General features: G+C 39.8%; 3 protein-coding genes across 3 annotated transcripts; all 3 read left to right on the top strand.

The window, feature by feature from the left end:
• The first annotated feature begins 25,911 nt into the window (after positions 1 to 25,911).
• On the top strand, positions 25,912 to 27,195 carry foxq1a (forkhead box Q1a). Its single transcript, XM_031294141.2, has one exon. It carries the CDS (start codon positions 26,084 to 26,086, stop codon positions 26,915 to 26,917), a length of 834 nt encoding a protein of 277 aa, XP_031150001.1. The 5' UTR covers positions 25,912 to 26,083; the 3' UTR covers positions 26,918 to 27,195.
• A 1,492-nt stretch (positions 27,196 to 28,687) lies between these two features.
• Positions 28,688 to 32,076, top strand: LOC116046025 (forkhead box protein F2-like). The gene is made up of 2 exons (XM_031294140.2): positions 28,688 to 29,965; positions 31,517 to 32,076. The coding sequence occupies exons 1-2, from the start codon at positions 29,005 to 29,007 to the stop codon at positions 31,678 to 31,680; spliced, it is 1,125 nt and encodes a 374-aa protein (XP_031150000.1). The 5' UTR covers positions 28,688 to 29,004; the 3' UTR covers positions 31,681 to 32,076.
• A 5,765-nt stretch (positions 32,077 to 37,841) lies between these two features.
• On the top strand, positions 37,842 to 40,297 carry foxc1a (forkhead box C1a). The gene has a single exon (XM_031294139.2). It carries the CDS (start codon positions 38,182 to 38,184, stop codon positions 39,598 to 39,600), a length of 1,419 nt encoding a protein of 472 aa, XP_031149999.1. The 5' UTR covers positions 37,842 to 38,181; the 3' UTR covers positions 39,601 to 40,297.
• Positions 40,298 to 72,089: the final 31,792 nt, after the last annotated feature.

The raw sequence follows: 72,089 nt of genomic DNA, 5'->3' as shown, positions 1-72,089 counted from the left end.
CTTTCAAGGATGGGACTCACAAAGACTTCCACAATATTCAGATATGGGCATGGAACGAATGTGTGGGATTTGATACTATACCTATGAAATCACTATAATCTTGGTAATGCATAAGATCTTTGTGTCTCAACCTCATGAACATTTAATTTACTTCATTTTGAGAAACCAAGCCTTACACCAGCTTGCCTTATCAGTTCCATCAAGGTTATCAGGCCATTCCTATCTGGCTGAAATGAAGCATTCTCTCTGTATTCCACGTCTTCTTGGAACAGCTAGGCACCGTTATTGCGCAACTAAGAGCTGAGACCACCCAGGAGCTGGGGTCCAGTTGTGCGAGGCAGGGTCCTTGTTGTGATAAGAAAGACAAGCCTTGGGATGGTGCTTTGATAGTGTAGCAAGGTTCGCTATCGCTGCCGGATCAAAGTCTGATAGAATCGCCTGGCACTCACTAGGTCGAACTCAATCACTGCTTCAGCTGTGGTCGGTTGGCAAACATCATGGGGCCTATTAGTTAACATAAACATACAACTTAGTGAAATTACCCCAGAGAGTCAAAGAGCTGTGTCATGAAAGTCACTTTCACTCCAGATATGGCTGTAAGGGATATCACCACATGTCTTAATGATTATAATTCACCCGGAAAGGGCAGAGCTCATTTAGATAAAGTCTTAGGGAAGACTCTTAGGTAATAATTTGTACGCAGCACAGTTGGACAACTTTGACATTGTGTTCACTTGAGTTGTCCTGGATGGCACCAACACAGATACCCCAAAACGGTGTATTTGGAGCAAATCCTCCCCCATTCATCACACATTGTTCAGTGTTTATGTTTGATAGGTCTCTGACTGCAGTGTCTCTTCCCTCACAAGCTCCAAAACAGCCATACAGGAAACAGACAGTATAAACACAGGGCTCAGGAGATCCTCTCTTGCCTTCACTATGAGCTGCAGAACCTCAATGTACACATGCAGAGACACTGGCTACTCATTTTGAGAGAGTTTATAAAACCATGAGCCGTCACTCAAGTACAATTTCGACCAACTTCTGGTGAGGGTAACAGATTCACAAATATTTGCTGGAGACCGTGTTGTTCTCTTTTACTGCAGACTCAAACATGATGCATTTCACTGACAGATCATGCCATATGGCTCTGACAGATTTGTCTGATGTTATGTAAGCTGAGAACAAGAGTCTTTAGCTATGCTTGTGGCTCTCTGAGGCTGCACTTATCTGGTACTTTGAGCCACATGCTAAGGTCATCATGCTAAGTAACATGGTCACAGTGACAATACATGCTGATGTTTAGATGTTTAAATGTTCACCATCTTAGTTACTACTTAGCGCTAGAAACCAAGTACAACAGTAGCTGATTGGAATGTCATTAGTTTTCCAGGTATTTGGTCATGAACCAAAGTATTGGAGAAATTGAAAATTTGACTTTATGATGGTGCTCGTGAAAAAGTTACGAGATCACTAAAGCAACATAAATATATCAGAACTCAATTTCAATCCAGTAGTTGTTGAGATATTTCACTCAAAACCACAAATGTTTTGAACATGAAAATGGGAACCATGATTGTCTGTACAAGCCTTTGTTGTGCTTTATCATCTTTTAGGTGTTGAGATATTTTATCTGTATAAAATTCCATGATAATCTATCAAATAGTTGGTGAGATGTTTTAGTCTGGATCAAAGTGGTGGAGCGACTGACTTTGTTATTTCTAGAGAAAATTCTAAAATGACAGAGGATGTCACATTGGAAGTTAATCAGTGAGATATTTAAAAATCAGAAAGCTGGGTATCATCATGAAACAGTCAAATCCTAGAGTCAGGTCTCTCGGTTGCTATGTGATGTTCCACAGTTCAGGATTCAAACTGCCAGACTGGATTCAGAATATGGGAAAACACAATAACGCAGCCTTAATTCTTAAGTGCACTGCTACAATTACATTCTTTAAGGTGTAAACATGAAAAGGACACACTGCAAACTTTCCACTAATATTGACCTTCCATTAAAGGAGACTTAAAGCTTTCTGTCCTGCTTAAATGTTAAGACCCTGGCCCCGGGGGAATGTATTTTTAACAGCAGTGTGGTGGTTTTAACAACCTCGGTTAGAACAACATGATGATGACTGGTACAGCAGGGAAACACCCCGGTGCTGGATTAAATTGCCTACTGAACATCAGTGGGAACAACACCAAGATCTATTTGCCTAGAGAATATTCATTTGCAGTGTGATAATAAAGATTAGTGACAAGCTGGTCTGTCAAAAAAATATAAATGGAGCTCTTGTGTGCTTAATGTTGTTTGAGTCAATCTTGTGTAAGTTGTGACTTTGTCTCAGTGTGCATTGCTACTACATGCAATAAGCTGTCTGGAAAACGATTCTCAAAGCAGAATCTTTGGGATATTGAAAATATGCAGTCTACTTGTGTTGTGACCATAGAAGGCAATCATGTAGCGTACTATAGTTGTGAGGTCCATTGCTAAGATTTTTTCTAAATATGTAAAACAAATTCCATTAACGTTTTAAAGTTTCATACATTGTCTTTAGGCCTAAATAAATATGAAATCAATCACAATTTGAGCCTAGTGCGGCTTTAAATGCGACTTTAATTATCATTTATTCAGATATAACCACAAAGGATCAAATACATAGTCTAACAGTTATCTACTCGTTATATTATTTTGGGAAATAGAGGACAAATGGTAGTTAACTTAAAATTAATTTAACTTTAAAATCATCTTAAGAAAATTATATGCAGAGAAAAGCATTTCAAAACAATTAAAAGAAAATAGTTTAATCACTTCTGGTGTAAGTGTTTTGTTTTTTGGCTTTTTGATTTTGTGGTACAGTAAATATAACATACATGTTTTTTCTTATTTTCAGTGACACAGAATTTGCTTTCCAATGAATGAAAATGCACCATTTTTTTTATTTTGTTCCCAACTAACTCAAAATATTACAGACTAAATTTCTTGATATGGGCCCAAATGCAACTTTGTTCTTTTTCTGCAACTTGCCCTAGCCTGGAGGCCCTGATGAACACAAATGTTTTTTCCAAGTGAAAATGTAAGTCCACAGCAGCTTCTGCAAACAACTCTAGAAGATATAAAATAAGCCAACAGACATTATAAAATAGATTATGTATTTTTTACTATATCATATACATAAAAAAAATAAATAAATAAAAAAATAAAAAAATAAATAAAATATATATATATATATATAATACCCTCCTAATATATTTGTTTGTGTAAGATAATATAATAATATATAATAATAATCTTTTTCCCCTCCGACTAAATGGATAGGCTGGAGCCTGATCACTGTGCTGCATGTTGTTTTTATTTGTATTTGGGTGAAATACTCCGGGAAGTTTTTTTTAACCCCATTAGTGTTTATTGATGCTTTAAAATAATTGCTTATCTATTACAATACACACAACTAAACTTTTTAATGTATATGAAATAGTAAAAAATACATAATCTATTTTATAATGTCTGTAGGCTTATTTTACATCTTCTAGAGTTGATCTTTCCAACAACATAAACACTAAATACAATTTTTTTCTGTTCTTATATATCTTATATACCAGATTTCAGAACTTCTCACCAAAAATGAGCTGTAAGTTGGAAGTAGAAACTGGTTTGTTTTTTAAGAAAACCAAAGAGAACGTGAATTCTATGCTTTGAGGTTTATTACAAACATTACCAATGGGCTAATTCACAAATAATACATATTTGTATAAACCACATTATTTGCACTTTGCCAAATACAGATTACTCAGCTGTCATTTACATAACATTTCCCTTATACAGACTATCCTCTATGCCTAGTGAGACAACATGAAAACATGGCATACTATTATAAACACTTCATCACTGGACAATTTCAGAACTTTTAATAGATAACAGTTTTGAAAACCCACAGTAAATGTATTATTTTTGCTTCATTTACACAAACCTTAAATTCAACGATTCAAAGTCATCAGCTCTTTTCCAGCTGGGACACATGGGACCATCCGTCTCTTCTGCCCAGCAGGGGGCATGGTTGAACACACCTATGTGACCATTTTAAAATGACATTTGGCATACAGTATGCTTACATCAAAAGTTCACTGAGAAGGTGCAAGACTTTTCTGTGTACATATACACAAAAAGTAAGCTTTTTCACAAAATATAGGCTATTTTTCCTGCCAATACAAATGAATGGAACCAACACAGAACTCATGAATGTTATCATTCAAGCAGTTAATTTGAATGAGCTGCCCTCTAGTCTGCAAGCCGTGCCCACCCACATCATGTCCCATTGTGTGTGTGTGTGTGTGTGTGTGTGTGTGTGTGTGTGAGAGAGAGAGAGAGAGAGTGTGTGTGTTGTATGGCTATGGCATTTGAGTTTGGACAGCATCAGACCTTTGATCCTGCCACTGTGTGTCCGCCTTGATCGGGCACAAACAAAGCTTATCTGCTCACTAGTAGTGCCACATAACCACTCCTTCCTTCAGGTCATTAGCTTAGTCACATAGACTGGACACTCAGACATGACCTTGCAAACATATTTGCAATGTTTCTTTAATACTTCTACCAACACTAAGTTACCAGTCAAATGCTTAACACAGGATTCTTATGAGGCAATCCACATGTCAAGTTAACCAGACTTAGACTTAAAACAAAAGGGCAGGTTACATCTGACCCGACAGGATTGTATAAGCCCCCAAACAAAAATCAGACAAAACAGAAACATCATTATAACTTTAAGATACTGTACACTCCTCGATTTTATTATACAGTAGCTGCCCCAACATGGCATGATCTATGGATTATCCAGAGCAGCAGTGACACTGTTTCCAGGAAAAAGATGCTGCTGTTCTATGTGCAAACTGTACAAAATTCCACTTGCCTCCATGATAGTGAGGTCAAGACAGAAATCTCAGAGACAGTTTTTTGAAAACCTGGTCAAATAGAGTCAAAACTATACACAAGACTACCACGAGCAGAGAGTGAGACAAAACAAAAATGGGTGAAATGACCCCTTAATGCCTTCAGAAGACTGAAGCTCAAATTGAATTACACAAACTTGAGTTTAGAAAGATAAATACCTTGAAATATGGCCAAATAATAGAGTTCAGGAGTGCCAGTTGGGGTTCAGGAGTGCAACTTGTTCAAAGTATTTTCAAAACTATACTGTAAACATAAAGTCATGAGGAAACATTCCTGAAAAAGTATATTTTTTAAAGCTATTGAGCTGTTCTTGAGTGACTTTCTAACCATAACAAAACTAATGCAGTGCAAACATAGCCTAATAGTGAAAGTAAATACACTGACTAATCTACTGTTCTGAATTGCTACTGTATATTTTCACCTAATGTTAAGTCATTGTCTAACACGATGTTCACAGAAAATGAATACTGCATTTACCTAACTATACATGCTTTATAATGCATGTATGCAAATACGTCACCTTCTGCTCATTAAATGTTTTTTGTCAGCTAAGAGAATATTATCTACATTATGTAAGACGAATGTTGTAAATGTGTAAAAAACACACCCACTTTCTCAATAGGAACAATGGTAAAAAAACAGACCAACAGAAATTTGACACGTGCTTTCTCAGTGTTGAGTAGTTACATCCTGTGAGGTCTTCATTATACATGGCTGTGGTGCCCTCCTCCCCTTCATGTTCATCTCTTGAATTAAATTCATCAAGTTCAATTATGTGATCAATAACCCCGTTTACAATTCCATGTTACTGATTGAGTGTTAACTCAGCTCCTTTCTTTCTGGTGGTTTTGGCAATATTACAGGCATTTCTAAATCAATAGTATGACAAGTTCAGAAGGTAACTCAGAGAGGTTGTGAAGTTAGATCTCTATGGGTAAGTTCAGTGCATCAACACAACAATTTTAACAACATTATATGAGGTTCACTGTTCATGTAGTTTCTACCAGTGAAAGATGTTATAGTCAGATATATTTCTCCCTAAAAGGGGATACTGTATATCCTATATTTGATTTTCCCTTTTAGAGTATGGTGTCGTGCAAAAACAGTAAGTTTTGAGCTTTAAAGTAAAAATAAATAAATCAGGTTAATAAGCATGGTATTTTGGTTAATATTCATTTAACTTACTATTTTACACTAGGGTTTTATTCAATTCAATTTTATTTATAGTATCACATCATAACCTCAGGACACTTTACAGATAGAGTAGGTCTAGACCACACTCTATAATTTACAAAGACCCAACAATTGCAGTAATTCCCCCAAGAGCAAGCATTTAGTGCGACCATATGAGAAGGTTTGCAGTCTTCTAACTCTGCCTCTGTCTTCATTCTCTCTCTGGCTGGTCTTTCTAACTTGATGAAATAAACAACATCTTGCTCAACAGAAAGATTAATAGCTGATTGTCAATCATTTAACATGTAACTAATGCAGCCATAATCATGTGAGGACAATGCAGCCTAGGGTTAAACCAGGAAACATGCATCATTAATCACATTATCAAATGCATTGTGTAGAAACTAGAAGTGTCACTTGTGCACTGAATATATAATATAGTTATATGGTTGCCCATTAGGATGTCATTCTAATGTGGACATTATTGATCAATTAGTGCTGCTGAGGTTTGCTTATGGTCAGGGTATTATTTACAAATGAAAAGAAAAAAAGAAAAGTTAAATATTCATATACCCCTAAAATAATTTTATTGTCTTATCTGCAAGAATGTTGTCCCACATGGTGTCACTTTTCACGTGGTGAACTCCTAGTTTGAGAGTGAGACTCTGTATTTGTAACTTCAACTCTAGAGGGCCCTGCAGTCAGAGGTGGAGACCACTGCTGTGTCTTAATAGCGTGACTGGGCAGAACACAGCTGTCAAGAGGTGTGGAAAGGCATCTCTGCTGCTCTCAGCTGTGAAAACAGTTAACAAGAAGCCCTTTACACACACCCACACACACACACACACACACACACACACACACACACACACACACACACACACACACACACACACACACACACACACACACACACACACACACACTGACACCCACACAAACAAACACAGAAAGATGAATTGTGATATTAAACCTTGTGACTCTTGATCTGTTGATGAATAAAGTCTGATCGTGCCATAGATTACTGTATTGTCTTACAGTATGTGTCTATACAGTAACTGTAAGTTCTTTGGCATTGTGAAAGAGAAATTACTGCAGCTTAAAGTACAGTTCCAATAAGTATAATGCATCCGGAGCTGATTATTTTTATCAGTTGGCCACAACACAGCACTTAAACAATTCCTCCTAGTGTTGTAAATGTTAAAACAGTTCCACAGTAGCTAATCTTATAGATAACGCGTGATGAAAGTGGGTATTAGCCACAGTACTGAGTCAGAGAGCTTATAACACTTAAATACACCTCTCATATTGGTATCTTGGTGCATTTGTTTATCTGAATAAGGATCACACTTATAGCATGACACAGCAGATCACAGGTAACTTACACAAAATTGGTGGCAGTACAGAAGCTAATATGTAAATATAGTCTTTAAATATACTAACAAAATAAGGCATTGCTCAAATACACGTTATGTGCTTTCTATTCATTGTCTTTGCTGATAGTGCCATCTCCGGTCTATAAGTCAGGTGACATATTTTACATAATGACAAAAGTCTAGGACATCACTTGTTAAAATTCCGCTATATGGGCTATAATGAGGATATTGTTACACCATTTATTGTTCCAAAGAGTTAAATGACTCCTCTGTATCAAATAAATACAGTTTAAGTTTAACCAAGGTACTGCATAAATCAAGCTATTTGAACAGCTTAGTAAGGCTGCCTGACATTATTATCAAGAGAGAGGGCAAGGCAGAGAGAGAGGAAAAAACAATCAAATATAATTTACATTTAACTTGTCATCTTATCTCTGGTGTTCATGAGTAAACTTATAGAGGAAGTATGATCCACTGATAGACAGGCTATTGTCTTGAGATGCTCATCCAGCATCTTCACCCTCTCGATGCACAATAGAAAACATGAACAAACTCCTTCTTGTAGACCTTACAGAATTGGCTGTGTCTTTCCATCTTTCAGTGAGTTCTTAACAGGGACAGCAGAGTACATTAAATTAATTTACCCACAGGATGGATCAGAGTTGTACTGTAAGTTTTCCTCTCTGTCTTAATCCATCTCTCTCACTTCTATTCTATCAGAATTTTTGTAAAAGGTAACACAAACACGAAATCTCTGTCAATAGGTCAAATTGCTCACAGTCGTATGAGACATATTTAGGGTCAGTGGTTTGTGGTCTCAGATGGAGCATGTATTGGACCAGTCTCTATCTGGACCTTGTGAGGTGTCTGTAACAGGAAAGTTGTGCACGTGAGCCTCGGGCAGAGCCAGATGCAGGTTTGTTTATGTCCTTAAGCCCACATCGCGTGCCAGACAGGAGTCACCCATGTCAACACCAATCCTAAAGCATAGAATTCCCTTCCATAGAGACATTAGTCATTACTGTTTACTATACTTTGTGTCTTACTCATCAGTTAGCTTATTAAAGTAAGCTTTAAAATCCCCAGAAGAATAACACTGAGGAATTTCAGGGCTGTTTGTAAATGTGTGCCTCGCTGCTTCTCCTCAGATTGTTTAGATATGGGCCTCACCCTAACTGAATGCTTCTTGTATTGTGGAACTATTCCACTGTCACCACTGAATGCATGTCTGTGCTCAGGTGCTAGACAGGTTTAATTTTTTAACTGACATGCACACTTCATGCGAGATATTTCAATTCCTCCAGCACACTTTTTGACTATTAGACATTTGACGTTTATTTCACTTACAAAACTATAACTAAGACACACTAAAAAATAGCTTTCCATGCTACAAGGGTGTTAACCTTTGCCAAAATCATAATGAGAAGGTGTTTCAGTTCAACTAAGAGTGGTTGCTTAGCAACATGTGTTTAACTGTGTATGTTTTCAACCAAGGTTAAGAAACAGTAACAAAACATAATTCAGTGCTCATGCACAGCAGTGATTAAAGGTCCAGAGAGTGATTATACTGTAAAACATCAGTTATTGAATAACTTTTTTACTGTAGCACTGAGCACTGCTTTGTGTTGCCTGTTTGCATGGCTGAATGGACTAAATGGTAAATGAACTGAGCTTTTGATGGGAGCAGTTTGGGGTTCAGCATCTTGCCCAAGGACAACAAAAAGACTGCAGGGACCAGGGATCGAACCCCCGACCTTCCAATTGGTAGATGGCTGCTTAACCTCCACTGATATAATGTTTTGATATTTCCTGTTGCTCTGGTCTTAAAACATATCGCAAAAAGGACTACAGTTGAAAATAGGCCAGCTGCCTATAGTAATACTAATGGCCATTGTCCTTAAATAAATGAAATAAAACCACAATGTTCTATGCTATTTAAAGGATTATTCCACTTTATTACAACTTGTGTCTCACAGTTTCTGCAATTATTTCTATCAGTTATGGTAACACTTTACTCTTCAAAGTATTTGCAGAGATCAGTGAACACAGCACCATTACCCAAGTGAAATCCAAATGGGAAATAAAAACGATTAGTCAGACTAAATCACTTTGGAAGTACAACTAAGTGAGTCCACCCTAAATGTCAGCAAAATTCCTCTTTGCACACAAGAAACCTGTGTGCACGCACAACTACCATATTACAGTTGGTCAAAGTTGAACCAGAAAGTTGATCTGTAAACTGTGATAGATAGACACTTTTGGTAATTATTTTGTTCTTATTTCATTTTCTTCTAACTGGGCTACCTGACGGCAAGGTAAAGCGGTGAAAATATTCTTAATACAGCGTACACTTTAACTGATATTGTTTTTTTAAGGTGCCTAAAATATGTTTTTGATGCTACTTCATTCATCCACTGCAGTACATTGCTTAGCTTCCATGTTGGTATTTCGGTCTGTTTCTCCAAACGTGACGTGCCGACCGCCATACTAGATAATGTGTAGGTAATACACTGACTATGGATAAGTACCGCATACAACCTCACTCCAAAATATCCAAATTATCCCTTTAAGTAAGCTACTGTAAGGAAGATGGTACCACCCTAGTTTGTTTGTTGTTGTGGACAAGAAGATATTCTGTTAAGATATGTGATGCTTATTTTTCTGGGGGTACTGGCACTGTGTTAATGGTTAAGGTGCCACAACAGAAGTAACACTGTGCTGGCAGACAATACCAGTTGTTATGTGATAGCAGCTAAAAACAACTTCTATTCAACACCATTCATTTTCAGTGCTCTTATTATTCCACTCTCATTGTTCTTATCTTCTATTATCATTTTGCGAAACAAAACCTTTCCCCTCCATATCTGAATGGCTTGCTTACTAAGGGAAGGGATTTACAAAATGTTTCTAACGTCGACCTTATGCGTCATGATGAGTCATACTGTGTTGACGGCTTTCTAAATGGACATCACAACCTCCTACACTCAGTGAGTGCTTGTTGGTTTTCCCCACTGTAATCACTTCGCCAGGAGAACATCTCATCTCCTTTATTCGTTGCACTGAATTCAGCGTTGTGCCAACGTGTAGTTGTTGCATGAAAAAGGCGATAAATCAACAAACATATCTAACATACTACTTGGATTAACTTTTAGATGTTTTGTAGGATGATTTAAGAAATAATTCCTTGTAATAGGCTACAAGGTTTGCACCTGTGCTGTGAAGAATTTCAGCTATTCCAAAAGTCTTAGTTGCTAGCTCTCTTGAAACTTGATAGACTGTGTTAATTGTTGGCTCTCTGAAGTGCTTGAGAGATCAACATTTTTATACTGTCGAGGATATTGGATCCTTTTATTGTTATTTCTTGTCTAGATGTTAGACAGATGTTTTCCTTTTAAGTTTAAAGTCTAATGTCAAATTGATCAAACCTGTGTAGAGAGACCTTAAGGAGTTCATAAATAAAAAAAATTGAAAGGTGTGTCCAGAAAGCAGATAAAATGCCAGTCTCCTGTGTCTGTTTCTGCAGTTACATAGGCATTGTGTTATGGCCCTTTCCCTGAGTATTTTTGTGCCCTTTTACCTCATCGTTTGTTGTTTTGTTGGTTGTGGTTGTTTGATGCTGAATGTGGATCCGATTACAAAGGCTTTGTTTTGATCTCGCTCCATAGCACGGCGGGCTTGGAATGACAAGAGGTCAATGGACGGGAAATGCTTTCATCGTGCCTGACTCTTTGACTCCAGCCCGCCATTGTGTTTATGGGCCAAGTTCACGCTTCTTGATGGGGTTCCCAGATCATCACTAGGTACCAAGCACTGCATCATTTTGAGAGACATCTTTAGATTTAAAGATGTCAGCAACATTTGTTGCTGTTCATTGAAGTTAACAGTTACAGGTTTACAGACGAAACATACAGAACTTTAATTGTAAGGACAGGTAAAATCAGATGACAAAACTTTTAAATATGTACGTGAGTATTTATATAAATATTTGCAAGATACAAAGATATCGCAATAGAATTATGCATCACAAAAGTGGGATTTCCTTTTCTTCCCCCTCTGGCTTGTTTGCTCTTCCTCTCTCATGTCACGGTCTGGGTAAAAAGTAAGAGACAGACCGCAGAGCCCCAAAGGATGGATGTCCCCGTCTTTCAAAGAGACTGAAATAGAAATTACAATTCACCTCCTTTGACCTTATCATAACCCACCTTCCCTCCTCAGACCTGACAAACACTGGGTGTAGTTAAGAAAACATCCTTTAACCAAGTTGTCCCACTGCCAGTTTCCTAAGAAAGGTGTACCCAGTCTCTTCCAGAGTGTCTCAGAAACTTGAACTTCCCTGTTCAGCAACAACAGCTGGTGAGTCATAGCAGTGGGCTGTGAGATTCTCACTGAAGATTACACACTGAAAATAAGTTTAGTCTGTAAAATACAATTGAACAATCAGTAGTGTTTTCAGCTTTTTATAGCACACAGTCTGTAAAACAGATGTACTTTCCCTAGACTATATATGCAGAAGAAGAGTTTAGTCTGTCATGAAGTCAATGTGTATGTTTAACAATGTTTTTGGTCATCATATGTATGCAACTTTAAGACAATCCAGGCAACTCCTGCCCTCGTAACTGTCTGGAAACCATTCCTCTTTTGTTGAGCACTTTATACTCCGGCAGAGAAGTTTTTAATAAAAATAGATGCTGCATAAGAAATGATAGCTTTCTCTGTTTTGGACTTTGGCTCTCCAATCCCTCAAAGTTCAGTACAATCAAGACAGTTTGCTATTAGCACATATGGCTGTAAAATTGCATGTTAAAGTTTACAGAAGTTGAACTTGGCGGAAAGATTCGTACAGATTGCCTTTGCCGTGCAAGTGAATCCCCTGATTGTGTTGATTCCATTGAAATAAACTGATTTGCTGCAAAATGTCACCATCTAACTAAGTGCTGTGTAGCTAGGCCTTTAAAGGGCTGGATTTGACAGGTGTTTCTTGGCAATAAACAATAAACTCTCTCTAAGGTGTGAATGAAGGCCTTAAGAATATTATGTGAAGTAAACACTCTTAATATGGGGCATTTGTTGAGAAACATTTATACACCGCAGCACAGAGGAGATCTGACAAGGTCAGAAGAGACATGACATTTCTATTTACACTGATCGGATTCCAGCTCATGGGTGCAATTCAAATTCCTCTCTCATCTGGTTTGAGCCTTACCTACATGAATCATGCATGGACTTGGCTCATTTTTAATCATGCATGTTCACTAGTCATAATCAGGAATGTTTATATAGACATCTTGATTCATGCTTCTCTATCTGATATTATTAATCAGATAGATGCGGAATGATTCATTAAATGGGATGGAGCAGAGTCTTTCACGCACCTTTAGTGGCATGGGTTGATTGTCCTTGCAAGCTTTTTCAACGTCATGCCCAAATTCTTTGAAAGTCATAATCTCAGCCTTTGGATGCATACAATTTAGGTAATTATTATTTAGCAGTTATAACGATATGGTAAAACCAGCTTTAAAAAGACAGCAATCCCTGCTGATGACTTCAAACACTGTGTGCATGCAGGCCTAATCTCTCTCAGATCTCTGAACCGGGAAGATTACAACAGAAGAGATCATATTTCAAGCACAGTTTACATTTTCCTCATTGTAGACATACCACACACCAAGACACATACAGTACTAGCTTTGCTAGAGAGTGAAAGAAGCAAACAAACATTTCTTGGTAAGCAGAGGCATGTGTTTCTTACAGTTTAATCATTAAAAAAAACTCATTAGTTGTATGGGGTGTTCCTCAGTTGATTAGAATTGTTGTTGTAATGAATGTTTATCCAATTTGTTTTTAAAGTTCTGAATGCTGCTTGATATGAGTTACATGACTGACACAAGTCTAAAGTGCTAAAAATGGGTGAGACACCTGAACTAGTGACATTCTTTTAAATGACATCTATGTTAACACCTGCCATCTGACAGCCAAACATGAATTTGAAAAGATTATAAGGAAGATAAATACAGTATGTGTGGGACGGTTCTTTCACTGACTAACTGCTACTGTAATAGACGAGCTGCTGTAATAGATCCTCAAGTCTAAACAATGCTTGAAAGACTGCTCCTCTGGCACATAAGGGAAACTGTAATGAACTTAAACATGATAACTTGTCTCTTTCCCTTTCCCTTTCTCTTTGTACTTATCTGTCATACTAATATGGGAATGATAACTCTCCTGCAACTATTTGCTGTGTGAACTTCAGCTTATGCAAACAACTCAGGGCTGCTGTTAAAGGGAATCTTTCTTTCTTTGAGTCCTTACATGGAATCACAGCTGGTTGTTAATGTAAGACAAATCGTTGCTACTGAGACAATAAGGGTGCTGTCAATCATTGTCTACTTAACAAAATTACAACTTATTCCTGTTTTGTGCAGTAAAACAATATCTCTTGTACCATAAAAGAATCATGCAGACCACCAATGAAATTCAGGTGGCACATGATGTCAAATGGAATGTGGAGATTTTTCTAAATGTCTGAAAAGTATAGTGACAGATTGAGGTGTTAAAGAATAAACCACATGTGTTTCTGACATGACAGCTGATTGTAACTCTCACTTATGAAATCAGGGTGAATTTATCAAAATAAAAGTACATGTTGTTAAACCCTTAAATACACTTTCATCAAAACAACATTGCTTAAAAACACCTACACACGATATGTTTTGTTTTATATTCAAGGAATTAAGCTATGATTGCTATAGTTCTACTAACTCAGTGTGCATTTAAACTTGTGCTTACAAGATCAAGATCATAAAATGCTGTAAGACCATGAGGTAATGGTGCTATTGCACACCATCTGTCAGTTTGTGACTGATGTAAGTCATCTTTGGAAAGTCCACCAATGATTCTTGGTACACAACTCAAATCTCAACGGAATTGCCAAGTTGAGATGGCACAGTTAAATTTCCAATTAACAAAGAAAAATCCCTCAGCATAATTCATATAATTACATTAGTAATAAAAGAAGGAATTGTTTGAATGATCACATTATGGTGAATATCCCTGAGGTTATGACTAAACAAGGTATAGGCTATAAACATGGTTTCACTTCGAGTTGGCTTATATACTAATGTAAACGCATGAAGTGCAGTTTATGTGCAGTATTTTCCACTGACAATCACTTTTTCATGTTGTCAGATTTGGAATTTCAGAGAAATACTACCTCCTAAGTAGAACCTACACTAAGTTGTTCATTTTTTATTCAACAAGAGAGAGTTTGGGTGTATCCAAACTGTCATAAAAGATCCATTACTGCTGTCTGCTTTTGTGCAATCACACTCTTATAGAGACAGTACAAGGAGTGGATACACATACTGATGGCAATGCACACCCAATAGGGCTGCACAATATATTGTTTTTTTATTGTCATCACAATATCAACTGGCGAAATATACACATCACGAAATGCTGCGGCATAGACACATAGATACATAAATAGACACAAAACAGTTTTTTTGTGATAGTGAGATAATAGATAATTGTGAAGAAAATTATCAGTAGAAAACCTCACATTAAAATGTAATGTGATTCTTTTTTTAGGGCTGCCTTTTATATTTAATTCAATGTTCAATTTGTTCAATAAAAGAACGTTTGAAATTATTTTGTTTTAATTCAACAAGCAATGTGTTGTGTTTTAGAAGAATACTGAAAGCAACAGAACTGCAGAACTGAGTACACTTTAATATCTGTTTAATTATTGCAAGTAATATCGTTATTGCGATATTCAACAACGTTATTGCATAATGCATATTTTCCTCATTTCATACAGCCATAGTGCCAAAACACCACTTCGTACACACACTCATCAAACGTGCTGAAAACACTTCCCATTTACGAGTAAACGCACCAAGCTTGAGACATTGAGCTGAGCTGAGGTCCAGCTAAGCGAACAGATCCAGAACAGGTCTGGAAGCGTGTGGCTTGGATATACTGTAAATATCATTAAACTCAGCTGTCAGATTGCATTTGGCTCTGCTGAGCAGGTCGGCATCCATAAGAGCTTGGCTTTCCTCCATGCGAGCCCTGTTTTTCTCTCTTTCTTCCCTCTTAAACACACACGCACACACACATACACACACACACACACAAACACACACACACACACACACACACACACACACACACACACACACACACACACACACACACACACACACACTCAGACCACCTGGGAGATCTGTTTATGGAATCTGGCAGAGTCCACACGAGAAACAGACATAGCTTTTATTTTGCTTTAAGCACAAAAGATCTAAAAAGCCTTATTCATTTACATCCAAAATATAGTTTTGTCATTGTGGAACATGGATTACAAAATTATGCTGTGATCACAGACACAGACCTTGTTGTAAACAAGCACAAACAGTGAATTTACTGTTCTGTAGCTTAATGCATGATAGTAAATTTGTTTTAACGTCTACCTTGCCTTGTGGTGTTTTATAGAGACGAGCCAATCAAATATGGAAAGACAACCCTGGTAACAAAAGCAACAAATAAATAATGTGGCAACCATAAACCTTAAAAATAAACGAGAATATGAAGATTATTATAACCCTGGATCCACACTACATTAAATCTTCTTGACAAGGTGGCATTTGCCCTCTGATTGACTCCAAACTGCGTAGGTGTAAATAAGGTGTGTGCTGGTAAACCTGTGTTGGTTTCGTGCAAAGCCAACATTTCACAGGCACTCACCTAGAAGGAGTTCCTCCCTGCATTTGCACGCAGGGCCCTTTGTTGTCTACGCTGTCTTTTCACTCATTTGAAAATAACCCAAACAGGTCCTGTAGACGTAGTAACGGTGATATCATCTAAGCATACTTCACCTGAAGGGGATCCCATCACACTTTTTTTCTTCTTTTGCACGAATGAGGCCTGGAGGCCTAAAAGCAGGCAAAACAAGTTGAGCGTAGTTGGGGCAGGCTAAGCCCTGCAAAAGCTTTTAGATTACAGTATGTTTTTATCAGGTTGCTGTAATAGACATTTTGTCTGGTTAATACACACAAAGTGTCAGAACCTTTTGGTTTGTCACCTTAAACGAATAGCAGCTATATGATGTTGCAGGGCATGTAATAATTCTGACAATTCTGTTCTGTAACCTGATTTTAAAATATCAAAATCCAAGTCCTGTGTCATTTTAAGCTTAAGATGATGTTGAACTGAGACTGCTAACGTAGTCTGTGTGTAAAACTTGAAAGACCTCAAATACGGTATGATTAAAATGTTAATGATATCAGAACTACCGTCAAGATCCTACATGTTGATTTACAAAGCAGCCTTAAATGTTTAGGCACAGGGCAGCAGAGCATGGCCTCACGCAACTGTTGTCCTTGCAGATAAAGGCTGTAGATTTCTGGTCAGTAATCATGCTAGCATGCAGACTTGTTTGTAACAAGGGAACAGAATCACACTCACAAGCAGCATAAGGTTCTCATTTAAAACATTATTTTGCAGAGATAATGGATTTTAAATATATTATTATATCATATTTTTTTCTCTTCATTGTAGTTTACCAAAGAACCATGTGGAACTCCTCTAGAAAGCATGCTTTGTTTGTTTTTTTTAAATCCCAAAAAACAAAATAAGTGTGACATGCAAGAAATCAAAATGTCAAAATGTTTTAACATTTGTGATCCTAGTGTGGCCACACATTGTAAAATGATCTAAACTAATTGAGGACAAATTTACATGATTATATAAAAAGTTTCCAATCATTATGCTTTAGCCTACATGTGTTCCTCTAGGTAGCCCAGGTGTCAGTTTAAACATAACCAGTTTTGTGCAAGTCGCCCTGATCAAAAAGGGAAATAAGGGGAAAATGTTGTTAACAACTTCATCCTGTTTCCCAGGAACTGCTGACATGGCAGCATCAGCATGCAAACAAGGGAGACCAAACAGATCCATTGATGTCTTTAATAACACAGGGCGTGGAGCAAACTAATGTCAAAGAAATGCAGTTTAATTTGGATAAACATTTTCATAATGTTTAATATCCCCTTTCAGTTTACAGAAGGTGCTGACTCAGTGTAGTCCTGTTACCTTGATAATTTAACTACAAACTTAAACTTGTCTTTCCGTTGTGCTTTGATCGCTGCAGTCGCATATGGCTTTAGCTTCCTTTTTGAACCTCTTAATTTCATGTGATGGAACTTGATGGAATTTACCCATTGCCATGGCAACATAAGTTACGTACACAAGAAGAAAAGAGAGAACCTTGGCTTGTTTACAGCTTTCTATTTTAGATATGTGGTGCCATGTTCTGAAGCTTAGGGCACGGAAAGACATGGCAACAAAAATGTATCAAGACTGAAGACAGACTGAGGTTATTGCAGATGATGATGAACCTGGTGCCCCTTCTACAGAAGTACACACAATTATATTTGACAGCAGACCTTTAAAATGAAACATAATGGCTAACCATCGACTAACTAATAAATGATGTACAGTATGTATATATTCTCGGTTTACTCATTTCTGCACACTATTAATGGGTACGATACAGTGAATAAGGCTGTCATTTAACAAACATTTGATATGATGACATTAAAGAATCTTGCAGTTGATTAAAGGAGTGTTAATATGTATAGGCTATATACTTCTCAAATATTTGATTAGCAGTAATATAATTCAAATTTGATTTACTTACTTTCGATGCAGATATCATGCAGTATTGTTAATTTGTCTAATATAAAGTTACCCTTCAGTTGCTCCTCCTTCTGTTGATTTACAGAAATAACAGGAGCCCTGTTGCCTGGTAAATTAAGTGTTTTTAAGAGAAAAAAAAATCATTAGATTCCATGACTAAAAAGTGTATCTCGAAAACATAGATATGTTCACGGAAACCTTGTAGAAAAAACAGCATATCCTCACTCCAAATACAGCAGGCTGGATTTGAAATGATTAAACATGCACTGTAATCAAAACATCACACAGATTTAATTGTATGTTTCTCTCTAACTGTGACATCAGCTGCTGAATTAAGCTGTGGATAACATTTACAAAACATTTTGTTTTTATTTCATAAGGTTGCAAAATGTAGCACTGCAACTACAAAATGATTTGTTTAAAAATAGAAGTTGGGAGTTTGGTGCATAGGATCAGGGTGTATATTTTTCAAAACAGAATGAATGCATTCAAGTAAAAATAGTGAACCAGTCTGACTCAGAACAGTTTTGATTCTATGTTCTACACCATTATCCCAAATTAGTTGACTTTACTAGAAATTTGCGTGGAAACCCGTTGCCTTAAACCATTTAAGTTTTTACACAAGATGAAACTTAACAGGTCAAGTTGTATCATCACAGATTGGTAAGTTGATGCAGTAGACAAATCAAGTTTACATTAGTAGTCATTACTAAAAATCATTAGTTAACATAAGTTACTTTTGTTTAAAGAGAATAAATATGAAACATTTAGCCCTACTTATCAAAGCTATAAAAGAAGTCATTGTTTTAAATATGATTTTTCTTTTATAACAGTATAGTATTAGGAACAATGTATTCAATACATTAGTTTCAGTAAAACAGAAAGGATAACAATTCATAGACTATAATTCCCCAACGTGCTCTGCATGGATCTGAGTGACCATATGCTACCTCACTGCCCAGACCCCATCAGATCTGATTCTTACAAACAACTAATGTGATTTAGTAATGATTATGTTTTTTAACAAAACATGAAAGAATAAGTAGTGACCACTAAAAAGTTTAATTACAACTAAATCTGGGTTTACAGTGTAAGCAGAGTGCTAAAAACTGAAAAGTTGAGCCACCTATAATCTGGCCTTTCTCTACTATAGTGTGATGATGTTAACAGTTTTGTAGCCCTGTTGCTTGTCAGTAACAGCTTATGAGACTCTGTCTGCTTACATACTAGGCCTCAACACGGACCTCAGTACCCAGAACCTCGGAGAGAATAAATAGAGAAAGGATCGACCCCTTTTCTTAAAGCTTTCACTGTCATCACTCACACTGTTATGACGTTGTACCCCCATTCAGTGTGGAAACTGTTTCCCCATTTGTGAGGTAAACCACATCACAACCCCACCCTCGGTGTGTCTCTGGCAGTGTTTACCCCCATTCCTCCGTTTTGTCTAAACATGCTAGAGGAGTTAAGTGTATTCACACAGATGGCTTGCATGAAGTAGACTAACCCAGTCTCCGAGACCTAACAGATACCTGTCCTCTCAAACCTTGTCCCAGTGTTCCTGTAAGAGTGGCCTCTGATGCAATTATATAAACGAAATAGGAACGTTTTCAAACCTTTTCATCCTCAGGATTCTCCCCTACTCATACTTTTTTTTTACTAGTATACCTGTTTAGTTTGTCTGCTTTTGACTTTTACTATCAATATCAGTTTGTCCCTGCTTTTGATTGATGATGTTCACTTAAAATACAGCTGATATAAATGAGGCTGCAGACAAAGCAGTGTATTTAAGAATGGAGAAGCTGGGTTAACATAATGGAATGCAATACTAGACCACATGTAAAACTGTATCATTGAAAAATGCAAAAATGTACTGGATGTACAGCAGAATATGCAAAAAACAACAGTTAATTAACTATGACAAGGTCAAAAGTAAAGAAATGTGAAAATAAAAAAATACATACCCATATTATTTGAGAAATTAGAAATTAGAAAGTGAAACAAGGGAAAATTCCATTTTATCCAAATACAGTTGATTGCACATCTACAGTTATAGACCAAAAATTATGAAAGTTGTACCAGAGAAACATATTTCTTATTGAGTCTTTGACAGTATAATTCTAGTGTCTGTAGTGATCCCCACATGCTAAGAACAGGAAAAGAATTCATAACCTGTAACCTATCTTGATTGAAAGGTTTATTGCTTCTTCAATACATTTTTTTCCTCCCTATTGTTTGGCAGCTCATTTGCTTTACCTCAGAAGTGAAACTAGAAAAAAAAGAAACTTCCCAAACTGGCAAGAGGCAAGAGAGCCTGCTTTTATTCCTTGTTTTATTGCTACGTCTCCTATCAAGAGACACGAGAGAACTTGAACTGTGTTAACTGTCATCTGTACACCTTTTTTACCTATATGTAAGCCTTATTAAAGGACAAAGAAAAGGATTAAACGTGCTAAACAAAAGCCACATGAACAGAATTATGACAGAATATTCCATAGATACGTACAGGTGTGCATTTAGAGGGTGGGACCAGGTGTACATGAAGAAACATGTAGAGCCAAATATACATGAAGAAACAGACAGATGATGACTAAGAACACGCACATGTTTGTGCAAAACCATAATGCTCCAGTTAAGTACTGAGACGCTGGTGACATGGTTTCAAAACAGAGCGGTCAAAATACTATAATTAGTGGCTGATGAAATATTTTGAGGTGGGATGTATTGTTCAGCAATAATAAACACATGGCTGCCATAAATAGCATAAAGGAATGCCTTGAAACAACATGAAATTCTGTTTCTATTTTGAACATGTGAATACATCCCCGACGCTGAAGGCATCCAGTGATCTTAACGCTCTCAGCAACATAATCCTTTGCAAAACTGCAAAACATCTGAACATCTCAAATGATCTGCTGTCTCACATGCAAAAGCTTTGTGTTTGCATAGAGAGGGACACACACAAACACACACACACACACACACACACACACACACACACACACACACACACACACACACACACACACACACACACACACGCCTTGAGTGGGAGTTATGCAAACTAAAGTCAGGTTAACATCTTCACAGGGCTATTTTTAGACATTTTGTGGAATCTGCTCTAACAGTTTACATTACTGAAATGCTAAGCGGGGTTTCAGATTTTTCTATGTAAGACAATTATCTATTATTTAATATTACTTCTAAATGGATTAAAAATAAAACAGAATGATATTATGTGCAAATCTTATATTACAGTACATATGGAAAAAAGTACATAATAGTTTTTATCTGATTTGACATACTGTAAATGTACACTGTTTGCTAAATGTAAAGAAAACACATGAACCAGCTTATAAAGAATAGCTTTGTTTTAATTTCATTTACTCCTAATGGGAGTAACATATTTCAAGTGTTTTGAAGGCTTTGTCTTCGTCATCTAATTCCTTATTCCTATACGTGCGGTGCAAAATAATTTCAGCAAATGTCACTTAAACCTACAATAGCATTTCCGAAATTCAACATAAGGATCCATAATTCAGTGCAACTCAACATGAATTCTACAGTCCCATCAAACAGCATTTGTTGTTTCCTTCCTGTGCAGTGTTTAGCCACAGCTGTGTTCTTTACACCTGCAGTCAACTAAGAATATATATTTCTTCCTTGTGCCCTCCAACAAATGACTGGAAACTATTTTCCTTCACAAACAACTACAGACAGAGGGAACATATTAGAAATCATGGGTTTGCTTAAAATTGTAGAAGAAGCCGATGGGCAGTGTCACGACCGGCTCACAGGCCACAGCAAAAGAGGGAGATGCACAGCAGACTAAGTATTAACAAACTGTCATGTATTAAATAAAAGTGCCAACAGAAAGACAATGAGTTGTGCTAGTCAGGATCAGACAAACAACAACAAAGGAAGTAACTAAACAAAGATGAACTCATGCTGGTACTGGGTGAAGGGAATGCTGCACACAGGTCTCTGGGAGGACTACTTCTCTTCATAGTCGTCAGATTAATCTACCATAACATAAAAATAGAGGGAGGCAGGCCAGTACAGCCCGATCCGGCAGCGGAGAGTTCTAGCCCGACCAAGCGCCTCTCCTAAACCTGTCTCTCTTAGTTATGCTGTTATAGTTTTAGACTGCCGGGGGACATCCTTTGACACACTGAGTTTCTCTCTTCTCTCTCTTTCCATCTGTGTGCATCCTTGTCCCAAAAATGCTTGTTACTAACTCAGCTCTGGGGAGCTTATTCCCCGGAGTCCTTATGTGTTTCTTTTGACCAGCATGTTTCCTTGGACTAGGGTGGCACCTACATCATGGTTGCAGCTGTCCCGGTGGTCCTGCTCCGCGCCCTGCTATGCCCTGTTACACCACACTACGCTCTGCAGTGCCCTGCTACGTCCTGCTACGTCCTGCTACGTCCTGCTACGTCCTGCTACGTCCAGCTACGCCCTGCTACACCCTGCTATACTCTGCTGTGCTCTCCTACGTCCTGTAACGCCCTGCAGTGCCCTGCTATGCCAGGAACTACTGCAACTATTATTTCTGGTCATTTTTCCATTATCTTTATTGTGACTATTATTGCCATTGTTCATCACACCCCCAACCGGCACCGTCAGAAACTGCCTACCAAGAGCCTGGGTCTGTCCGAGGTTTCTCCCTTTAAGGAAGTTTTTCTCACCACCCGAGGTTTCTTCCTAAAAGGAGTTTTCCTCACCACTGTCACACTAAATGCTTGCTCTTGGGGGAATTACTGGAATTGTTGGGTCTTTGTAAATTATAGAGTGTGGTCTAGGCCTACTCTATCTGTGAAGTGTCCTGAGATAACTGTTGTTATGATTTGATACTATAAATAAATAAAATTGAAAACTGAATTGAATTGACTGGCCAGGTGCTCCCAGTCCTGTTGTTAGAGCCTCAGCCACAGACCTGCAAGCGCACAAGAAAAACAACAGTACACAGGCACAAGGTAACAGGCTCTAGGCCGTCACAGTCAGCAACTGCAGGGCTCCAATATGTTATATGGAACATACACTGAGCTGTAAGTGAGAGTCCTCATGCAACTACAGGCATAACTGTAGTGTATGGAATTCATGAATCTGGGCGTGCAATGTATTATATTGGCATCAGTTTGTGATTCTTGAATGTTTATGAACTGAGCACAGTGCCAACGAATCACTGCACTGTAACAGCAACACTCAGGGTGTTAGTCACTGTCTGACTATGTGCTTCACAGTGTTCCTCATTCCAACCTGTCAACAAGTGAAACCTCAAGGCCAGAGTCAGAGCTGCAGCGATTGTATCTGGAAGGTCTAAATCTATTTCAATGTGACAAGAAATATGGAGAGCTGCTCAGAGATTGGTGTCATTATTCATTATTCATACTGAACTATGAAGGTTTCCATTTTAGGTGTGTGCTTTAAAACTGAGTAAATAAGAAAACTGAAAGGTCTTATCTGATCTGGTGTCTACAGAAAGGCAACATGATCTACAGGCTTGTACATCTCACAACAGTGATCTTGAAAGAGAGTCAAAAAAGGGTGAGACAATAAGAGCCTCTAGTAAAAACACTTTATGGCAGTGAGTCATTAACTGAGGAATATATAACTGTGCGGGACATATCTAAACACACATCTGTAAAAAAACAATATATTGTCTAAGATTAATATGCTTGCCAAGCATATGAGCTTCAATAAATATACTTGTATGCAGTACTTGGAGTTTCTATACTATGTTTGTAGTAGCAAGTAAAGTCAGTTAAACAAGACATTTCACTGTTGTTTGTTGTAGAAAGATACACATGACAAAAAAGGAAATGATAGCATTGAACAACAAAAACATGTTTTTGCTACCACTGTCTTATGAAGGGCTTATAAATTGTAACTAATGGCTTAATTAATGTTCAATAAATGATTCACTAATTCTCTATAGATAAGTTATTATTAGCTATTCTAATAATGCAGTTATAAATGTTGATTATCAATTAACGAATGAGTTTCTCACTTTTTAATGAGACATGAAATCTGTAGATATAAATGCTAATAAGTCATTAACAAAGAGTTTTGAGCACCGGGTCTGTAGTTGTAAGTGCCTTTAAAATGTTCATAAAAGGATTTTGGTCCACATTGTCTTTAACCCGAAATAAACGATCAAACTAATAAAATTGCCAATAGTCAAGAAGCCAACAATTGCTTACAACACCTTTATAAAAGGTGCCTTATTAGAAAGAGGTTTTTTTTTTTCATAATTTACCTTTGGCAGTATATAAGGCGCACATATTCCTTACAGGTTCCACCTGTAAAGCTGTTATTAAGTAGATCCTGATGTATACAAGAACACACACAGACCATGACGGCCTCACAAGCTGCTACATGCAGTGACCAGAATGAATACATGGCATTTAAGCTCTTGTCATTGTGTGGTTAGCTTACAGGAATCCATCTTTCACATTGCCACCTTTCAAAATAGTGACTTCACCCTGGATTGGGTGTCACAGACAACAAAAACAGATTAGTACCTGAAAATCATTCACACCAGCACAAACATGTGTAACGTAAATGGAGAAAAACAGCTTGAAAAGTACCGTTTGCATAAACAAAAGTTAAGCCACTTGTCACAGTAACAACAAATCAACGGCTGGTGTGATGTCAACATTGGTTTCCAGGTGATGTATGAGGTTATTATTTTTTTTGTCCATTTGTCTGTTTGTTGACAGTGTTGCAGCACAACCAATGAAACCAGTGATTTGGTCTGATAATTTGGAGGAAGTAAAACCACCAATTATACAAAGATGGGTTGTTGAGTTCAACGTGACTTCCAGATGAACCTGAAGGAGTGAGTGGGAGGAGAATGTATCCGGGCTGTGGGGCGGCACTAAATGATAATGAAACACTGACATTAGCTATTAAAGGCATATTTGATAAGTATCTTCATTCGGTCTACTCAGCTGTTGGCCTTATTGTCATAATGACACTGTTCCTTTGGAATCACATGACACCCCCTGTAACATCCAAAACCTCAAGGAGGTTCATTCAGAAAGACACAATAAGTATCACAATAAGTCATTTCTTAGGTGAATCCACTATCTTGGCACTGAGCGACAGGAAGGACCAACCCCACTATTTGTTTTAAGAGAGAGAAACACAATAACAATGGTTTCTATGTGAGCTCTAAAGTTGGCATGATCATCTGAAGTGCACAAGTAGAGAGTTTTGTGTGTGTGTGTGTGTGTGTGTGTGTGTGTGTGTGTGTGTGTGTGTGTGTGTGAGAGTGAGTGAGTGAGTGAGACACATGGAGCCCCTGTTCTCACTGAGTTCTTTAAATATTACACTCCAAAAATAGTACAGGACATGGTTTTCAGTCATTAGGATGCACAGAATCTATATGAAAGAAGTTCTGGCTACAGTGCTGCCTGAAATTGTCAAATGGTACTGCACCACACCTTTAAATACAAAGGAAACATACGCCACCTGGTTGTCTCAGGTGAAATAGTCCCAAGGTGTCTGGCAGCTCACATTTCACAGGTGAGAACGTAATACATTTGCACGACATTGCTAAATACTATATTATTGGCTCATGGGGAAACTTTTATTATGATCACAGTTTTATTATAGAGTATCATGCACGCAATGTGAAGATGTTTTGTGCTCCAAATCTTTTGAAATCATTTAACTCCGCCCTCTTGGGTTGGTCCTGAGGTGAGCCGACTATAAACAGCTGCTCACACGGATTGGTAGGTGAGACTGGCTTCAGCACTGGCAGGTATGATAGCTAAGAAGAACTTCTTTGGATTCAATTTAGAGCACTCCGCGTCTTGACGCACACAAGGTCCGGAGTTTACGCTGCAAGCATATTGGAAAGGTTTTATACAAAGAGGAAAATTCATCAAACAGCATGAAGTTGGAGGTATTGTGTGGAAGCCACTATGACATGAAACATTTCCAGATGTCCACTGATGCAGAGGGGAGAGTGCGCTCTCCTCCTCCTGCTGAGGAGGAGCTGGGGTCGGATGGGGACTGCGTGGCGCACAGCCCTCCACCTGTTACTCCATGCCCCAGCAACAAGTCCAAGCCGTACACACGGAGACCCAAACCCCCTTTCTCGTACATCGCTCTCATCGCCATGGCTATCCGGGACTCCTCTTCTGGACGTCTGACTTTGGCGGAAATAAACGACTATCTGATGAAAAGGTTTCCGTTCTTCAGAGGCAGCTACACCGGCTGGAGGAACTCGGTTAGGCACAACTTGTCTCTGAATGACTGCTTTCTTAAAGTGCTCCGGGACCCGTCCAGACCTTGGGGAAAGGACAATTACTGGATGCTCAATCCTCACAGCGAATACACGTTTGCTGATGGGGTGTTCCGGCGCAGAAGAAAGCGCATCGATAATAAAAAGTTCAGCAGGGAGCCAGAGGTGTCCGAGGAGCCGCAGAGCATCCAGCAGTCTGCACCCGCCACCAAGACAGATTCATGTGTCAAGTTTACTAGTTCATTTGCGATAGACAGCATCCTCAGCAAGCCGTTCAAGAGGGACTCAAACAAAGAACATTTAGCACTCGCGCCTGCCTTCATCTGGTCGCGCTACAGTGGACTAACGATGCCTCATTCAACTACACCTGCCTCATTTCACACGTCAAGCCAGCCTGCTATATGGACTCCTGTGCTGCGCATGTCAAACGCATATGGCTGTGGGCTGCTTTCACACACAGTCTTGCAATATCAGAAATAAATACATTCGATGATTAAAAACCATCAATGTGCACTGATGATGGACAGAGAGGAGGGAATTCATTATGGTGGCAAGGTGTTACGCTTATTTTTGTACCTCTTAAAGCATTATCAGATTTGATGTTTTATAGACAAATGTTTGTTGTAAATGTTACTGAACTGACCATTAACGTTGTTTGTTTAAATACCGTGTTAACATATGCACTTTGACTGTTGTCTCTTTCTTTCAAAACTACGCAACGAAATAAAATAAATAATAAATAAATAAATCTAAATAATGATGGTCTGCGTTTGCTATTGTTGTAATATATTTTGTATTGAAATAGATTGTGATCATTGGTTCTTGTGAAGACAAATTAGGACTGACACCTGTACGAGACACCTGTTAGGTGCCAAGGCAATAATGGTTATCGGGGCGTGTGTTCATGTGACTCCACCTTGCACAATCTGCTCTGCTAGGGATTTGTTGCAAGTTTGCCAAGGGCCTTCTATATACAGCTCTACTTATAGCCTATATGTAAAAGCCTTATGGTTGGCCTTTGCAGCCTATTTTGTTGTACATATTATGTAAAAGATAATATATTTATTCTTAAGTGATAAGGATTCTTCCTAGTAGTATCTTTCCAATTTCTAGAAAAAAATGACTGCACCATAACAGGGCATGTGTAGGCTACACTGCTTATAGTAATAATAACAACAATACTACTAATACTACTACTAACAATAACAATAACAATAACAATAACAATAATAATAATATAATAAAATGATAAAAATAAATGATGAGTGCAGTCTATTATTAGTATACGTTTCTTCTATAATTTATGATGCAAAAAGAAATTGCCTTATAAATATTTACTTTTCAGTGTTCATGAAGCTCGCTGCAGCCGGATAGGGGCATCCAATATTTATGTTTTCTGTCTCGCGCTGCAAATAGCTGTCGCCTCAGTCACTACACATGCGCAGGAAAGGGTTTGTACAAATGGTGCATCCTGAGCGAACTCAACCCGAATCCACAATAGGATAGGAAGAAACATATTCCAAGTAGGCCTATTCTTCTGAGGCTAGAAAGTAAATTTCCTTTAAACCAGCTGTGCATCCTGGACGCAGCGGGGTTACATGTTTGATGTTGCTGATATTCTGGGTAGATTGTGAACTTTGCTGGTGTGGGAAATTATTTCACTTCCTTTTAATAGTGGTGCTGACTTGCTCTTTAATGACACCTAAAACTCCACCAATGCAAAAACAAGATATTTAAATTTTGCACAAAATATACTGGAATATTTAATTATCTGAATCGTTCTTTTAGACTTTATTTAGAGATTCTAATCAGTTCATTTCTCCAGGGATGGAATCCAGGCTCCAAGAGGTAAACTGACACTGTGCGCTCTGTGTGGCACGTTGGCACGCTCTGATGGAAAAAGCATGCTTCCTCTCGTGTCAGAGTCCTAACCCTCAACAGATCCCAAACAAATGAACACTGCAGGACTCTTTCTGTCATACACCTTTACAAAATAAAAGTAGTAGAAAGCATTGTCACCCTTTGCAGGAACTCATGACAAATGGAAGTATTTGTCCAACTTGTGTCGTTTTGTTTATCGTGCCAAATATTAGTCTAACAAATGTATTCAGAGGTGTTTTAGAAAGTAAGTCGTGGGAGGAGATTTGTCTTACTCCACTGCGCTGTGTCCGGCTTCTAGTCTGGATCCTGGCCAGATGGGGAGGGAGTAGTTCCTGGCGATTTCTTGGAGGGATCTGGGGGGATATTGTAGAGGGGCAGAGAGAGATTTAAGAATTGATAGGTGGTCGAGTTGTGTTTGGCCGGTTGGATAGGCGCAAGCAAAGTCGAGGAGCTTTATTCCCCCTCTCTTGTGGGATTACTGCCAGCGATGGACAGAGAGAGGAAGGAGGAACAGCGGCTGGTATTTCTTGATTTCCACGGTTATAAACGCGCAGAGCATCGCAAAGGGACACTGACCTTTTAATTATCGCATTAGCCTTTAACCGCGTTTGAAATATAGGAAACGTTAGTTACCCACGTGTTATAAAGGTCCCCACGGTGAACGAGTTCAAAAAAGAGGCGCAACCATGACGACCGAAAGCTCCAAGCAACATTTGGATCCATCTAATCTTCGCTCCAGTTCTGACGCTCTGAATGCAGCTCTGCTGAGCGCACAGCCAGGGATGGAGAGCGCGCACAATGCATCACCCAAGTGGAAAAAGGGAAACTCTGCCTTGAGACGCCCTGAAAAACCTCCCTACTCATATATCGCACTCATTGTGATGGCTATTCAAAGTTCACCGAGCAAAAGGCTTACTTTGAGTGAAATCTATCAGTTCCTGCAGGCCCGCTTCCCTTTCTTCAGGGGATCATACCAGGGATGGAAAAACTCTGTCAGACACAACCTGTCTCTGAACGAGTGTTTTATAAAGCTGCCTAAGGGTCTCGGTAGACCTGGCAAGGGTCACTACTGGACCATCGACCCGAGTAGTGAGTTTATGTTCGAGGAGGGCTCCTTCCGTCGCAGACCTCGCGGGTTCCGTAGGAAATGCCAAGCTTTGAAACCAATGTACAGGATGATGAATGGAATCGGGTACGGGGCGTCCATGCTGCCGCAAAACTTTGATTTCCAATCACCGTCAGGCTCATTAGCATGCCATAACAGTTACAACATAGATCTGATGGGTAATACAGTGCCAGGTGGTTTCGAGGGACTCGGAGGAGGACATCACGTCCCACATTTGTCATCAGGCTCCGGGTCATCGTACATGGCCGCATGTCAGGTGGCCTCTAATTCGGACTATTTCCCGGACAGCAGCAGCAGCCCTCTGCAGTCCTCCCAATCGATGGTAGGCACTTTGGACTGTCAGTCTCCTTATGCAAATGCAGCCTCACACTGGAGTTCACCTGGTGTATCTTCATACATCAAACAGCAGTCGCTGGCATCAAGCAGTCCCACCTCTTCTGCTCTGCACACAGGGATGTCATCCTACTCTCTGGATCAAGGCTATCTGCACCATAATGCACGAGATTCCTCTGAGATTTCAGGTAGAGCCTCACCGTATGTGCATATATGCATAAGCTATATACCCTATTATATTATGATGCCTGCACGTGCACCATGAAGAGTCGTACGAATCAAAGTTTAGGCTTTCAGGCATCACATAGGCCGGCCTACATTAAACAGTATAACTATATGAACAAATCTATAGAGCTCAGGTTTTCACAATACATTTGTTTAGGCTATTTAATGAAGGTGTATTGGATGAGCAAGACAATGCAAGTGCGAATCCGTTATTGACTGAAATATGAATCAACTGTCCACATGTTCCAAACTTAATTGAAACAAGTAAAACACACAAAAGTATCCCTGACAGTCTCAAACTATAATGTGGAGTAATTGATCAGATTGTAATGTCGCGCAGTTTCAGTTTTTATCATGCATCATACCATTGTGTGAGGAGTGTGCACGAGTATATGTGCCTCATATAGCCTATTGTTTAATTTAAATTTCTTAGAATTTGGTTGCATTTTCAATCAAGCGTTCTTTAGAGGCCTCTAATATATGAAAGAAAAAATAGGCACAATAACACAATAAAAAGGACGATATTATGGTAAAGGCCATTGTTACAAAGTAACCAAAACGACATTAAACACGCTGTCACAAACATATTCCCAGCAACGAAAAAGTAATGCCTTTTATTCATTTCAGTGCAGCTTCATTAAGGCATTTAACATGAGCCACAGCACAATAATAACCAGGATATTTACAGTACAGGCTGTTGATGTCTTATTTTGTTTCAATTATTTTATTTTGCTCATGTTGTTTACTGTCGTTTAATACACATAACAACACACACTGGAACAACTTCCTAATAAAGCATCCTTAATGTTTTACAGCTTGTAACTGATGGCTGTATTCATGATTTTTTTTTTTTAAAGATTTGCTATCGTGTAATAGATCCATTAAAGCCCACTAAGAACATACTTTGGGTTGTCATGTTGTGAAAAATCCATTTTGCTGGTGTTAAACCTCTTTCGCCACGTTACATGCTTTATGTTTTTATCTTTTTACTTAATGGGGATTGCTGCCCTCTAAAAAAAACCAAAAAAAACGGCAGCACAGCATCTGCACCAAAATGCATTTTTAATCATAAAGCGTTACCACGATTTATTAGCATTTACAACTGCAGACTTGAAGGATTATTGTAAACAAAAACAAACAAACCATGTATTCATATTTTACTAACATTTATACCTGCAGACTAGACTGGTTAATTAGTAATACTGAATCTAAAATCGTCTGTTAATGGATTACCAACATTTGCATTATTGCCTAATACAAAGGATCATTTTGCTACCTGGCAACCCAAACATTGCTCTAAGCCAAATTGTTTGTAATCATTAATAAAGCCATTAGACACAACCTAAAACATTACAGGGCGCCTTATTAAGAAGTAGTGCCAACGAATTTGCACCTATATCACATATTCAAAAAAACGCACATCATTGTTGATATCCAGCAGTTGGAATAAAAATAATCCCGATCGATCCTGGTTCTAGCAATGATTTGACCTCATGTGTGCTCTGTGTTTTCAGCGGGACTGTCTCGATACTCAGCTCCTGTGTGTGACAGGAAGGACTTCGTTTTGAACCTAAATGGAATCTCCTCTCTCCACCCCAGCACCGGCGGATCTTACTATCATCAGCTCCATCACCATCACCAAAGTGTCTATCAGGATGTAAAGCCATGTGTCATGTGACAAAAACACCGAAGACACTTAACTGTCGAGAAGGTTGATGCTAAATGTAGCCTATCCCTCGAGTGGAGTTATTTTGACCCAATCTCTGGTGAAAATGGCTATTACATGATTCCCTTCCAGTCACTGTCAGTGAACTTTGACCTCTTTTTTTTAACCGTTTAGTAATGGCCACACACTCTCATTACATGCTGACTTTACACGTATACATAAGCAATAGCATTTTTTTTACGGGAAAATACGTACACGTACCTGAGTTAATCTCTGATCACGCACTCAATTTTGTGTTGGAGTTGTTGGAATTGTTGCTGATTTCCTGCAGCAGGTCATAAAAGAGATTCATTTTTAAAGGATCATTTGGAAGTGTTTTAGCAATAAAAGTTTTTTTTTGTACACAAAGTATTTTCTTTTAAAGCACTTCTCTTGTCATTCGTTCTTTCTTTTTTCATTTTAACTGCTACAAGAGGATTATAATAATAATACTATTATTAGTATTAGTATTATTATTATCATCAGGCTATTATTATCATCATTATTTTAATATCTAACTGAAAATGACCTGATTAGTTATGAAAGACATTTAAACAGCGCAGTTTGTGGGCGATTTCGAATAACCCGATTACTCCCAGTCCCAACCCTTCATAAAGGTTGGGTTTGAATCACAAATCATTTCAGACATTCAAGTTTCAAAATCATTATTATTGGTCCCCCAGAAATACTGTCAAGGATATGGTGTAGTTTTTTTATTTACATTATACTCACATATTTTGAATACGAAAAGACCAAATTTAAAATGATTTAAAAGAAAGTAGCCTAATCCTTCTTTGAGTTGGTTCACACGCAGAGGGTAGTTTAAGTGTAATTTGGGTCTTAATTATCATAAAAAGCTTGTCTATATTGTTGTTATTTGATAATAAGGCTACTTAGGAGCAAAGAAAGAAAGCAGAAGTCACATTCAATAATCAACTCTGACATGAAAACGGAGACAAAAACTCACCGTTCTTGTTTAGTGCTGTTGGCTTTCACGTGACTGTACCGCCACCTCGTGGTGATTGAAAGTTGAAGGGCTCAACTTATATTTCATTCACTCATACGCTATGGATAATTGCATGCGCATAACTTCATGCAGTTTAAAAGATGACCATGCTGTGCAGAGCAGTTAGTTGGTCATTTAGTCATTAGAATATAGAATACAGATAAAGCTGATCTTTTTTTGTCTCTCTGATATGGACCGCCTATAGATAGGTTGAGATACCTGCGAAACAGTATAACAAAAATGTTTGAGTTGATGAATCCACTTCTGGATTGCCAAGTCTTTTCAGAATCTGATAAAAGATGTCGACATTTGTATTCTCATAAAAGCTGTAAAATGGATATATAGAGTGAATGACGAATGAAAAAGCTTTCAAGATGATGGATTCATTGTGTGAATCTGTGTTCATTTTGTCTTTTTAAGCGGCTGGATATAACCTATAAAAAAATCTTCAACAAATGGCTGTAAGACCAACACACAACCATGCAAGTCCATTAGACACAATTTGTTCGCAATAAATCCTACTCATTTGATCATGCTGTCTGACAGAAATCAAACATCAGATACATGGCAGTCTATGCTGTATTTTGAGTCCAGGTCTGACGGACATTTAAACACTATGAAAACTCTCAGTCATGTTGGACAGTGCTACACAGATTAGAACGATCAGTGTAATTTCCCAAAACCAGCTTTTAAGAGTGAGTGCAGGCATGGTTGTTACTACAGTAAAAGACTAAACGCGTTTTAATGTCTCTGCTGTCCATGGTGCTGAATAGGGTAATGAATACAGTACATTTGAGCTTTTTTGGAATCCATGTTATATTCAAAATACCCCAAAGCATGCACCATCAGGAATTATTGACAGAAGGACAATATTTTTCATCCACAACTTCCAGCACCCCCACAAACCCCTCTCACACACACAATAGAATAGAATAGAATAGAATAGAATACACTTTATTGTCCCCAAGGGGAAATTTGTCTTGGACATAGTGCTACAATCTGTTGCTTCACAACACAATAAAATGCAAATACAATACAAAAGGATAAAATCAGCATGAAAGTGTGATCATCGTAACATCCTGAGACACAAGAGACAATAAAAGAAGGACACACATGACAGCACGAACGACACAACATCCTAACAGTGAACTATATGCTCTGCTGGTCTAAGATTTGCAATAGGAGTTCAGTAGCTTGATGGAAGTTGGAATAAACGATAACTTTAGTCTGTTTGTTTTAAATCTTGGCACACGGAATCTCCTCCCTGATGGCAAAAGTTCATATTCAGGGAAGAGGGGGTGTTGAGCGTCTACAGTGATTCTTTCAGCTTGTTTTCTAACAGCTTGCTCGTACAGGCTCTGTATGGGCTTGTACTCTTTCCTCCCTATTATCCTCATAGCTGTCTTGTGTGTGCTGACCAGCCTGCTTCTCAGCTGCACTGTTAAGTTGCCAAACCATGCTGTGATTCCATATCTAATGATACTCTCCAAAATCGCTTGATAGAACATGAGCATAATCTTGCTGCTTACTCCATACAGTCTCAGTCGCCTTAGAAAGTATAGTCTCTGCTGCAATTTATTTATTATTTATGCACACACACACACACACACACACACACACACACACTTGGGCCTTGGCCAGGGGTCATCTGTACCCTTTGACCCCCTTGACAGCAGGCCTGCCCTAAAGTAAGTAAACATGGCAGTGCATGTTAAATGAACATTAGATCACGTTGCAAACTAACATTTCTGTATTAGACCGCTGTCAGCAACTGGAATAAGGAACAACAATCATCAGCACACACACATAACATTCGGTTGTCTTGATACAATGTATCACAGTGGCTACCTGGCAGGGGTCCATAAATGACACACTGTTACAAACCATTGTAACACCTCCTCAGTGAGTTAGTAAGTCACAGAATGGCTGCTGGTCCTTAAAATGTCAAAAAAAAAATTAAATTAAATTCAAATTAACAAATATTTGACAATTAGTCATACATCTAATCCATGATATTTTGCAGTGAACGTGATTTATGACTAGACCAAGACTAAATCGTTTATGGATTTTATTGTGTTTTTAGTTTATTTCTTTATCTTATATGATTTGTTTTGACCAAAACCCCTTTTGTACAAATGGCTTTTTATTATTTGTACTTCCTCCGTCCTGCTGGGATGTGATCCCTCATTTTCATGTTCTTGATAAATATTCTTCTCCCAGATTATTTGCTGATGAACACGCACAACCATACAGAAAAAAAGGTCAGGCTGAATCTATAGAAAATGTATCTGAAGGAAGGAATAAAAATACTTTTCAGTCAAGTCTAGCACTGGCATCAAGCCAAAAAATAATTCATACAGAAAAATGAATTAGAATTCAACCAAGAAACAAATAACAATGTTCTTGCGTGACCAACCCAGGAGGCCAACTGCTAGACTGATGCCACATCAAGGGTTAGTGTACGTCACATATATTATCCCAGTAAGAACACACTGCTCTCATTGCTCTAAATGCATGTCTCCACAAAGATTTTATGAAACGCATGTCCTTGCAAAAAACACAGAATAAGGGCCCAGTTTTACATACATAAAAGCCTGCAACAAACCTTTCCTATAACAATGCTTATGCATTCTATCAGCCTGGGCAAACCTTTCTGACCATGTCACCTTCGCACTTACTTTCATCATGGATGCCAGTTTACAGGGCACACTGTGCACATCACATTATCTGTTTAAACTGTCAAGTATAGGAGGATTGAGGTAAGTATCTACTGAGCATGCAGTATTCTGAGTAGCATATCTCAGTATTCAAGTTCATGGCTTTCTCTTATCTGATAACCAGTGCATCCTTAATTACTGATCCCTTGTGTCCTGTCAGGCTGACTGCACAGGAGCGATTGTGATACTGACTTCAGACTGTAGTACTGAAATGAATCGTGAGGTGGCAGTAATGTCTCTCTCTCTCTCACACACACACACACACACACACACACACACACACACACACACACACACACACACACACACACACACACACACACACACACACACACACACACACACACACACACACACACACACACACACACACACACACACACACACACACACACACACGGTATTTGTCTAATAAATTAGGTAGGCCTATATTACTTCACATGAGCACCATGTCAGTTATCTGTAAAACAATATAAATACAAAATAAAAAAGTCTCCTGAAATGTTGGTTTCACAATTCAGTTATTAAATGGTTGGTGGCCTTTTAAGAATAATAAGTAAAAGAAGGAGATGTTTGCACTATCTGAACACTAGAGGGAGCCAAAGTCATAGTTATAATGAACCTTTAACTTCTCTCTACCTCTCCCTCTCTCTCTCTCACTCTCTCTCTCTTTCTCTATCTCGCTCTCTCTTTCTCTCTCTCTCTCTCTTTCTCTCCCCTTTCTATCTATTTTAAAAATGTCAGCATCGTGAGTTTAGTTTTATTTCCAATCACGTTATTTGGTTTGTATGTGTTAGGTCTGATTTAGTAAATACCATAATGCACTGTTTAATTTTAACGTATCTATACTTGTAATAATACATTTATTACAAATATTGTATTCATTCATTTTGTCTGATTATTTGTTATATTTTCGGCCTTTTGTTACAGGAAAAGAAAAACTTTGCAATGAGGAAAATTAAATTGGTAGTCTACGAACGCACCAAAAACAAAAACAAAACATTAAATGACATTAAATCCAATTAAATTGTAGAACAAAAACGAATAAGCCTATTAGAACAAGTGTCTCCTCCATACCATAACATAGGCTATATTTTATTAATGATGGTGTCCTCATTATAGGCTATTGTAGACAAATAGCAACAGCCCGTTTTTTTGTTTTATTATTTTGATATCCATTCATGTTTTTCACCGCGCTTCAGTCGTGGATACCTTAAACAATAAAGGTTATGGAGGACTGGGTGGGCAGGCCGTGGTATTAAGTAAAAAGCCCATCGTGAATTGTGTAAACAGCCCGGGGCGGTGGAAAAAGTTCATGCCCGGGTCCATGTAAGGAGAAACCGGCGGAGCACCAAGCCACTGCACGGACATTTAATTAAGACGACCTGCAGAGACTTACATCGATATTAGGACTGTAACTTTGCCTCACAATGACCGTTAACAATTTCATGCGCAGTCGCCTTTGACAGCGGGTTATACAGAGGCCTTATTGAACTTTTGTCTATCTTTGGTCATAATCTTCTTTCAACCCTCGGGCCTTAAAATTAAATACACCGCATAGAATTCCATAAAACACCTTACAAATCTCCAGGGACCTTTTATAGAGATATAAAGATAAATGAATCTGTGGAAGAATGAACAAATATTTAATATTTTGTTTCTTCTGCTACAGAGACAGTACATTGTCAATAGGCCTCAAACACCTCAAAACAACAGATATTCAAACATTTTGATGAAAAGCCCCTCGTGTGAGGTGTCATGCTCATCCCATTTGGTTCCCTGGTCTTAAAATCCTTTTCTTGAATAAACTCTGACACCTCTGGCCATTCGCAGCCCAAATTGTCTTTTTATTCCCGTTGTAATGAGATCTCACTCAACCGCCCACTGCCAACGATGCGAGGCTCTGCCTGCTTTGATCTCACAGAGATCTGTTGCTGCTGTTGAGTCTTCTCACTAATGAAATGCACTTGTAACGACGTTAAAACTGGGCGTTTTACGACGCCATTTGGTTTGTTGCTGTTACTATCTTTCCTCATAAAAAAGGAAATAATGAACTTCATATTAGGAATGGCAGCCACAAGAGAGCATGCGATATAAATTGTGATATTTTTTTTAGGAAAAAAATATCTGAATGAATATAATGCTAAAATATCCAGATTAATGTACAGATAATAAACATTTAAATTGAAAGTCAATTCATCTTTTTCTATTTGTAGCCAGCCTGTTAGAGGATGTCTTTTTGTAATAAAGTTTGCAAAAATATGCACTCCGTGATGTGATTGTGTACATGTTAGTTCCTCTGTCACGTCTTAAGTCTTGGCTGGAGTGGGCTGGGAGTTACCGACACCTCCTCTAACTTTTCTAAAAGCCCTGAGTGTGGCCGGGAGCATTCTTGCTCTCTCTGCACGGCCTCACTTCCCATTGGACGACTCGTGCACTCTTCGGGGAGGAGCTCCACTGGCAGCAAAAAGGAGGAAAGAATTTAACTGCGCAAAAAGTCCTGTGTGGTGACGGATGTCCAAAGTTCAGAACTTTTTCAATGTGCGTTTCATAGAGACACAGAGATGGGGACGGCTTAAACACTGCTGAGATCCACCACGTTGCACTGTTGTTAAGAATTTCCTCTCGTTTTCTTTTTGAGTGAGCAGTGAGGAGCTGTGATTTGAGCGCCTCCGCATTCAGAGGAGCGAGAAGTGGAGCTCTCCGTCTGCGTATTTTGGAGCTTTATTTTCGCCGAATCAAAGTGAAGACATGCAGGCTCGCTACTCCGTCTCCAGTCCCAACTCACTGGGCGTCGTGCCGTACATCAGCAGCGACCCGAGCTACTACCGGGCCACTGCCGGTGGGGGATACACCGGGATGCCAGCACCTATGAACATGTACTCTCATGCTGCTCATGACCAATACCCTGCCAGCATGGCCCGGGCGTACGGACCGTACACCCCACAACCTCAGCCCAAGGATATGGTCAAACCCCCCTATAGTTACATCGCGCTCATCACTATGGCTATCCAAAACTCGCCTGACAAGAAGGTGACCCTGAATGGGATTTATCAGTTTATCATGGAGAGGTTTCCATTTTACCGAGACAACAAGCAGGGCTGGCAGAACAGCATCAGACACAATCTGTCGCTGAATGAGTGTTTTGTCAAGGTGCCCCGTGATGATAAAAAGCCCGGTAAAGGCAGCTACTGGACCCTGGACCCGGACTCTTACAACATGTTTGAAAACGGGAGCTTCTTGAGAAGGAGACGACGGTTCAAAAAGAAGGACGTCATGAAAGAGAAAGAAGAGCGGCTGCAGAAGGATGTGCCGCCGAGGCAGCAAGGCCGGGAGCAGGAGCAGCCGGTGCAGGGCTCCAAGCCTGTGAGGATCCAGGATATTAAGACTGAGAACGGGACAGTCACGCCACCGCAGTCCGAATCGCCCTCTTTGAGCACCGTGCCCAAAATCGAGAGCCCGGACAGCAGCAGCATGTCCAGCGGGAGCCCTCACAGCATCCCCTCCAACAGGTCCATCGGCATGGACAGCTCAGAGCACCACCAGCACCACGGCCAGGCCTCGACGCAGGGCTTCAGCGTAGACAATATCATGACCTCCCTCCGGGGGTCTCCACATGGGGACACCGAGCTGACCTCCGGCCTCACTTCCTCCGCCAGGATAGGTATAACACCGTCTTTGTCCTTAAACTATTCTCCAAATCAGACATCTGTCTACAGTTCACCCTGTAACCAGAACTCCATCTCCACTACCTCCAATGCAACCTATCATTGTAACATGCAAGCCATGAGCTTGTACGCCGGGGACAGATCTAGCCACTTGGCACCGAGCACCACCGTGGACGAAACGTTGCCAGATTACTCAGTCACTACCACCTCATCCTCCATGAGCCACGGTAATCTAAACTCTGGGCAAGAGGGCCACCTTCCGCACCAAGGGAGGCTGACCTCATGGTACCTCAACCAGGCCGGAGACCTGGGCCATCTGGGCGCAGCGTACCCAGCACAGCAGCAGAACTTCCATTCAGTCCGAGAGATGTTTGAATCCCAAAGAATTGGTTTGAATAATTCACCGGTGAATGGGAATAACAGCTGTCAGATGTCATTCCCACCGAGCCAACCCATCTATCGCACTTCGGGAGCTTTCGTATATGACTGCAGCAAGTTCTGACCAAAATAAATAGGCTCAATATTTTCCTCACGGTGTTTGAACTCTTCCAGTAAAATCCAACGTCTCCCCCCTCACCTGCCCACACCATATGGACTAGTATGAGACAGAAAACAAAAAAACAGAAAAGACTTGATGTTGGTTTTTTCTAAAGAACAGTGTTACTGCAAATAACACGTAAGTCAATCTTTGCTTTTGTGGCTTTTTATGTGATATGTTAAGGATATGTCAGTTTTCATGGAGGTGTAAATTGCATATAGTAATTTATTTCTAAAAAAAACAATGTAGCCGGATATTATGGACCAAACACCAAAAAAGTGTTTCTAAATTGAATTGCCTTAATTGTCCAAACAATTGTTCCATTATAAAAGTAAGAAAAAGGAACGTGTATATCGCCGTACTATTTCAAAAAATTCTTCATTTGTTGAAAAGTATTCTGAAGGATTTGTTTGTTTGTTTAATAAATTGTCATTTTATGTGAGTTAAAGTTAACGCCTCGTTTCTTACAGACTTGAATACAGACTAGTGATATTTTACACTCAGTCTGGCCCATGTTGGCTATACTGTATAGGCCTCGTTATAAATCTGATCTGACCCTCTGAGGTTTAGCTCTTCTTTAATGGTGTGCATTCATCACAATATGTTTGGACTGTAATCTGCTGCACAGATTCAGATCTTAAATATGTTTACTCTCACCAAAAAAACAGCAGCCTATATACTTACGCGACTGCCTTAAAAGCATTTTGCTTCTCGAAAAAAATCTTTAAAAGAAAAATTGAGGAAACATGAAAAATTTGAGGCAAAAGCAAATTTATATCCGCACGTCCAAAGAGAAAACGCCTGTTAATCACATGTTTATTTCTTGGCTTTTTAACATTCATATCTCATTTACTGTTTGTATTTGTATTGTCATATTAGAAATGCTTAATTTACGTGATGATTAAGTTGATGTTGACCTAAGGCCTAGACCTGGGGACCAGTCTGCACACAGCACAACTGTGTTTTGGATTGCGCTGTGTGTTTACTGGCGCATGCCAGTGCTTACTTAATATCACACCACACATGCCAAAGATAGTCCCGTTGTCACTTCAGTTTTGATGTTTGAATTCTCACCAGTCTGACATGACGCTGACGTGAATGGAGACATCTACGACCCGTCACGTTCTTTTTGTACGTGACTCATCCTAGTTTTTCAGAGTATGTGAATATTTAATTGCAAGAATGAGTATTTATTAAATTGGCTTTCTGTACTCGAAATGTCAGATTTATGTTTTATTGTAATCCAAGTTGGCAGTTTCCCTCAGTGACATTCATGAATGGGAATCAATCTCTTTTAATCACGTTCAATGGAAACTAATAAATTACTTTGAAATAGGCATTTTATTTATTTAGTTATACATTATAATATATACGAATGAAATTTGTTTAAATGAAATACAATACAATACAATACATTATTTTAATTTATATTATTTTTTATTTTATTTTAGGGATTCTAAATATGTATTAATCACAGATATGTTTATTTAACATGTCATTAATATTTACAGCATGTAAAAAATAAATTAAAATAGTTTTTGCTTGGATAGACTTGTGTGTGACATGTGCGTAAAGTTGCGCATGCAGTCTGTACAAAGACCATATTAGCCAGTATTATTATTATTAATAATAACAATAATAATAATAATAATAATAATAATAACAATAATAATAAAAATAATAATATTACTAATAATACTACTAATAAAACTTTATGACAAACTCAAGATTGTAGCCGTTATTTATAAAAGTATAAACACAAATCAGAGTTGTAATTTAAATATTATAACACAGTAATAATCATCTGGTACATAGGATTAAAAAGAACAACTGTTAATAAATATAACCATTATAACAATTAGTATACACATCTAATTTGCACATTTAAATTCTAAAGCGAGATGCTTGAATTTCTATCGAAACTCTTTTACTGACAATTTGAGAACAGTTCGGTTTTTTGCATGTTTCCTTTCTAACTGAAACAGAGGGGTTGGCAACATATCCAGACTACAGATCAAGTAGCATGTCAAACTACAATATGCATAGTGTGATTCTGAAACACTGTTCTGAAAGATGGAACGTGGGTTAGATTGGGCGTATTATTGGGCGTATTGCTCATATCGTTTTCGTCAGCTTCAGGCCTCAACAGACCAACAATACACATCAAAAGAAAACATGTTGAAAGATAGCTGCAGGCCATATGCTTATTACTACACAGGCCTCGTTGGCATAGTGGATATTTGCGAACAGCGACAACAAAGAACAAAAAGAAAATACATGAGTTGTTCAGTAACCGCGATGAAATGCTGCTCTTATGTCTTTCCCAGCTCCCCGATTGCACCAACTATAATCAAGCTCATAAAAGCCAGTAGATACGTTCCCAAGTATCGGCCTAATAAACAAACGTCGTGTTAGTCAAAAGATTGATGGCGCCCTCGCAGAATATACCAGGTCAGGAAGGAATAAAATTCAATCAGAGAGCTGGAATCGTTTTTCATGAGACGGAAAAGGCTGAGAAGGAGACGGGGGGTCAATGAGGAGGATGTCGGCCGCCAGAGCACCATCAACAATAGAACAGGACGTAGCACACACACACACACACACACACACACACACACACACACAAACGCTAGAGCTTAGCTTGTGTGTGTGTGTGTGTGTGTGTGTGTGTGTGTGCCCTTAAAATTGTAAATAATATAATTCTAAAAGTTTCCAGAAATAAGGTACAAATTTGCAGAAAACAGTTGAAATGGAGGATTATCACTTGTACTTTTGCACTGAAAATGAACTGATACTGTAATTAACAATAAGCCCTCATCCTGTCCCGACGGGGTTCCACAGCAAAATAGCTACACATACACATTTCATTTCACTTTCATTTCCCCTCACAGTAGAAGGAGAAAGAATAAGGTTTACTAGTTTTGCTATTTTGTATAGGCCTACTGTCCCTACCTATATAGGCTCCAGATGGCTGCGGTTGTTATTTCTCACAAACAGCAGCAGCAGTAGCAACAACAACAACAACAACAACAACAACAACAACAACAACAAATCTAATCAGATGTTATTCATGACTTCATTTCATGAAGCAGGGGCCCGTGTCTGTGTGGGGCTCCTTAACACACGAAGACATCTGCGGACCCCTGCTTCATCTGTATGAGGCTTCACTCTACTTTCTCCTTAAACGTTCCGCTACATTCCTGAAAATGCGCAACTTCCTTCACTGCTTTGGGTCAAATAGCAAAGACAAAAAACTGCTATATTGGCCAAACCTTTACTATATGACATACCGAATCGGCATAGGCCTATTTGTTCCCTTGTTGGGTTTAAAGCAGATAATCCCTGCATGATTTCAAAATAACTATTATATTTAATAATATATGTTTTATCGGCGACCACATCGCCTATTATTTTCTGAAACAGCGTATAGGTGTATTTAGGAAAACAATAATTATCTAATCATCATGTCATCTGAATTTGATTTGACACACTTGAGGCGGGATGCACTGTGGGCCAGTCTGCGTGTGTGGAAGTCAGGTCAAAGTAAACAACTATTAACACAATTCTTGTTGTTGTTTTATGGATAAAATGTCAACTTAATTTAGAATAATGTTATCATTTACAATAGGCCTAGAGCAAAGCCGTGATGACTGTGACTTATTTGATGAGAAACAATCACGTCAGCTGACGAACAAATCAGATGTAAAACTTGACTTTGCAACCTTCAGTTTTGACATTATGATTATTATTACCTCGTAATGAGAAGTGGGAATTACAGTTACATTATACATATGCCCTTTAAGTGTTGACGCAAATATGCTGTTATTTAGGCCTATTTGATAGAAGGTTAATAGATGTGTGGAGGTTTATCTCAGCACAGACAGGAGTAGACGGGATGAAACATGGATGTGGAGTCTCGGTTTTCCCCCGCAGACTGTGTGCACCTGTACGGCTGAGTGAGCGGCTCAGCTCAGTATGGAAAATGCTGTGTTTTAACTATCGGTTAGCGTACAAGACCTGAGCTCCAAGCGCCATCTGTTTCTAATTAGGTGTCCATAGACGCAAATTTTGTGTTTGCACTGCGGCCAAACGAGTGAAAGGTTGGAGGTCCAACACTTGTCTCTCATAAGGGAAAATAATGCAGCCTCTTATCCTGCGTGTCATATTTTAAAGACAAATGATCATTTTCAAAGAAATGATTCACTCGGCTTTGTCAAAACAGACAGATCGATGAGGGGTAAACAAGGCTTCTGGTCGAAATAATGATCTAGAAATCGTGCAGCATCTTTAAGTCAGAAGTAAGAAATGAAGTGACGCAGACGTCGTGTAAGCGCTGGGATGGCGGGATAATGGGTTACTGTGAATCCAGGCCGACGGGAAACGGCCGACCTGCGAATAACCCGACTGCCTTGGCGTGTTACCTAAAAAACGAACAGAGTTGCCTTCAAGTTACAAACCCTGCTTTTCTGCTACTCGGGCCTGCGGTTTCTAATTATAGCACCTTTTTACGCACAGAGCACTTGAATGTCCCAATTATACAGCGTGGCATACAGCAATTTATTGTCAAGTGTAGCCTAGCCTAGTTTAATTCTATAAATATATATATATATATATATATATATATATATATATATATATATATATATATATATATATATATATATTTTCAAGGTCTCATACTCCACGACTTTTACAACCTTCTTTTAAATCTGAATGGCCAGTGAGGAATAAAGCTTCATGCGGATTTTTATTTTTTTTATATTTTTACTAATTTCTTGATTACTTTAAAATGTTCTCGAATATATGAAATCATTGCAACACATGGATGTCAGGTAATTAATGCAGTTTATTATTAAAACACTGTATAAACAAACAAAGGTGTTAAACAAATGAACGATTTGCCAGCTCTTCAAGGGATTTGACGCCCTGATCATTATGCTCTTTTTTAATTTTAATTTTTTAAAATTTTACAAAACACATGGCGTCTTGAGCTCATAGTAAAAATAAACATTGCAATTAAGTGGATTAGAATTGAAGAAAACAATTCAAAAGAACAGAGCAGATTTCTTTTTTCAACTCAAATAAAAAAATACTCACACTGCTTCGTGAAATAAGTAGCCTACTAACATTGCAATTTAGCATAATAAATACACACGGCTAAAAACAATATGCGTTTACACAAATACATGTATAGTCATGCTATGCATGAATTCATAGCATGACATGGGTTTATACGAATAGAACATAATCCTGATAGCAGGGAGCAAACAACTTGAACTCTGGAACTTGTGAAATGAGAGGGGCACTTCAAAGCTGTCCAACTGCTGCTATTTGAGCCACAGTAGCAGTTGTCTGTGTCTTTCGCGGGTGTCTTCTCATTTTATGGTGCAAGGCGGCCACTCGGCTATGAAAACATCAACAGCAGACTTAGGTTGCTGTTACATGAGACACCAAACTACCTCTGCTTTTATTGAGAAGAGATGTTAACAGTCAGACATGTAAGATACATGTATAAACATCCATTTTAATATCATACAAATATAAATACTTTTAATGGATGATTATGTTGGTTCTTCTATGGCTGCTGGCTGAAATGTTAGTCTTTTTGAACATTAAACAACTGAGTACTACAAAATAGGGTTTATTTATGAAAGTAAAAATAAAATAAAGTCTTACATAATGTGAATTCTATGCTATTGTTTGAGGACTTTAAAGACCCCATGTTGTCACATAATTGATCTTAAAGTTAACCTATTACTCAACAATGAGAAGAAGAAAAAGACATATTGACACATATAATTAAATAGACATAAATGAGCACATCTATTTTCAGTGAATGCAAATTCATTTTCAGTGAATTTAATATGCTGCTTCAAGGGCATCACTGCATAATATATAGGTTATATGCACAAATATGGCAACATCACATCAGTTTTCACCAGACTCTTCACTGATCCTCACATGTTTTAAGCTCAGGGAGGTGGGTGTCATCTGCACCAAAAGAGGAGGAGACAGAGCTGGAAGTGACCCATCTCAATTCTGAGTCCTTTAGTCCATCCAAGGAGGAGAAAAGAGAGGGAGAGACAGTGATGAAGTGGGCTGCAGAGCAAATGTCGTCTTTACTTAAAATAGAAAAAGGAAAAAGTTGCTTCACACAGGAGGTGGGTCACTGAGGAACTTAAAATGTGATTTTAATAGAGGGAGCTTTTGTTTGTGTGTGTGTAGAGGTAAAGCCATCCCTCTGGCAATTCATTCCTGGCAGAGACAGTGTAGCGTGCTCCTCCATGCAGTGTTGAGAGAGTGCGGAATCGTGTGTGAATGAATGGATTTTAATTTATGTGGTTTTAAAAATACTGTCAACAGACTTCCTCTTGAATTATTTCCCACTAAGCGCTTTGTCACATCTTCCCTCTGCTGCCTTCAGTGATTGTGTAATCAAAAAGAAGGCCATGTTGACAACAGCTTGGTGCTCCCTGGGTGGACCAATCCAGTAATTGATTAATTAGAAACAGATACATGTGGATTTTTTTACAACTGTCAGTACAGATGATCACATATTAGCTCTGTCAATCATACAAAGAGGTCAGTAGGTCATGAAATGATTTCATTACTAAAAAGTGCAAAATTCAAATCAGAATGTGAACAATAACAGATCCATTTGGGGGAAATGCTACTTCATTCTTCCCCTTCTCCAAATCTCTAGTCTTTCCGGCCTTTCTGATATAAATGAGGTTCAAAGGTGTAAATAAAAATGTAATTGACCACATCTCATGGATTGCTTGCTTTATATTCAACTCAAGAACAAATGGAAAAAACAGTCTCATTGAAATCATCAAATACATTTTAATTACTGACTGTAGAATAAGTTAATCATGCATTTTTCTGATTTATATAATTACACTTGTCATCATGATTAAACATTATTTCAAGCTTAAAACATAATTAAGGATTAAATATGTCTTTGCCACGGTTGCCGATTTATTTACAACAATGTGCTTCTGACAGACTGAAAGTGACTTTGAGTGCAAGTAAAAATAATGTGTGTGTGTGTGTGTGTGTGTGAGAGAGAGAGAGTGAGAGTGAGAGAGTACCCAAAGGCATGGCTGTGTTTGAGTGACAGTCTTGCTTCTCCAGGTTTCACCTAGATTGTGTTCGGCCTATGCAACCAGAACAGCAGGAAGCAGGGATTTATCTGCAACCCCTCAGCATCACCACCACAACACACTCCCAAAAACACAAACACACACAAATAACATGCTTTGATGGAGAATTACTATGCAGAATGGGGTGTGAGGTGAAACATGGGCAAGGAAAAACAAACTGGTTAAAAGAATAACACTGACCTAAGCAACAACTATTGCACATTTTCACAGTTTCTGAGGAGAGGCAAGTTTTCAGTTATTTAAAAATAGAACTTGTGTGCAGATGGGACATCGCATAATCATCACATGGATCCTGCTTGCAGCATCAACATTGAATGGACACATATCCTGTGACTTGAAACAGCATCAACATACAGTATGTTGTCTAAGCAATTCAATATTCAACATGAAACAAAAACAAAATCTACAAAATCTACAAAATATTATAAAAAAACTTTTTTTTGTCATTGTAAAACGTTCTTGCAAAACAGGTAATGAAGGGCACAACGTAGCTCTTTGCAGTGATCCAAAATGTATCTCAGATGTCAGCTGTCTGAGCTTGTGTCAATGGACAATCTACCTTTTGACCTCTGAGAGGAAAACTATTCCTCCCGATGGTCTTTTTCAGCGGCCCATTGTTTACTCTTCGGGCAGTTAACAAATTTTCTTTAAGTCGTCCTTTCTCCATTTTCATGCTTGATTGCATTGTAAAGAGCATTCTAACACAGAGGAGGAGGAAGTCAAGGAAGAGAGTCTTTGGAGAGCACAAGGGTTTGAAAGATTAAAAAACAACATGAGTCAGTAGAATCAGATCTGTAGATACCAAGAGAGAGAATTAGTAGAAGAAAAAGTCTGAGCAGTGGGGTTGAGGGATTGACTTATCTTTTCTCACATATCCAAGTGGTAATACATAGTTTTCAGTAAGTGTTGTTAATATTATTATTTTAATATAATTCATATATATTATATTAATATAATTAAAGCTTTTTTAAAATTTTTATTTAGTTCTACTATGTCTATGGAGATGATGTGATGGTGATGAGGACACACCCTCATCTCCACATCACACCAGGCCATGCTTGAATGAAATGCCTCAATTTAGTTTGCAAATTTTTTTTGATTCTGCTTTACTTTTTCATTTTAAAAGCTAAAGAATTCATGTTAGTTGATCAAGTCGTGCTCTCTACAGTCTGCAGCTAAAAGTATTCTATGACCTTTTGTGACAAACGTTTTAAAAATGTCCTAATATAAAAATCTATCGTGGCTCACAAGGCAAAAGTAGAATATAAATAAGCACATATTTAATATATTTCCTATTATTTACCGTGTTCAATAAACCCAAACAAAAGGCAGTACATACACAACCCTCACAACACATTCATACAAAATCAGTGGTTCTTCATGTATTTCTGTGAGGTGTGCAGGTGTGAGGTCTTCTCTGTCTGGCGAGAGGCAGCCAGATGGTGTTTGTGTGTGATGGCGAGCAACAGCGATACAGCGGTGGTTCCTTTCACAGATCAGCACTCATATCTCTGTTCCATCTCCAGGCTCTCGGCTCATATAAACATCCCCAGTACATGGGCCTCTGATGTTTTCGCCATTGTGTTTACAGTGAGAAGTCAGGCAAATACGTGAACTTTAAAACAAAGAGCACAAGGATGAACAATGGACTGAGTGGCTCAGCGCTCAAATTGGTTATAGGGAAAAATTACAAATATTCTAAAATGCAATTCTTGATAAATTATTAAAAAGAAACTTTAGGTAAAGTGTCCTTTACCTACTGAAAGAAATTGACAGTCACTCTGCTTCTACTGCACAATAGCATTATGTTCCCTATGTATGTATATCCCCTGGAGCCACAAACAGATCTTCTACTGGGCTCAAACAAACAGCATTTAATCCTGTTGAGGTGTTTATGTGTGCTCTGCAGCCTCAGTCTGCACACCATACTCTGTCCACACGCACTAGGAAACAAGTTCAATTACACTGATTTAGCATGGACATGGGCGGACCCGACACTGAAAAAAAAGAAGTCACGTTTCAGCGCTTAGGGCCTGTGGCAACCGAAATAAGAGTTCAGGAAAAGTGGAATACAACACACACACACACACGCGCGCACACACACACACACACACACACACACACGCACACGCACACTCACACTCACACGCACACACACACACACACACACACACACACACACACACACACACGCACACACACGCACGCACACACACACACACACACACACACACACACACACACACACACACACACACATACACACACACACACACACACAGACAAACACACGCACATGCACATGCACACTCACACGCACACACATACACACACACACACACTCACACAAACACATGCAAACACACATGCACACGTACACACATACGCACACACACATATGCACGCTCACACTTACACACACGCACACACACACTTACACACACACGTGCACACACACAAACACACACATGCACACACACACACGTGCACACACACACACACACACACACACGTACACACACACACACACACACACACACACACACACACACACACACATACATACACACACATATGCTTACTCATTCTGCCAAAATGTTAACTTGTCTTTGCAATGGAGCAAATGAGATGTATCATTCACTTTTGAAATGGAACTTTGTCTAAAATTAATCTCACAAAAAAACAATCATGCACATTTCCAATCAAACCCCATGCAATGCTATGACCCCAACATCAAAGCGTGCTCAAAGCGATTGTCTCCCCCTGCTCCTTTTAAACTGCCTGTTTTTCAACTGTAGAAAGAAGAAAAATCCCCCGAACATCAAAGACGGAGACAGAGAAAGTAATTTAGCCTTATCTTAATTGAGCTGCAATTTTAATAATGATCTTACACATTGGGACCGAGGAGGAGAGAAGCAGCAGCAGGCTGCAGGACGAGAGGCTGGCTTCCCTGCTCTGTGCTCTGCTGCTCTACTCTGGTTGTCTAATCTCAGCTCCAGACATATCATTGGCCAGTGATTTATGATGACCTAATGTTTTGTTTACTTCATGCTCATAACAGGCGGGCAGATTGCATGGGGCAGACGTATGGGGAAACATGAAAGCGTTGGGACTGCTTGCAGGGCTGCAGTCCCCAGCAGTTTGCAGAAATAAACAGCTCTGAACTTCAGCCACCTGGCACAGCACCTCCTTCAAGTTGAAGGCCAGGGCTGCCGACACTCTGAAGTGTACAAAATCCCAGACTGTGTGTTTCATTAGCTGCCATGAGGCAGCCATCCATCTGTAATGCGAAGGTTACACACTTGATTTAACCTCTGGAAAAACACATCGACCCCTCTGTTCATGCACTTTCTCAATAATTGACTTGCCTTTGCCATACAAGAGTGCAAATACTGTGGGTCTCAAAACTGCTTGACAGTAAGGTCAAGAGTCCAGTAAGTCTACTTTTAAGTGTCTTGGATTTGGCTTCTGTTAGTGCTTTAATGGTACTTAGCAAAGCAATTGAGAGGGATGTTACTGCTAGGGAAAATAAACACAATAGTAGCTTTGTGCAAACAATTTAAATAATAACACAATGCAAGTGTGTTGTGCCTTTATTAGTAAGGAGTTTGCGGCTTGTTACACATTTGCTTAAATATTGTGTATCTGATCTGGACTATATAATATATAGTGTTTTCTTCTAGCTTCATGAAATCTTTGAATAGCTTCAAGTAGCAATTTAAGTCAAGCAGTAAACACAAAGTTTTGTTGCAGATTCTCTTTTTTAAATTTAATTAAAGTGCCCATATTATGAAAAATCACTTTTTCTGGGGTGTTATTTTGTGTCTCTGGTGCTTCCACACGCATACAAACTTGGAAAAAAAAAACATCCATGCTGTTTTGAGTGAGATATGGGTTTCTGAATGTAACCTGCCTTCAGTCTCCGGGTGAGCTGTTCAAAATCTGCAGGGTTTTCTACGTCACTAGCCGAAACGAGGGGGCTAAACCATGCTAGCGTTTAGCCCCCTCGTTCTCAATGGCAAAACACTGCTACAACACACACAAGTTCACCATAATCTACAAAAGAACTACTTACATGTCCCTATTCTGCAGGTATTCCACGCAAAGTTGGAAGTGCGCCCTTGTTTAGAAGAAGTCTCCCGGCTAATCCTGCCTTGTACTGACTGCAGTTAGAGAAACAGCTAGCTAGCAATTGTGAGCCTTACCTAGCTACTCTGCATGTGCGAATTCCAACAAAGATGGTACAGAAGTAGGATGTCTCACTCTGTAGCTAAAATAGAGACCTGAACACAGGGTGAAAAGAGAAGCTGCAGCAATGTGCAGTACAACAAAAATATGGTGTTTTGGATAATTAAACCATGTAAACCTATTCTCGTACAACCTCAAAATACAATTATGAACGTGAAAATTAGCATAATATGGCCACTTTAAATATTTACTTTTTTAAGTTAAAAACTTAAAAAGTTAAAAACCTGGAGAGAAGAACAACAGAAGAAGAGAAGAGATTCTAGTCAAAAACATCAACAAGTTGCCTCCAGCCAAATCTCACCCGTGTTTCTGTTGTTTATACCACTGCCCAGAGGTCATGCCTACAACTCCAAGAAACAGAGATGTCAAGTGTGTAAATATTTCTCCTTCCCTGTCTGGCTATTCAAAATCCAATTTGAAAATCCCATCAGATAGGCATTTCCTCCTTCTGCACCAGCAACCAGAGCAGGCGACTGCTACATTCTTATCTTATCAGCAGCAACAATCTCGCATCTCGTCGTGCCCAAACAGGGAGAAACAGAATTATATTGAAAGTGGTAATTTAGCTCCCACCTCCACCACAAATAATGCACATGCTGAAACTAATATGAAGCTTCTTTAGTTATTGACTCAGATTGGATATTGGCTTTTTGTCAAGCAAAAGAGTATAAAGGAAAAACCATCTTCTTGCACTTAATACTCCCCCTGCTTTCCTTATTTTTCTTCTCTCCTGGCACGGTGACATGCATGATAAGAGCAGCGAAGCAAACTGTGAGCTCTGTCTAGGTCTGTACAGGAAGTGCAAGGGATTCAGTGGTGCTGTCAATCAACGACAGCTCTGCTGCCGTCAGGACCTAGAACAATGGCCACAGCCTGGCATTGGGAAAACTTAGTCAGCCTGCAATCTCACTAGCACAGAGGAGATAAAGTTAAGAGGAAAATGAGAGAAAGTAATCCAAAAATTACATTTACTTGCATGTACGTGAACACAAAGGCACATTTAGATCCACCTCTGATTTTTAAAAGCTAATGAATATCTCAATCAAGTCCTTATGTCATGAAAGTGGGTTAGAAAGCTAACATTAGCTCCATGGGTTGGGTGAAAACACTGACTTTTTAATGTTACCAGCAGATTTGTTTTAAAATAAGAATCCTGTAAAAAGGGTCTTAAATATGCACTTAATGCATAACGTGTCCCAGGCAAAAAAAAGTCAGCATCCTCACCAGTTAATGTTAGCAGGCAATGCTAAATAAAGAAACAGAATTGTTCTTGTATTGTGGTGTAGAGCTAGTAAGTCCTAGTATTATAAGCATGAACAAAAAGATTACACATTTTGTTATATTAACATAACTGTTAGCTTACATATGAATTTGTATTGTTTCCAATTGTTAATGTTAGTGCAGATAAACATACTGTTTAATCCATTCCTTACACAGCCTCCAAACTCTTTAGATACCCAGTAAGGCTCTTATTAAAGATCCATTCACACGGTTTCGGCAACTGGAGGAATCCAAAGTTTGAACTGTAAACAGGCCTAGTTAGGGTTGCTTAGCTATGATCAATCAATGGACAATCACTGTTCGTGGGAAAGGTCGATTCCCCCATTGAGATCTCACAAAGATATCACATTAAATACATTTGTTTACAATATCAATGTGTCCAATACACAGTTTGGTTAGAGAGCAGTAACATTCCTGCCTTGGCTTTCTTTACACAGCAGGAAATCCAACCCCAATCACCCAATTGCAATGTAAAGGCTCGATACACTATGAAAACAAACAAAGCATAGAGACTTGTTATTGTAATGCCATGGCATATATTATTGCAGAAAAAAGGTTTTTCACTGCCAACATAAATACATTCCACCTTCACATTGCACATAGTGAGAATACAATATTATCAATAATGTAGTAACTAGTGTAAACAATAGCCCTCAGACCAGCTGTAATGATGATAGATCTAATTGCTTCTGTACAGAAATGCTTTCAGGCTTCTGAAACTTAAAAATTAGGAAACGTGGGTTACTGATGGCTAAAATCCCCCCAAATCAAGTCTTCTTACATTGATGGAAAGTATGGAACAAACATCTGGGACACACACACACACACACACACACACACACACACACACAAGCCATCTGTCCAGGACAGGACACAGCGAGCGCAACCTTCAGCTGACACTTACTAGAGGGAAGTCGGGCCTTGAGGCTGTTGTATGACATCAGCACAGCAAAAGCGACACCATTTATCACCGGCCACCGAACATGGAGACATTCATAACATCCTGACAGGAAAATCATGTGGAAAATAATCACTTGGGCTTTGATAACAACTTTGCTCCTTCTTTTGCTCCTCTTTTGGACAGTGTCCTGTTCTCATTTGCTATTCTTTATCTGTGACCTTTATTCATTCATCATGCATTGATGCATTGTTTATTATTTAGAAATTAGGAAATTGCCATTAAAGTACAGCCTTATTGTAAATACACATTTTGTCTGTGACATAGCCTTTGCTGATGCTTTAAAGTTACAGAAGAAAGCTATTTGGTCAATACAAAAAGGCAATGTGCGCTCGAGTTGATCATGTATCATCTTCTGTTGGGAAGACAGTTATCAGTGTGATATCCATATTATGGTAAACTCATAAAAGAAGAAAGCGGAGATGACCAAATTTTTCCAGAGCACTCTCATTTGGGTCTAAAGGTTAGTCAGCCCTTTCCCGTTTAAGCAAAGCACAGAGTTTCTAGCAGCTCTTTGTAAACGACCTGCTCTCACTTTTGGTCTTCCTTTTGTGCTTGCGGTGAGAGTGGAGCTTTTGTCATATGTCAGACGAGCATGGACAGCAGCCAAGCCTGTCCCTGGGTCTTCCTATTTTGACACCCTCAAGCACCTGCCCTCACTGGAGCATGGCAGGGAACATCGCAAAGAGAACAATAGAGAAAGGGCCTCTTTCCAGCCACTCCTCAGTGGCTGATCCAGCACTGACTGCCTGTCACTCAAATCCATTAAAGGTCAGTGTAGCTTACTACCTTCCAACCCTCAGGAGGACACACCCTAATGGACCTTGCCAGTTTTACACTCACTTTTTCCTCTCCACCATCTCTCCTTTTCCCCTCAGAGGTCATACGAGGGGGATATCCCAGAAGGAAATGCCTGAGCTCTGAAGGAGGTGCCTGTGCTCTCTATCTTTTTTTCCCCCCATTACGTAAAGCATAGTCCTGGGTGTTATCGCTCTCATATGATAGAGTGCTGGGTGCTGATTATAACAGGATAACAGAAAAAAATGACATTCCTCCTGAACGACATTACTCCTATTTTGATTTGTTCTTCTTGGCTAAAACAGAATTACTTAAATGTGCAGTTAATCTCACAATACCCAATATTATTAGCAATCTATATTAGATCAGATTACATTCAACTTTATTGTCATTGCACAGAGTACAGATACCGAGACAACAAAATGCAGTTGAGCATCTAACCATAAGTGCCTAAAGCAGTTAAGTGCAGATAGAATAAAATATAAAATAAATATGATGTGGAATAAACAGTAAGGGGAATTAATACACTAGATATATACAACATGAGCAGTATGAACAAAGTCAGCAGTGCAAGTATAGAATATATAGTGCAGAGTGTTATTACAAGTAATACTTACAGTAGACTATTATATACAGAATGCACCTGGACGAATGATATGAATATGGTGTGTATGTATTGTAGATGCGTTGATGATAGCACTTAATCAAATTGTTTACTTCTCAATCCATTTGTTGTTCACCTTTCTGAAGGATATAATTTTGAAACAAGACAAATATTTCCTCTTCGCACTCCTTTGTTTTGAATTAGTTTACATGACCGAGGTGTGGCCATGGTGCATCTGTAGACATAAATGCCTCACTTCAAACAGCAAACCTGTACTTCAAGTAAGATAATAATTCCTGATATGATACATTTAAAGTTATGATGGGTTAATACACGGTGGCATATACCAGTTGGCAATAACCCTTTTGCACAAGCAATAATTCACTTGTTTCTGGAGTTACCAATTAACGTCCAAAGGTAGAGATTTATGGAACATTGTTTGGACCATTTTTACTTTAAATCTAACTGCCATTCAACAAAGGTGCTTGAAATAAGTCCACATAATTAAATGTTGCCAAAAATGTCACAGAAAACTGCTACTCAAAATAATTGTGCAGGTCCGGCGGCTTTGTATCATAAATGGAAATGGAAATGGAAGAATTTCTTACCTTGGTTACCTGGAATCATCTCTCACATCCATTAGACCACACTGAAGAGAAAACCTGAACAGCAACAAGACATACTGCGCATAAGCAGAGGCATGCACACAAGCAAGCATGCACACTCAAGCATAAGTGTGTTCAGCCATATCAGCCCTGGCTTTCCAACCTCTAGCTTGGGTGCAAGAAATGATTTAGGTCTCTTCCTCTTGATAAATGCATACCTTCACTGTAGTAAAATGAGGGGGTGCAGGGAAGAAAATATGAGGCACCTGAAGCTGTGAAACAAAGGAGACAGGTCGTCGTGGCGATACTTCATGCTGCACCTCATTCGTCTTTGGCATTGCGAAGACAGATAAATCGCTTTTTTTATGGGAACTCCATCATCAAGTGCAGGAGATAGAGCGCTTGCTGCCATGGTAATGACGACTCACCCCTATCATTGCACCACACAGGCCTGAAGTATAGAGAGTGATGTTTGACTGCCTGGCCTCCGCATCAATCAAGACCATATATGAAAGGACTATTTGTGATTGACGAAACATGTAAAACACATTCAAAAAATATTTTCTATATATTGGTAAGACACACACACACCAAGAGCACAAGTTCACCAAAGTATTAAAGTAATCCAGACCTCAATGGCTTTCAAATACGCTAGACCATTGTGGACTTACAAAAGCTTGAAAAATAGCTACGTAACAAATGTCCTTATTGTCGTATATTGGATTACACATCCCATGACGGTGGAATAAATGGCTAACCTCAGCGGTTATCTTAGTCTCAGTTTTTAACAGCTGAAGGACACGAAAGGAAAAGTAACTTCTCCAATGATCTACTAATAGCCCTGGGCAAGCTTCAACCACAAGGCTGTCCATCATCCAGCTACAGTTCCTACCTCTGGGTTAATAGTGAACGTGAAGATAGTGTCAGTCAGTTTACCTGCCGCAGTGACAGCTCTACTGGGGTATGTTTGCTCCTAACTCAGATTTGGGGATTTACAATATGTCTTTGTCTGGCCTATGTTTTTAGGAAGTGTAATGTTAAAAAATAAAGTACAAAGTAAACAAGTCAAAGTAAAATTGTATTTTTCTTGTAGAAAACAAAATAGAAATGTGGGTAAAACATAGTTCTGTTATTTTCTCGCTCAATCTCTGCAATGTATAAATTCTAGTCAGCACAGATGTTTGCATTCATCAGTTTTTTCTTCTTCTTCAAGATCAGATTGGTTTTGAACTTGCTAGTGTAAGTGAAGTAAAGGTAAAATAATAAATGTGCCAGTAAATGTGCTCATACCTATGTGTCATATCAACAACAAGTTCAGTCAGCTCATCTGAGGATACTGAAGCCTAGTTGGTGCTGATACACCAGCTGCATATCTCATCAGTTGCCTGAGAATTGATGAACATGCTAGCTCTTCTTGTTTTTGAAAGTAAACACAATTCCAAAACATCAAAGATCTTTTTTATGACAAAAAAAATCTAAACCCGGACAAATAAAAACCCACACTGAATACATTGTAAACATTTGAAAGCAACTGAGTAGATCAGAGTTCTTTTGAAACTTTTTGAGTCGAGTCGTAAACCATGAGCCAAAGAGATAATAGCAGGTCGCCTGCCTCGTCCATGGCAGCTGTCAGCCTTGGCTCGTGGTTCCCTTCTCTGGGTCAGAGGTCATCCAGCTGTGGCCCCTCCCCCCATCTCCATCTCCCCCTGACACAGCAGATGTGGTTGGACCACCATGGTTAGGGCCTGACCACATCTGGCTCTGATTACAGCCAGACAATCCAGCTTTATCAGCTCCATCCACTTTGCTGAGCTCTGCTACACTTATTCTCCCAGAGGTGATGTGTGACACATTCTCAACTCACCAATTCCGGCTTTACAGGGTGATTTATACAGTATTTAAGTCACCTAAAAAGGGCTTATATGCTGTTGAAGTTCTATTTTAGTTTGGATATAACACTTGAACATAATATAAAAAAGTAAAGACTATAACTAATTACATATTTCTTATCTACCTGCATAGTAAATCTTTATGTTCTCTTGCCCTATATTTTCCCTTACTTTCCTCTTAAGGACATGTGATAAATCCCTGCTTGTCAAAGAAAACTAATGACTAATGACTTCATGATAAACTGCTGAACCTTCATCAGTTTGTCACTGTTAGTGAGCCTGTGTTTAAATATTTGCCTGTACTTGAACATGTCCGTTCAATTGACGAATTGTGTGATAGCGTCAGCTTTCACACAAAGCATTTTGTTGCTCATTATACTTACACATAAGTATAGTACATACCACCTTTATGTGATCTGGATGAGAAATATGTCACACTTGCAGATTGAAATCCCAACATCCATAAACAGGGGAGTTTGAGAAAGGATTGTGTTGCATACAGGGATCACTGGCTGCAGTTTATTTTCCCAGAGTGCCTTTCCCAATATCTCCACCCCTTTGCCAATGAAATCTCCACAGCCCTTAGTTCCTGTGGTTACATTGGGATATCTCAAATCACTTCAAACAAACAGTTGACAGATAAGATGGAATTCCACATCTATGAAAATATGAACCTGAAATCCAGTCTTCCATGAAAAATCTATGAATAATAAGTGAGGTTCAGAAGCGTAATGCTTGTTTAAAGCATTGAAATACCAGGTCCATGGCAGTGACAGTAGTGCACTTCACATCTCCTACATCCATGAAGCCTGCCTCAATGTTTAACACCATATCTACATTTCATGCCATGTCACATTCATTCCATGTCTCCTGTGGCCCACTGTCCTCATCACATCTTAAGGCTAATAGGACACATTGTCGGGGTGGTTATCACAATGCTTTAAACCCTCTTCTACCCTTCCAACCATCATCACCCACTTTAACCCCACTCAACCCCAATGGCAGCCCAGTGCCTGGGCCACTCTCTGCAGGCTTCCGCATGTCAGGGGTCCCTGCGCAGTCCACTCGCAGGGACACAGGCATGTGCACTAAAGCTGTCACCGCCTCCTACTGCTGCCAGTGCTGGAGGTTATCTTCCTCACAGAAGTCCCAACTGGCCCACTGTGGCTGTTTGATCTTTAATACTACAGAATTACTTTTGTTTCCCCCCACTTGTAACCGTCTGTGAATTGAGATTGGCAAAACGTCTGGCAAGGTATCTGCATTCGTGACAAGAAAACATTCACTATTCCAAAGGTCAAACTTTGATGCACATGGCAACAATGCGGAACAGCCCACAACAAAACATGACAAGAGCTTGGTTACAGTGTTACTGTAATTCTTGCCAAGCCAGACTGCTGATGAGACTCTGGGTTTATGGATCCTATCAGCAAGAGGAGGAAATGGGTGAGGTTTTTTTTGCTCTTGAACTGTGAGAACAAATAAACAGAATGGTAATTAGAGAAGTTCAGTTGTAAATGGCCTCCCACTAACATTTTATTATGAGGTGATAATAGCCCAAAAGGTCTTTCAAATGTATTGGAGTAACATTAGTCATAGTAACAGCAATAGCACACATGTAATGTAATGGTGGTTAAGTTTGAATCACAGGTTAACACAATATCACTTTCTTTAAAGAAATAGTTTGACATTTTGGGAAACAATTTACCCTACAGATATGAGAGTGGTATCAATGTTCTCATCTCAATTTGTCACCAGATAGAGAATAAGCGGATTTCACAAACTGTCAAGTTATTCCTTTGAAGATTAGATAAGGCCATGAAAAGTTTTGCTCCAGCTTTCATGCATATTATTAAGCCAAGCGTTATGTGCCTTTGGTCTATTATCTAACGCTAACATCACTCCATGTGCATTTGCATATGACAAACACCTTAGCTGGGAGAAACTTATGCAGATGGCAGTTCAGGTCTGCGAATCATTCACTCACATGGGACAGCTACAGTGTGAAAGCCAACTTGCACCAAATTGGTAATCAGGGTTTACTGAGACTGAACTCTTTCTCTCTTTTAAAGTGGAAAATCATTCAAATCAGACGTGCTGCCAACTGGCCGAGGAGTTTGCTACTTTTTAAAGGTGTCATCAAAGTGACCCAGTTGGTTAAACTTCCAACATGTGTGAGAGTGTTTTTCTTTCGGGGGAGGAGTGAAGGTCTACGGGACTGCAGGGAGCTAATTAGAAGCTATTCTCTAACTCAGAGCCAAATGGAGCAATTATCTGGCCGAGTGAGTAGATAATTCCCTCCCATTCATCTCCCACTGTCAGGGTCTCACTACCCATCAACCTGTGCTGAGGATTGGATGCTGGGGCCTGTTGACACCTAACCTCTTTGTCCTAGTCTCTACGTCCCTTACTTGTAGTTAACTCCCCGCTGTCTTTTAGCAATAGCCAACATGGTGGATCACCTAGCTGATAATTTCTCCCATGGTTGTCACATACCATTGCCTACCCCCAACAGGATTTATGACTACCACATCTTAGGTTCACCTAATGAGTCTGTTGAACACTGGTGGGAGAGCTGGCGTAAAGGGATGATTAATGCAACAGCATGATAGGTCCCATGCTTGAAACAGAAAAAAAGAAACAGAAACAAATGCAAGGTATGGACTTGCTGATTGAATTAAACACAGGGTTGGCAAAGGGACACAAAGAAAATCTGATTACCTAGAAAAAACAAAAGTTTAGCAGCAGTGCTATGTTTCTACAACATAAGCACACTCTCGCTCTATGCATGACTTACCACAGGTGACCAGTTTATTTTCGTTCAAGTTCAGTATTTTGGAAGGCTATGTGAGAATTGTAGGCTAATATTTTTTACGCACTGGGAGTTAAAGACCTCTGTCCAAAGTTTAACGTTTCATTGCACATCGAAGGTTAGCAAGAAAGTTCATGCTGCTGACAGGAGTTGCCATTTATTATGGTGAGTACCTCACTTATGAGCAACACAAAGAAGGCATCCTTTCAACACGTATTCTGTACTGAAAAGAAGTGTTGGGAAAACAGGACTAAAAGACTTCACTCATGCAGAACTTAAGCATGTGAACGTACAGTTGTTAGTGTGGGTCCTAAAAGTAAAAAAATGAATAAGAGTAGTAAAAGTAAGTAAACATGAATTTTTAAAATGTACTTGGCTTTTTCTTGTTCTTAGTCTCTAAGAGTCCCTCCTCTTAACCCAGGTAATAATAGTTTACAGTGCTGCAGACCACAATTATATTATGCCAGAGTATTTAATTTTCAATATGGGGATCATATTTGCATATGATGTTATGCAAATATTGAATAATGGGAAAAACTAAAAGTCACAGCATCAAATTAAAAGACTAATGGCTGACAAGCACTATTTTCTGAAAATGTCTCAGAATTTTTTTCTGAATAATCTCCTGGGTTTAGTTTCACCATGGTGTGATTTTCCTAGAGCAGAACTCCTTAGCTCACAATAGATTATTTTAAACAGTTTTGGCAAGTTCAAATAATCAAAATAATGCTGTTGACACATTGAAAATGGTTACTATGAGACCATATAATCACACACAAATGTAATTGGGCTCTTAGGATCTTAAGTCACATCCAATTTCTACAATGCCAAGAACTATAGGTAGGCTACCACAGTATGCAGAAACAGGGAAGGGAAATAGGTGATAAAAATATTAACATATTTTCACTTCATGCAGAACTCTGAACCTAACTTACATAGGCTATAGCTAGCTGACATGTGTCAGACATGGCTGTAAATGACTCTTACCAAAGCCAAATACAGCTCATTCAGATATCTTGATGTGAGACTTTAATGGACCTTTTTGAAAATGTTCATGCCCATTTAGGTTTTAAACAGCTTCGCCTATTTTGAAGGCATGTTACGACCACTTCCCAACATGCTAGCTTAATGCGGTTGACACCTGTCTGTGCAGTTTCAGGAGCTTGTCAAACACAGACTTTTTTTTTTCTTTAACAATTATTTTTAAGGGGTGCCAGGAGTTTATAGGGTTTTTGAAAAAAAAACCTATGAAAAAACGAGGTAGAGATGGAGTTACCCTGCCCGGAGGAAGCCCGGGGCCCCCGTCTGGAGCCAGGCCCAGATGGAGGGCCCGTCAGCAAGCGCCTGGTGGCCGGGTTTGCCACGGAGCCCGGCCGGGCACAGCCCGAAAAAGCTACGTGGCACCTCTCTCTCCAACCCATGGGCCCACCACCTGTGGGAGGAACCGCTGGGGTCGGGTGCGCTGCCACATGGGTGGCAGTGAAGGTCAGGGGCCTCGACGGACCAGACGCTGGCTCTGGGGACGTGGAACGTCACCTCTCTGTGTACGTTGGAGTTTACCCCGGTGGACGAGAGGGTCGCCTCCCTACGCCTGCGGGTTGTGGGGGGGAAAACTCTGACTGTTGTTTGTGCGTATGCACCAAACAAGAGCTCGGAGTATTCGGCCTTCTTGGAGACCTTGAATGGAGTCCTGTATGGGGCTCCAGTGGGGGACTCCATAGTTCTGCTGGGGGACTTCAACGCGCACGTGGGAAATGATGGAGACACATGGAGAGGCGTGATTGGGAGGAACGGCCTCCCTGATCTAAACCAGAGTGGTTGTTTGTTGTTGGACTTCTGTGCTAGTCATGGATTGTCTATAACGAACACCATGTTCGAACATAGGGATGCTCATAAGTGTACTTGGTACCAGAGCACCCTAGGCCAAAGGTCAATGATCGATTTTATAATCGTTTCATGTGATCTGAGGCCATATGTTTTGGACACTCAGGTAAAGAGAGGGGCAGAGCTGTCAACTGATCACCATCTGGTGGTGAGTTGGGTCAGAGGGTGTGGGAAGACTCTGGACAGACCTGGTAAGCCCAAACGGGTAGTACGGGTAAATTGGGAACGTCTGGAGGAGGCCCCTCTCCGACAGACTTTCAACTCACACCTCCGGCGTAGCTTTTCGTGCATCCCTGTGGAGGCTGGGGGCATTGAACCTGAGTGGACAATGTTCAAAGTTTCCATTGCTGAAGCTGCGGCGGGGAGCTGTGGTCTTAGGGTCTTACCGGCAATTTCCACTGGATGCGGAACGTCTGCGGAACGTCTCCGGAACGTCGACGGAGTCATTAGGTTTCCATTAAAGTCAATGTGTGTATTTCCACTGACTGCAGAACGTCTGCGTCCCTACTCCGTCCCAGTTCCGTCAGTCCGCAGCCCTCCGGAGCAGATACGCAGAGTTTCTATTTTTGACGGACGACGGAGAGCTCCGCAGCAATTCAGCACAATTCAGATTGTGCGGGTCAGGAAGTCGAGCACAGAAACAAAATAAAACATCCGGATACTTTTCAAAATAAAATACACCGTGCTCACGGCAGGTCATATTTCCCTGCACTACACCTTGAAAACACAGCACAGAGTTGTTTCCCCTCTACTCCTCTGGATGGAAACAAACTGTTGTTGGTTTTGTGGTTCTGTTTATAGAAACTACATCCTGTTATATCGCACGAACATACGTGAATTCGCGAGATCTCGTGGTCGGCTGGCCGCAGCCGTTACGCAACAAATCCGGACCTGGTGGGTATTGACGGACGGCGGAGCACGCAACCGTTCCGCAGCGGAGCCGGTCCGCAGACGTTCCGCATCCTGTGGAAATCCACGGTTAGGTGCCTCAAGGGGCGGTAACCCACGAACACCGTGGTGGACACCGGTGGTCAGGGAAGCCGTCCGACTGAAGAAGGAGCCTTTCCGGGATATGTTATCCCAGAGGACTCCGGAGGCAGTTGCAAGGTACCGAAGGGCCCGAAGGGCTGCAGCCTCTGCCGTGAAAGAGGCAAAGCAGCGGGTGTAGGAGGAGTTCGGAGAAGACATGGAGAAGTACTTTCGGTCAGCACCAAGGTGCTTCTGGAAAACCGTTCGCCACCTCAGGAGGGGGAAGCGGGGAACCATCCAAGCTGTGTACAGTAAGGATGGGACGCTGTTGACCTCAACTGAGGAGGTAATAGGGCGGTGGAAGGAGCACTTTGAGGAACTCCTAAATCCGACTAATACGATGCCTCTATGATAGAGGCAGAGCTGGAGGATGATGGGGGATTGTCGTCAATTTCCCTGGTGGAAGTTGCTGAGGTAGTTAAACAACTCCACAGTGGCAAAGCCCCAGGGATTGATGAGATCCGTCCAGAAATGCTTAAAGCTCTGGGTGTGGAGGGGTTGTCACGCCTCTTCAACATTGCGTGGAAGTCGGGGACGGTCCCTAAGGAGTGGCAGACCGGGGTGGTGGTTCCCCTTTTCAAAAAGGGGGACCAGAGGGTGTGTGCCAATTACAGGGGTATCACACTTCTCAGCCTCCCCGGTAAAGTCTACTCCAAGGTGCTGGAAAGGAGGGTTCGGTCGATAGTCGAACCTCAGGTTGAAGAGGAACAATGCGGATTCCGTCCTGGTCGTGGAACAACGGACCAGATCTTTACTCTCGCAAGGATCCTGGAGGGAGCCTGGGAGTATGCCCAACATGTGCTTTGTGGATCTGGAGAAGGCGTATGACCAGGTCCCCCGGGAGATACTGTGGGAGGTGCTGCGGGAGTATGGGGTGAGGGGGTCTTCTCAGGGCCATCCAATCTCTGTACGACCAAAGCGAGAGCTGTGTCCGGGTTCTCGGCAGTAAGTCGGACTCGTTTCAGGTGAGAGTTGGCCTCCGCCAGGGCTGCACTCTGTCACCAATCCTGTTTGTAGTATTTATGGACAGGATATCGAGGCGTAATCGGGGTGGAGAGGGGTTGCAGTTTGGTGAGCTGGGGATCTCATCGCTGCTTTTTGCGGATGATGTGCTCCAGATGGCATCGTCGGCCTGTGACCTTCAGCACTCACTGGATCGGTTCGCAGCCGAGTGTGAAGCGGCTGGGATGAGGATCAGCACCTCTAAATCTGAGGCCATGGTTCTCAGCAGGAAACCGATGGAGTGCCTTCTCCAGGTAGGGAATGAGTCTTTACCCCAAGTGAAGGAGTTCAAGTACCTTGGGGTATTGTTCGCGAGTGAGGGGACAATGGAGCGGGAGATTGGTCGGAGAATCGGCGCAGCGGGTGCGGTATTACACTCAATTTATCGCACCGTTGTGACGAAAAGAGAGCTGAGCCAGAAGGCAAAGCTCTCAATCTACCGGTCAGTTTTCGTTCCTACACTCACCTATGGTCATGAAGGCTGGGTCATGACCGAAAGAACGAGATCCAGGGTACAAGCGGCCGAAATGGGTTTCCTCAGGAGGGTGGCTGGCGTCTCCCTTAGAGATAGGGTGAGAAGCTCAGTCATCTGTGAGGAGCTCGGAGTAGAGCCGCTGCTCCTTCACGTCGAAAGGAGCCAGTTGAGGTGGTTCGGGCATCTGGTAAGGATGCCCCCTGGGCGCCTCCCTAGGGAGGTGTTCCAGGCACGTCCAGCTGGGAGGAGGCCTCGGGGAAGACCCAGGACTAGGTGGAGGGATTATATCTCCAACCTGGCCAGGGAACGCCTCGGGATCCCCCAGTCGGAGCTGGTTAATGTGGCTCGGGAAAGGGAAGTTTGGGGTCCCCTGCTGGAGCTGCTACCCCCGCGACCCGTTACCGGATAAGCGGAAGAAGATGGATGGATGGATGGATGGCCAGGAGTTTATGGGTGCTTCATCATCCCTAAAAAGGACTTAAATCACCCCTGTGTGTTAGAGTGGGGATTCAAGAGGTGGCGCGATTGCAAAGAAAGTCAATGGAAAGACCCAAGTGGACACAAACAGGTGAAGAACATAAGTGAAAATTTTGCACTTATCCTGATGCTATGAGACAAGAGGAAATAGAGTAATTTGAGGTAAATTACAGAATAAGGTTCCTGGTAAGTTTGAGTTTTATACAAATTTGTGTCACACAAACATAGGCATACTCTGCACATACACAGTTGGCAGGTACGTTGCTAGCTAGCTACAGCCAGCTAAATCTATACTGTTAACATACAGTAGCTGTTTGTGGTCAACAAAAATGGGCTGCACAAATTGTAAAGTGGCCAAAGTTATGCAAACAAAGCATGTCAAAACACTTTGTGCAATTTATTCAGAAAAAAATAATAATGAAATAACAACTTGTGTATACAAGGTTTGTGCAAGATAGAGATTTATACCAGCTTGAATTTTATATCATAATAGAACCGATGGCATCCTTAGTTTTCGGATTTTTTCTCACACATCTGCAAAAGCAAGACAGATTTTGGTCAAGCCTCCGTGTCTCCAGTGGAATCAGGTTAATAGAGGCCATATCTCTAGCCTCCGCCACCAGAGAGGGGTCACTGAGGCGAAGGGAGATTTAGGAATGTCTGGGCGCCACTAATGAAATATTTAATCACTGAAGATGGAGAGAGCTCAGAAGATAGCACCAGGCCTCCCCTGTCCTCCCACCTCCAGAAATACAAGCCCCATCACACCTGAGTAATCTGTGCTCTCAGATCTGTTGCATGAGAGAACTTCTCACTTCACAGCCAAATGTTTGTGTGACAGAGCCACTTTTGAAGGCCTCACTTTCTCCGTCGTCCTCTACCGTTTTCGCTCCCTCCCTTCCTTCTCTTGCAGCTGAGGTAAGAAGACGGGGTGAGAGGAGAGGGGCTGACGCATCCACATGACCTTGGAATTAGTAGAGCTCCAGGGACACAGCTTGCTGGGTGGGACTGCATTGGCAGCTGCTGGATTTTTTCTCTCCCGGGTGTATAAGATTAATGCGTGTATTGGGGTTTGGGGGTGCTGAGGTAGTGGGGGGCTTTTGGGGTATGTGCAGTTAGAGTAAAAATGATTCACGACAGGTTTGCACACTGTGAGGGACTCATGCAGGACATTCTACAATGGGACAATAACTTGCTATGAGGCAAATGTCAGGAAATATTACTAAGTGCAAGCTCCAAAGTCTGTAGTGAATTGCAATAGCAAATTTCCCATTCATCTATCTAATAGAGCGAGACGTATCTGTATGTGTGCGTGTGTGTCCGTGTTTAGGGGTGTGTTTGGGGCGAAGATAACCTGCTTTTTAAGATGTCTAAAGGGATCATAATTGAAATGTTTACCAAGTATATCTCAAGGTTCAAGGTTCAATTTATTCACAAAAGTTAAAGGACAAGTACAATCATAACACATAATGCAGATATGTGAAATGGGACACCCTGGTAAGCTATTGGAAGCTTGTGTAAAGAGGCCCAGTCACTAGGAAATAATACACATTATAAATACAATCATCTTGTTTGGATAAAATAAAATAAACATGTATTATACAGTAACATTTACAACCTACACAAAAAGAAAAAGAAAAGAGAAACCATAACTACCCTAATCCTACTTAAGTGGTCCCAACACATTTAGTCCATCAATATTAAGTATTGGTCAAATATAAGATGCAATAAGCAAACAACAAAACAGGTAAGGATAGCAGTAGAAAAAAGTAAATAAAGAAAAATAAATGAATTCAGAGTCACTATTTAAAAGTCCCCAGCCGTTTAGAGTAGGCTATTCAAACTTTTAACATATTTTTGTAGTAACTGTTGTCTTAGTCTTTTTTTAAACACAGACACAGACAAATACATTCCAAACCTGTGGTCCTCTGCACACCACACTGAAGCTTGTGCATTTCAGTTTCCGTTTTTTTTTTACCATTAATAAGATGCTTTTTCCTTGTCCTATATGCATGCGAGGGAGAATAGATTGGAATGAGGTCACAAAGTCTGTCGTTAAGCATATTTACAACATTATACATTATACAGGCATTGTAAAGGATATGACATTCAGCAAGATTCAGAAGACTGTAGCTGTGGAAAAGAGGGTCAGTGGGAGCATTTACCTTATCTCTTGGTCTAGATGCTGTTTTGTTCTAAATGTCAGCAGTGGATATACAGTGCATTTTGGATTGTATGACCCTTGCATCACACTGCTATACAGGACCTGTGTACTGCTTCCTGTTAGACCACACACACACCAAACATTCTGGAGACAGAGACATTTCCCCTTTTCTCTTCTTGTGTATTATTTTCCTTGAGGTAGAACAGTGATCCATCCACATTTTGCATGATTCAGCCCATTTACTACAAATCACAAGTAATCTGCAAACTATGATGTAATATTCCTCATTGTTGTATGTAGGCTATTTATCTAACTTTTTTGGTAAGTTTTCCATCCATTTATTTATGAAACCCGATTAGTTGACACTTGAAACCCTTCAGTTTCATGCAAGGAGATTTCTTTACAGGGTTAATATGATGGATCAACTGCATGTAGCAAGCTTCGAGAATCTGCTTACAACTCATGTATTATTTAAAAAATTGTCCACAGGAACATAAGTTATACATGATTTGCAATTGCAATTAAGGATTTAAAACTTGCAAAAACACTGACATAGTCCTTTAAAAGGACAGCAAATCAAGCAGTTAACATCATAGGTTTTGATTGGGCAACTGTGAATTTTTTACTAATGAATTTAGCACCTACTCTACCAAGAAGTTAGGTGTACCATGTGTTACTTGATGCTCCAGTAACAAATTTTCAGCCTTTTCCCCAGAGTTCACCACTATAGGAGGCACCTTTACCTTTGGCGCCACCACAGTAGCACTTGAAAATGGAGCTTCCAGACCTCAGTGTAGCTCAGCTGCTCAGGCAATCAGTGCTCTTTTTTTTGTTTATGAGTGAGTGTGACTGTGTGCACACGTGTGTTTGTTTGTACACTGTGAGTATGTGTAGTGTGCGGTGTGTGAACATGATGCATATAACATATTAGTGTGACATAAATCCCATGGCCTCAGGTCCTAAGTGTCACCAACACGGGAAAATAAATACTGGAAATAAAGGTGCGGGCTGACTGACGTGTCATCCGCTGTTTGACTTCTGTATGTGTACTCATGCCACATATATCTATTTATCCAACAGTATTTTGATTAGGTGAACAAATGTAGGAAGATAAATGCTGAAACAGTTGAGTCCGTCGCATAAGATGTATATTTATCCTGGCACTGTGGAGTACTTTTGTAACATTAATCCTGTGGCTTTTCATGTGTAAACAGCATTTGAGATTATGTAAAAACATTTTAGGATTATGTAAAGGAACAATTAGTCAGCAAAGCTGCTGGCTGTGCTGCATGCACAGAAACAGCTCAAAGAGCTGTACTCAACAAGCCCTTTCATCTGGTATTAATTGAGACATTTCATTTAATTTTCTTTTCTAGCATGTAAGTTTGTCTATCTTTCTGGCAGGTGTTGACAAAGGAAAGCTACTACACATTCTGACAAAGCCATCATGTCTACCTTGCTCCATTCAGCGATTCACTCCTTTTATTCCACAATTTCTCTCTCTCTCTCTTATTTGAATTCCCACTGACCTCATGACGTAGTGTGGAATCAAGGTATTAATCGGGACTTAGGACCAGCTATTCCCAGCCTCTCATGTTGGGAGTGCCTACAAAGGTGCCAGAGCAGACCAAATCCTGGCTTCATTTCTCCATATGAACTCATTTCCTTGTGGTGGTTCTCGAGTTCATGGTAATGTAACCTGAGGAGAGCATGGACTGAGGGCCTCCAGGGGATGAAAGCATCCAAAAAGCCTGAGAATTAACCCCTCGGGTCAACTGCATTATCCACCTCTATTTATAGTTAAACTTTAATTTTTACCGGGTGAAAAAAGGCAAAAAAACAGGATTACAGGGGTCACAGCAAGAGATTTGCAGTTAATTAAATCAATCGCAGAGATTGACAAAATCTGTGTCTTTTTCCCTTCAATATTCTATCCACTTAGTGACATCTTAATTAGATTACATGACTAAATTTCACAATCAAGTTTTGTAAGAGTGCCCAGGGTCTTTTTCCTTTTTGTTTCTAAAAGCTGATTTATACTATAAATCTCCCATTTTAAATAAGAGAAAAATGTGTTTCGTCAAGAGTTTGATGCTGGGTATTTTATGTTAATATTGGTTCATGATTAATTGATCAGTTGCCCCCTCACACTTACTCTCATATTTGCTGATTGGTCGTGAGGTAAAACAACTTCTTCAGAACAGATTCCCACTGAACAGAAAAGTCCTTTTAAACCTTAGTGGGGCTTTTCGTTTAGACACACCAAAAGCTCCTTAGTATTCTGTAGAAAACAATTATACATGGTTTGTCTAGCCATCAAAAAATTGCTACTGATGGCAGCTTTGCTGCGGAGGAACGTTGACAACAGTGTAAGCTATAAACAGCCACATCGTAGGAAATTCACTGAAATATCTTGACAGCTATTCCGGAATAATAAACATATCTCAAAACGTTCCGTTTTTAATTGTTCCTGTAAATTCTTTTCAACTCCCAGTCAGTTCTCTTTGGCAGGAAGTAGAGCAGTCTGGCCAGCTATATTTACTCAAATCTCAGAATAGTCAGTTACAGTGATCCTATTATCAGTTTTGTTAAATGTATTTGATACAAGGACAAGTACAAGTGTGTGGATGATTGAACTAAATACAAACGGAAGTAAAGATGGAAACTGGTATGTTTGTGTTTGTTTATGTAGACCCGATCAATGCTTGCTAAGGTTTCTTTGTGCGATCAATCTAAATATCTCATTTAATCATAATTTAATCATTACAAACTGTCATTGTGTAGACTGAAACCTCATACAACATATTAAGCATCACAAAGTAGTGCATACTTTAATGCACATGCACTTATATTTTCACAATAGATATTTAACAAATATCTTAAATCTTAAGGCAATCATCCAATAACCAGATCTTTGATTGTTGATTGGCAATTAATCAGGTGTTGTGATCCTCCACAAACTGAAGTCAAACGACAGCAATTCTAAAATTATTTGGGGCAACCAATTTGGGGATAAAATCAGGCTTACTATATACAATACGGTCTCTGGCTAGATTAAGGTGTATAGCTTGAGTTTAGCAATCGTACAAAGATGAATTACTGACTTGTCATAGCAAGAAAAGCACAAGTCTAATCAATAACATTTATTATGGTCGTGTTTCATTAAGGTGTACCAGTAGGCCTTGCTAGAGAGCCAGTATGGCACAACCACATAAAACACAGCCATTATTAATGTTATTAGTTACACCTGCGGGTCAAACTGTGAAAAGCTGCACTGGTTGTAGGGGAGAAAGGACTGCGTCCTATTTGGGATAGTACCCAATATAATGGATGGTTTATTGAATAGAAAATAAAGACCATGTGACACTTTAAACGAGAAGATAGATGATCATCTGTTTGAGCATGATAATGACCAAGTGGTAATTGCTCCAACAGTACGGTCTTCTGCTTGTATTGCTCCCATACACCCCACCCATCTCTCTTACTGCAGTTTGCAGCTGCCCCCTCAACCCCATAGTAATGTAAACCCCTGCCCTGAGCACAAAGGGAGCCTGTGTGAGGTGTTCACCTACCCCTACCCCCAGCATCAACCTTTCTGCTCCCAACCCCAGCCAGGCTCTCTTCCCCAGTGTGGCTGATGTGCTCCATTTGCTGGTTGATGGACTGAGCGGGACAAGGCAAAAGTTCACACACCTTTCCTGTTCACATGGCAGGGAGGCTGGCTTGACCCTGCTGGGCTTGCTCAGGGGCCACCTCCCATGTGCCACTGCTGGCTGCTGGCCGCCCTCCTCTTTGTACTACAATTTGTCCCCTTATTTAGGGCCAGCCCTGCCTCTGTTGTGCTAATGCCATAACTGCTCTCAACTGTGTTGGATCTGCCATTTCCTTGCAAGGGATGGAGAGAGGAGGGGATGTAGGGGGAGGTAAAGTGAAGAATTTCTTTGTAAGGTCAATAGTTACTACTATACAAGCACACAATGAACATACTATGGTTTAGCTAATAAAACCAATTTTGCTAAGACAAAAATACTTGTGTGCTTGTTATTTTTCTTTAATACCTGCACCACAACATCCTGTTATAAAGTTGTGGATTGCACTTTGCAGAGGCCACAGCTTTCAGGAGTAATTTTGTCCACATGCACAATGCATGCATCTGATAGAAAAGCGTGTGTTTGTGTCTTTAATCAGTATGTACTCAGCATGTCTTGGTGAGAGGCTGCAGCAAGCAAAACAAATGGCAGAGCCACCATGCTTCCTCTTTTCCCACAATTCAGCTGTCTCAGTGAAAACGATCTGCCAGTGACTGAGTACAATTTGGCATCCCCGCCCCCTTTCACCACCACCTTCCCTCGGCACACAGACACCCACCCTCTGACCCCCACACATGCGCGCCGCCCTCACTTACGCCCCTCGTGAACACGCTTCACTTCAGCCCAGAGGAATTCATTTTCTAATTTTCCTTGACTGAGAAAACAATACACATGCCTTAACAATGTTGACATCTGTAATGCCTTAAAACATAGTAGTAATGGAGCTTTGATTGGTAGTAAGTGGATACAGGATTACAAACACACATAGGGAGCATTTCCACTGTACTGTAGTCTTTATGACCTCCTATGACCAAATATATTAGAGGTAGACTAAAGTGAAAAAAGGAAAAGTACTCCGATTATTTTAATCATTTAACAAAAACTTGTTGATGTTAAAATAGGATGGAACAATGGGGATTGCAATGATGATTGGAGATAACAATGTGTTTGTGAAGGTATAATATAATCCCAAATGTACCTTTCACACAAAAAAAATGTCATGGTACCTGAAGAACCAAACATTGTAACAAACATGTAACATGTGTTGTTGTTAGAATTGGATTTCTAATTTCACAGTCTTGTGCATTCTCTGTTTGTGGTTATACAATAACTATGCAGTAACACATTTAGACTTTATATGTGATTTATTTCTTTTGCAATGAAGGTCAAACGGGCCTGGCACACATGACTGAGGACTCAATCTCAGGACACACACAAACTAGGCTAACAAATCTGAGCTGGATGACTGAATGGA

The sequence above is a fragment of the Sander lucioperca genome, chromosome 9 (genome assembly GCF_008315115.2).
Source record: "Sander lucioperca isolate FBNREF2018 chromosome 9, SLUC_FBN_1.2, whole genome shotgun sequence".
Taxonomy (NCBI): Eukaryota; Metazoa; Chordata; class Actinopteri; order Perciformes; family Percidae; genus Sander; species Sander lucioperca.
This window is presented reverse-complemented; position numbering and strand designations above follow the sequence as displayed.

What these genes read in the sequence shown, in the direction of transcription:
- foxc1a (XM_031294139.2), top strand. Translation starts at nt 38,182, where the DNA reads ATGCAGGCTCGCTACTCCGTCTCCAGTCCCAACTCACTGGGCGTCGTG.
- LOC116046025 (XM_031294140.2), top strand. Translation starts at nt 29,005, where the DNA reads ATGACGACCGAAAGCTCCAAGCAACATTTGGATCCATCTAATCTTCGC. An exon ending in AGATTCCTCTGAGATTTCAG is followed by an intron (nt 29,966 to 31,516) that starts GTAGAGCCTCAC and finishes CTGTGTTTTCAG; the next exon opens with CGGGACTGTCTCGATACTCA.
- foxq1a (XM_031294141.2), top strand. Translation starts at nt 26,084, where the DNA reads ATGAAGTTGGAGGTATTGTGTGGAAGCCACTATGACATGAAACATTTC.